The following is a 53,071-nucleotide window of genomic DNA, read 5'->3' on the forward strand; positions in this document are numbered from 1 at the left end:
CGCTCCCGGGGCTCCGCGCCGTGGTCCCCGCCGGCGGCCCGGGCGGGGTGGGGCGGAGCGGGCGCTGTCCCTTCAGCACCGCGCTGCCCCGCTCCCGCCGCGGCTCCGCGCCCACGCTTCTCCGGCTGCCCCGGCCGCTCCGGCTGCCCCGGCCCTGCCGCCGCCGGTGTGCGCTGAGGACGCCTCTGCCGCCGCCTCTGCCGCCCGCTGGGCGGTGGCGCGGCCAAGCCGCCCGCCGGGGCCACCCTCCCACCGCGCCGTCATGTGCGCGGCGAGACGGGCCCTCCTCCGCGACACGGGGGGGAGGGAGGGCGGGGAGGGCAGCTCCCCGCTGCCGTGGGGCTACAGCCCGCGCCCAGCCGCCAGCTCCCCCCGCGGTGCAAGGGTGGGCCGGGAGAAGGGGGATGCTGGGGCGGGGAACCCGGGCCGGCATGGAAAATCGTGGGTGAGAGACTGTTAAAGCGTGACTTTTGCAAAGAAAAGTGGGAGCAGAAAGGAAACACCGAGGAGGGGTGTGAAGGAACCAGATCGGCAGGTAAGAAAGGGGCAGGGAGCTGAAAGGGAGCTGTCCCGTGGGAGGGGAGCTGGGCAGGCCGACCCGCAGAGGAACAAGCGCCGGGTCGTAATGATGGGCTGGGCAAGTGGCAAAAAGAAAAAGGAGAGTTAGCAATCCAGGTATCCCCAGAGAGAATGATGCAAACTGCCTAGAAAAAAAGGCATAATACTGGAAATGACAGGGACGTACACTCCTCATTTCCCAGTGGAACAAACTGCATGTATTGGGCCTTGGTGAAAGTGCCTTTACCCACAGTAATAGAACAATTCTGCCAGTAGAGATGCCCGTGTCAGAGAAGTCTCTTTGCCCCCCTGGGATCTTCAGTTGAGTATCGTGTTATGATAAACCTGCTGAGCAACAGATTCCTCAGATTTCTTTTAGAGTCTCGGAACCACATGGGATAACAAACACGAACAGCCCTCAGATGGCTGGTAAGGGCATTGGAGTAAAATAAGAGGAAATCTTCGGACTTCTGGTAAACAGAATTGCAGTACCTTCTTCTGTAGATTGGGCTGGGGTGAGGCAACCACGGGCGGAGAGCCTGAGAACCCAGAAGAGTAGCCTGGGAGAGCTGGGAAGTAGGTTGTTGCTGGCAGAAGGTCAACAGCAAGTGGATACTGATATGAATTAGCACTTTGATAGTGAAAAGGACAGGGAGAGATGGGTGACATTTTTTTTTCACACAGCCTGTTTTCCTCTGTTAGTGTCAGGCACAAATGAGGCTAAAACCCTAACTGCCCGTGGCTGGTTAGGGGCATATCTGAAACCACGTTTTTTTGTAACTCTATTGGGCAACTTGTTGTGAGTATTCTCATTGCATGAGTCTGTTTTTGTTATTGCAATTTGTTCACCAGTGTGAGACTAGTAGATTTCCCTTGGAGGCTTAGGTAGATCTTGCACCTCTGTGGTGTGGATGAGTGAGACCAAGGGTACCTTGGCCCCTCACCTGACCAAGGGCAGGGTGAAGTCAAAAGAGGGGTTGCATGCACTGCTCAGGAGCTCATGTCTCCCAGCCCCAAAATGAGTTTGTCTGGGATATGCATAGGTGGCTGGCCCTGAGGGACAGTTCCAGATGACCCCAGAACCTTCCAGCGGAGACTTGGCCTGGCAGTCCAGAAGCTGTAAAAGGCACAGCCAGAAGCTGCCAGAGGGATTTATCTTGCTGTGTATGCTGACCTGAAGCTGCAAGATGCTGCCTGCTCCAAGAATCCGGACTCTCCAGGGACCTTTTTGGCTGGCCAGTCAGTCCGCAGGACTTAGTGCTTCTGTATCTGCATGTGTCTCCATGTGTGTTCCCTCCTGAATCCTGCACATTTCTCCATTGTACTTTCATCAGCTCTTTGTCTCAAAATAAATTGAAAATAGTTTGTACTTGACAAGTTGCTCCTTTGAGAAACAATTAAAACAATGTTAACTCAGACAAATGAACCTTCATAAGACTAAAATCAGACAATTTCTTGCAGTTCTGCCTGGGACGGGATTACAGGTGATTCCTGGGGATCTAAGTGTTCTGAAAAAAGTGGCACTTAGATACAAGAAGTGTTTGTTTGTGAAACAGAGCTTTGAGGTATGTGACATCAGTAGCTCTGATGCTTGCTGAATGTAAATAGGGCAAAATTTTAAGTGGACTTTGATCAGTATATAATAAATAGATCTTTCATAGATTACCACCCTGGCTAACACCCATAGGTCTTCAAAGCCTCCGGTATGTGCTGTTGAGCTTAGTTGCACAGCAGATTGCTGTCCTTTGCACATCTGGGCTGGAAGAAACTCACTCTAATGAGTTTCACAGCTCATTTCATTCCTAACAGATGAGCAAAGTCAATTTGCCTTCAGCATTTACAGTTGAACTAAATATGTTTGCATATATTTTCAGGCTTCCACAATCTAGTCTGTCTACCTAAGCTTGTCATTGTAGAAAGGCAGTGGTATATAAATTCACATATCTCAAGCACAGCCTTATACCTTCACTTGTGATCTTTTGCGTGTCATATGTTAAATGGGGAGCCTGCGTTTGTATTGTCTGTTGTGAACAAGATGGGTGAATTTTATGCCCAAGTCATTCAGGTTTTGTTCATTTACCAGTGAGTACAGAGGCTGTGACAGAATGCAGTCCATCACAAAGTTATCAGACCAGCAGTCAGAAGAAGCGATCAAAAATGGGTATGTTTTGAGGAGCCGTGATGGTTAGAGCAGAGTAATTAAAGCAGCAACATTAACCTTACTTTCCTTCAGAGAATTCCTACTACTTGTGCATTGGCAACTTCAATCTGCTCTTCCCAGACAGGATGAAGCAAACCTAAATTCTGGGAAATAACAGAAGAGCCAAACAACCCCAAAATTCCAAATCTACTCTAGTCCTAGCTGGATAACCGCACTAAGCTGTAAATCCAAGATGTTTCAATCTAAGAATTCCTCATTTCTTGTGACATTTTTGACTTGGATGGATTTTTCCCAACTGGGAAAAGTGGGTAGATTACTAGTGACTGCATAAATCACAGCACTCCTGAACAATGTGCACACATGCTAACATAGAAATTTAGAGAAGCATAGATGAAAGTAATTAATTCTCAAGCCCAGACAGCCTGAGACTGAGAAACTGTGCTTTCTGCTGCTACCCAAGAACCTAAAAGAATTGAGGGACCAGTCTGGAAGCAAGATGCCATCCATTCCTGTTTTAATTACCTAGGCTATTGGTCTGGGGGCTGATACAGCTACTCATTTTATCACAGAGCAAGTTTTAATAGATGCAAAGTATTGATTTTTTTGTTGTTGTTGTTGCGAATTATCTTATTTTTGGTAGAGTAGTACTGAAGGTGGAATACTCCCTACTAACGAGCAATGACTTTTCTTCCTCTAAGATGTCATCAAGCCAGGTGGGTTTCATATGATGGTGGGAAGGACAATCTCCTAGAAGATGTCCTTGTTTGATAAGGGTGTGTACCAGGGTGAATTTATGCTGATACTTTTGGTCTGTGTTTGGCCCAGACAACTGTAAAAGTTTTGTTCTTTCCCTGCCAAGTTTTGAGAAAACAAGTACTGCTAAACAGGTACCTTGTCCTTGGAGAGAGAGCTTCTTGTATAAACTGTTTCAGCTGGTGTTCTGTGATTGACTAATTGTCCTCCAAGGTCGCTTGAAGGAGAAAGTGAAGACTATAATGATGAAGTAGTGCCCCCAGACTCATTTGGAAAAGACCCCCCAAGTGCACTACGTAAGCGCAGGGAAAGCCCCGCGTGCGCAGAAGAGATGCACTTACATGACTAAGGGGTGGGATGGAGAGCCTCTGGCTGGGCGGTGATGACCACTCCTGCCCAGGCTGAGGTCACTCAGTTAATTGTATAAAAGCAGATGGTGTTTCTTGGAGGGGAGCTAGCTTTACCTCAAGGACAACCTTGCCTTTTGGCGGGGACGCCTGCCAGTTTGTGAACTTACTGACTCTCCAAGGATGCAGCTTCTGCTATGGGTAATTATAGGCATGCTAGGTCGGTAAGATAACTTTATGGGCAACAACTGGGTAACTGGGGAGGTTGTGCTGGGGGCTTATTTCTCTCCTCCTTCCTCCCTTTTGGGTTTGTTCGTTTTGTTGGCCGCCTCTTGGTAATAAATATTGGTTTTTGTTAAGCTTTTAACGGTGTCATGGTCTCAAGATTCGGTATGTTTCGAACCCTCCCTAATACAGGGTGTTGTTGGGATAAATATGTGCATGAAAAACCATCAGTATAAACATTGGGGAAAAAAGCAACTTGAACAGCTGAGTCATCAGAATCCATGAATGGATTTATATATAAAGATATAAAGATATAAATGAATAAATATCTACATAGAGAACCACTTTGTTTGTGAGGCATTAAAATGGCTCTGTGGAGGTGATGCAAGTGAAATTACTTCACAGCAGAATGAACTCACAGAGGCAGTTAGTGAAGAAAAGAAACACCCAGCTGGGACAAGAAAAAATTCTCCTGACTCCTCAGACCTGATCTTCCAGAAATACCTAAAGCAGAGTTTCAAAGACAAGCCTGGGAAATAAGTCCTAACTTTTCAGAATACTAAAAATCAAGGACTGAGTATTTAATCAATAAATGTTTTATAACCATTAAATATTGTTATACTTTTCCTCTCATCAACTCCTAAGCCATCCCTGTTCCACACCAGTAAACAACATCTACCTGTCTGTAGGCCCATCATTGTGTCACCCCTGTTTGCCAACTATCTCCTCTCTCAAAATGTTAGTATTATTTTGCTATATTATACTCAGAGCAATGACTCCCACCTTGATCTTTGCTGTGCCTAGATCAGACATAATACAAGAAAAAATGTATTTCCCTCTGAAACATCTGTGTATTCCAGGGGCAATGGATGGTATCTAGCTCTGCAAAATCTTACCATCTGAGACATCTAAGATGACATCTTTGACAATCACAGCTACAAAAGTACATCTGACTCAGTAAAGTGTCAGGAAAATACAGGAACATGCAACCTGCTCCACTAAAATACTGAACTGAATTTGTGCACCTTGACATTTCAGGGATAATGCCTAAACTGCAGAAGAATCTGTCTTTAGGCAGGATTAGATTGCATTTATGTGAGATTAAGAACCTAACCCAAAATAGCAATTTATTCTATTATCTAAAACAAGTGAAATATTTGTTCTCATGCCTTCTTTCTTGTCATTTTTCAGTCTTACACCTCGCTTTTCCATTTGTCACTTGGGGTGATTCCTTCTAGGATTCTATGCCTTCTTTGCTCTAATGAAGTCCTTCTCCTACATCTCTTTTCTGTTTGGGAAATGCTGGTGTGTGAAATGGTACAGATTTCCACTAATAAAGGATGCTCTTTGAGCTTAGTGCCATGGACCTTTTGGGCATGTTGATCAGAGAGATGCTTTTTTCTGCAATAATTTCATCATCTGTGAAAGGAACTCAATCCTACAATTAATTTCCCGCTATCAATGTCATCTGTTTTTCATAGATTCCCACTTTTGACAAGACGCAATCTCTGATAATTTCTTAAGAGGTGTATTACTTTTAATTGCCATCATAAACATAATTGCTGAGCTAATTCAGGACAGGCAGACTAGTCTACCTGCACTATTTGCAAACATCAAACAAAAAAGTTCCCTGTATGGTAAGTTCCACGGAGTTTAATCTATCTGGAAGAGTTGCCCAGACAAATGAGCTGTGATAACATCTGCTGAGTTCCAATGGGCTAGGTTAATCCAGTATGAGCTGGTAGCACAGGTAATGTTTCTTTTCTTGTACATTACTTGGATAAGGGGCTGGAGGAATATGGAAGCTGTGGTGGCAACTACTAATTGGCCTCAGGGATAGAGGATGTCAAAGATGTTTGGCCTTGGGCTGTGTGATTAGAAGAGCCATTGCCAGTTTATGTCAGTGATTTAATCTGAAAGGTGTTAAATTGTTAAGACAATAGTCCTTTTGGAGTGCCCACCATACATCATCATCCCATACCATGTAGAAGCTGAAGCCCAAGAACTGCAACACACAGAAGCTAAACTGTCATCTACAGACTCAGCATGTCAACCAGTCAGAAGGAGTGACCTGTTCCTCTGGGATTACTGGTATAGGACATGTCTAAACTAGACTGGTGGGGCTGAAGCTCTGATCTGTGTGTGATATGTTTGCAGAACAGGAATCATTATCCACTTACCCATCCTCTCAGGCAAACTGTGTATTACTGAGTACATTATCACACCACCCTATCTTCTCGTGACCATGGGATGCACGGTGTAGATCAGAGACAACTTTGATTCAAAAAGCAGTGACAGCTGTCCCGCACCACTACTTCTGGTGCAAAGGCTGGTCCTAGGCTTTGCAACTGGAAGTAGGTCCCGTGGTCTTTTTCCCAGAATGCCATTCCCTACACTTCCATTTGAAGCCCTGCCTTGTTTACACTGGAGGTAGACTGAGGGCCATTAGGACAGGAAGTCTTCCCTCTGTCCGTGGGAATTCAGAGCCATTTAATATTGAGTAAAATTTCTCATAAATTTAAGAGACTATGCCTCTGCTCAAAAAACATGCATCACATGAGGATGTTTAGAACAAGAAGACGTTTGTAGAAGGGAATTAGCAGACATTAATAGATGAAATTTTCACAGTAAATGAAATCATCAGAAGGAGTTAGATACTTAAAAGACTATTGTCACAGAGCTATTCAGGGACCTTTTACCCAGAGAATTTCAAGAAGCGAACCTAAACGAGAACAGTTTACAGACTTTTAGGTTATGTGATTGAAGGCTCATTCCCATGAACACAAAGGAGCAGAGACAAAATAGTAGACAGGAAAACCCCAGTAACTGCACCCAGTGCTGACTCAGCCCCTGGCAAGGTTGTTTCAAGGGCTAGGATACCCCCAGCCAAGTCAATGGAAGACACTTCCCATCAATCCCATTACAGACTCAGAGAGAATTACCACCTGCAGGAGCATGGGACTCACCATGGGAATTTGGAAAGAAGATTGGAGTTGTACAAGACTTACTATTTAGGGGAAGAATCAAAGTTGGGGGAGGGAAAGATCAAATTGGACTGGAGAGGAACAAGTGTGGAAAAATACTGGAGAGAGGAGATAAAAGGAGCTGGACATACATAAACAGGTTACCGGTCAGTAGGCTTGTGTTGAAGGACAGCAAGGGCTGGGGCCTTTGCCAGCCAGGGCTCCATCTCTGGTAGGGGATGGTTTTGGTGTGCTCAAGGACACAAATAGCCAAGCTGTGCCAATGATCATGAAGAAACAGAAAAGCATCCAGAAGTAACTGAAGCAAGAACTGGAAAGCAATAACAAATCAGAAAACAAGTGGTATAATTATCAATGAGGTATTCTCTAACTAATCCTGTAACTAAGGACATGGAAGGGTACTGGGGGCTAAAAAAAGACCTTAGAGAGGGAGGACCTATGACCCTGCTCCAGGATGCAGACCATCTCTGCATCCTCCGAATTCGGGGAGCAGAAAAGAGCGAGGGATACTCAAGACCCACACATGACCCTGTGCTATGATGACACAGCATGTCAGGAACAACCACACTGACCTACTCATGCTGCCTTCAGGATTGCACCATCTCTACTGCAGAGTGAGGAGCTTATGAAAAGAACACACAGTGCCAGCCTACCTAACACTCTCCTTCACTGGACTATCTCTGCCATGGCACAGGGAAATCATGTAATTTGTAAAATTTCATATATCTGTCTCTTAAACATAATTGTCAGACTGGGGAGGAGGTGGTAGAGCTGAGCTCTGTGGGAAGGTCCCAGACACGCTGGACATAGCCAGTCTCCACCTGACTCACCACAGGCCACAGCTGAACACACCAGCCAAGTGGTGGTGTCTCTGAGCCACCAGATGGGTTTGTAGCACCTCTTAAACAGATGTGTGTGAAAAAAGGACAGAAAACACTAGAACAATAGAAAAAAAATTACCAGATTGGAGGAGAAGGATAGAGAAAACCATGCCTGAGCTGGGCCCATGAGGCATGACTCTAAAAGCACTGCTGCTGATGGAGGAACCACCACGCACTGACCCCAACCTCTGCGCTGCCCACTGCCTCACCAAAGGGACTGACCAATTTGCAGTATGAGGGGACAGGAGAATAGGAGAAGGGAGAGCGAAGAAGAGTTTCTTTTTATGAGGGTTTTTTTGTACTGCATTGAAGAACTGGGTCCCTGAATATCCACCCAGGAGGGTTTCACTTCCACTACCACTTCTGAGTAATTTCGTGTTATTGTCAGGAACATGACTGTCCCCAAAACTAAACTGTTCTTGTGTAAAGAAATACAGACAAGCCTTATATCAGTGAAGTCCTGATCTTCATCCCAGGTAAAACACACTTTGAACTCAAACAGAACTCGGCAGATCTTCTGACCTTAGGAATAAAAATGAAAACTATTACCAACATATTAAACTCTCACCCTAACACCTCTTCGAGATGTCTCAAATACCACTTGACTGTCTTTGCTCTCAGTTCTTCAGTTTTTATGCCCCAGAATGTGTCTGGGTTCAAAAGGAAAGCTCTCTGATTTTACAGGAATCAGTCAAAGATGTTCAGGGTTTCTCAGTGTTCTAATCCTGGAATGCTGCCACTCGCATGTTGTTCTCTTTATATCTGCTGAAGGACATGGTGCTGAAAGAAAGGAAGCTCCTTAAAGCTACTTTATATGCTGCAGCAGAAAAAGCTGACAAGCAGCGCTATCCACTAGAGGGCAGCGAAAGGCTGGGGAAAACCAAAGTGAGATTGAGAATGCTTCTGCTTAAATACAGCCCCTAACTAGAAAGATCACATCCGTGAAGGAATCTCCGCGGGAGCAGGTACTACATTGAAGGGGATTACATTCTGGGGAGGAATCGACGCTGGGGCAGTTGAAAAGCATAAGAAACATGGAGTGCCAAGAAAAGAAACCACTACACACTGATGTCAATCTCCTCTGGTGCCTGGTGCCTTGCTGAAGGGACTGAGTGTAGCATTGGCAAAAGCAAGCATGGGGGAGACTTGAAGGGGCAGGGAGACTTGAAGAAAGGGGGCAGGAAAGGTGTCTGGAATGAAGTTGTTTTCCTTAGGCATTTAATTTTTATCTTGTTTCTCAGTACCCCTGATTCAGTATTTAAAAAATATGTAGTTGGCAAAAAAAAAAATTAAAAAGCATCAAAATTTCCCAATATGAAACTGCTTTCCCACAACAAGTGGACAGACTAGAAAAGACAAGATTATGCTGATCTTTCTTATGATTATGCTTTATTTAGGAGCTCGACTGGCTGCAAAGGTGTAATTTAGTGGAGAATGTGGATCCTTGAGCTAAGAGCTGGTCTGGAATGGTTCCTAGCATATTCAGACCTTAGAAGAAAGAACAGAGAACAAATGTTAAAGGCAGCAAGAGTGAGAAGCTCTTGTGTTTTGTTTGCAGATAAGGAGGTATAAGAGACCTTTCTGGTGTGGGGTTCATCTAGGCCATTTTCTTTTCTGAGATTGTAGGTGAAAGGCTGTTCACACTGGCAAATGTAGCAGGGAACCCTGAATTCACCTTCAGAGACATCACACTCTACATTGAGATCTTACTTGATGCTATAAGTAAAAGGCAACTCCTGTTGTAGTGATCTTTGTGAAGCTCATGTGAGATGTGTGATTTGAGCAAGTGCAGGTGAAATAAATTTGGATTGAGGGAGGGTGCTGCTTTTTTTGGAGAAGATCATGTACTGTGAAAATGTGTATGTTGGTATGTGCACACCAGCAAATATCAAGTTGGGGTAATTGGTGAGAAGGATAAGAGGCTTGGAAGCCATATATTGGAGCTGCCATAGGTCTAGGCTGGATACTAGGCAGACCAGAGTCATCGGACAGTTTCCTCCTGGAGGGACCAAGGAGACCAAGCCATTCACTGGAGAGACTGTGAGGTCAAGTGTCAACTGAGACCCATCTGCTTGTATATGTCTCTGAGTATGAGTCAAGGGAGATAAGAGGATCCGGGAACAATTACTGGGGAGATCCATAATGCATATGTGTAGATGTTGGTCTGTGTGGGGTTATGCAAAGAAAACTGGAAGGCCAAGGGTCCAGGGTCAGTTCCTGGACAGACTGAGTACCTGAACTGTACATATTCCATGGCCTATTGTACATTAACATATGTACATATTTCACAATAAAAAAACCCTTTAACTGACAAAAAGGTGGGAAGATCAGGATGTTCATGCTTCTGTTTGTGTGATCAGCTGTGTATATATAGAAACACACAGTGTACAGTATCTCTGGGACTTGTTTGGAACAGAGGCAATAGTCCACGTCAGTATTGACTGCATCTGGCAAATGGAGCTGTGGCAGCCTGGCCTCTGTTGGGCTACCAGCTTCAGCAATCCTCAAGCCAATGAGTTTCTCTCACAATATAGAAAGAGGCTCCAGCATTTGCAGATGAGTGACTCTGCACAAAGTACACCATTCTAAAGCTAGAAGTGGATGAACCTGAGCCTCTATTCAGATGACTATTTATCAGTATTGCATGTGCAACAGCCATTTAATCCACCAACAAAAGGTCACTATGAATGCAGTGCAGCAGAAAAGTGCTGAAGCTTCAACTCACAAAATTTACTTACAGTGTGGAAGTGCAGGGACAGAATTCATGATTTTGCTAACCCAAGAAATTAAAGAAAGATCCCTGGAGTATGTCCAACATCCTCCCAGTTCTTAAAATATACCTATGCCATAAAACAAAGGTGTAACATCTGTTATCTACAATGTTTCCGTGTATGCCCTCTGGGTGTACTATTGATTTGGCAGAACTCACATCTTAACATTTAGAGTATGACAATGAATGTTAAAGATTTTCCTGAATAAGCAATTAATGGAACTACTTTTTCTTCCTCAAAACACATGCTATGGTCTGGCATGCTGAATACATGCAGTATATGTACAGAGGGAATTGCTCTTTACTCTTTAAAAATCAAACATTACCAAAGAAATAGTTAATATTTACCCAGAATATCAGAGAGAGCTTTTAACAGAAGAGCATTACATTTCTGTCCCCACCCACCCCACCCCCGTCCAGGATTTTTATAGGAACTTTAGAATAGAATAGGACTATTTTAGTTGGAAGGAACCTCCAATGATCATCCAGTCCAACTGCCCAACCGATTCAGAACTGACCAAGCTAAAGCATGTTATTAAGGGCACTGTCCAAATGCCTCTTAAACACTGACAGATTTGGAGCATCCACCACCTCTGTAGGAAGCCTGTTCCAGTGTTTGACCACCCTCTCGATAAAGAAATGCTTCCTAATGCCCGGTATGAACCTCTTCTGGCACAGCTTTGAATCACTTTGAACAGCTTTGAATTTCCACACATCCTGCCACTGGTTAATATGGAGAAGAGCTCAGCACCCCCCTCTAGATTTTCTCTCCTCAAGAAGCTGTAGAGAGAGATGAGGTTGCCACTCAGACTCCTTTTCTCCAAACTAGATGAGCCCATTCAAGGACTTTCACATCCTTCTTAAATTCTGGGGCCCAGAACTGCACAAAGTACTCAAGCTGAGGCTGCACCAATGCTGAATAGAGTGAGATAATCACTTCTCAGTCCAATGCTAGATTCCTCTGCAAGGCCTCTTGGCCCTCAAGAGAGTCAACATCACCTCTCAGTCTGCTACCATCAGCAAACCTGCTAATGGTGCATTCAGCTCCTGCATCCAGATCATTGATAAATATATTGAACAATACTGGCTCTAGAATTGATCCCTGAGGAACACTGCTGGTGACTGGTCACAAGCTGGAAGTAGCCCCACTCACTACAGCCCTTCAGCCAGTTCTTTACTCAGCACACCATGAATCCACTTATCCCACAGCTGGACAGCTTGTCCAGAAGGATGCTGGGGGGGACAGTATCAAAAGCTGTACTAAAATCCAGAAAAACTACAGCCACTGACTACCCTTCATCCACTAGGCAGGTGACCTTATCATAGAAGGATATCAAACTAGTTAAACAGGAATTTTCCTTAGTGAACCCATATTGACTGTGCCTGATGATTGCATTTTTCTTTAAATGACTTTCAATAATACCCAGTATAATCTTCTCCACAATTTTTCCAGGAACTGAGGTTAGACTACCAGATCTGTAGTTCTCTGGATCTCCCTTCATGTACTCTTTTGTAGATGCAAGTAATATCCACTCAGAAGGGACCTCCCCTGACTCTCAAGACCTTTGGTAGATGAACAAGTGGGCTCCTGCCATAACATCCACTAGCTCCTTCAGAACTCTGGGATGAATCTCTTCATGGACATGTGAGCATTCACCTGATAGAGCTGGTCCCTCACAATTCCAGTGTCCACAAATAGAAAGTCACTGTTCCCACACCTGTGATCCTCTGACTCACGGGACTGTTCAAGCCTTCATGATGGTCCTAAAGTGCGGCAAGATCAAAGCTGGAGTTCAGATGTATACATACAGTCATGGCAGTCACTCTGAATTTATTCTGGTCAAACTCAAAAATCTGGTTTGTGATTTCTAGATAGCAGAATGCCTCATTCTTTCTTTTAGTAAAATTCTGACTTACTTGTAGGGAAATGGAAAAAGGTGTGAAAGGTGTGACAGTTCCAGATGGGTCAAAACACAAGTAAGTACATATTTGACTACAAATTTAGGAGGTTCTTTTTCTTAACTATGCATTGTCTACGATATTGTACTTTTTACAACTCCAGGAAGCACGATGATCTTTTCATAATGCAGAAATAATCAGCTATTTGAAAAAGTTTTAGCTCACTGTTAATGCAATGTAGATAATGGAAGTTCATCCTTAACATGCTGAGACAACTGAAAAACCATTGATCCGTACTACTTACAGAATCAGAAGGTGTCTTGAAAGTGGTCACTGTAGCCTGAGGTGCCATGATGTGCCTGGTGAAGTTATGGCTGATATCACAGGCTTGGAAGGCTGGGCAATGGTGACAAGGGGTTTTGTAGTATAAGTGGGCTGAGTGGCAGTGGTGGACTAAGGGGTTGCTGGGGAGGGGAGTGCCTGAAAAATTTGTATGTCAAAAAGATATCACACAGAAAAGAAATGTAAAAAGAAGAAATGGGGCACAGAACAAAAATTACAGCTTTCATAAAATAGTGACTTTGTCATAAAATCATGCAAGTGATTCCTGTAAATCAGCACAGATATTCTTTTTCTTCTTTCACAGATGTAATACAAGTTTTCTGGGATATTACATTTATCATACCCAAACAGAACCACAAAGCAACAATCATAGTACTCTGTTACATGGGTATCCAGTGTGGGATACCAACTCTTTGCCTGTGTATTTCCTGTGGGAAGACCCAACTTGTAGCTTTTAGGACTGAAAACCAGCTAAGGAAAAGTCATAAGAAAAAGACCAAATAAAATTCTGTTGATTGTTATAATTTGCAAATTTTTCACTACCTTACATTGTTATAAAGGCTATAAAAATCTGAAAGGTAGAGAACACTTTACCATGAAACAGCTAAGCTTTCAGATAAAAACATATTTTTGTGGACCCTCTCCCAATAGAAATCTAAGAATAATTCCCTATCATTAACTTTTTTTTTCAATATAACAGAGAAAGAGAATTCTGTGATCAATTTTAGTCCTAGAGGAATCATAACAGAAATAGGAAAAGGAATAGGAATGACTAAAACTACCTGGTTACATTTCTTAGTAAAAAATATTTAGGAAAGCACTTCAATGCATGAAGTTAAGTGGGTACTTAACATTTCTCTAACCTGGGAACTCAGCTCTGCAAATGTCAGGAAGACTAGTATTTTCTTAACAATTATACTGAAACAAACAAACAAACAAGCAAACATGATTAAACATTGCTTACTTTGTGATAATTGGTAAGAAAAACTAAATTTTTGTTTAAAGGTATATTAAACTGTAGATTCAAAATGTCTTCCAGTAACTTCCCACATGGTGAAAGTTCAACTAAAGTAATGCTACAGTCAAGGTGCAGCTTGCGTCATTTACTTATTAGTGCCTTGCCAAGATTAAAACAGAGAGTGGAATGCCGTTCTACAGGTCTGGTTGACACCTAACCTCTTTAACTTTTATTCTACTTTACCAAAACATTTTCCTCTCTCTCCTCACTCAAAGACAGTGTTTAGGAACTGTTCAGAATAAAAATACAAAGGCCTAAACTCCAACGTGGATGAAAGAACAGACATATTTAAAAAACCCCCAACTTTAAATACTTAATACTGAAATACTCTGTCCTTGAGGAAAGGCAATTATTTTTTTCTGAGAAGGAATTGATATGAGATGTGAGCATATTATTTAACTAAAATTTCTTCAAGCAGGAAATTTCAATGAAATGGCTTTCCCACATGTAGGAATTTTAGTAAAAAAGAATTTAAAGCTGTTTACCTCTGCATTATTTATATAACCCTATGATATCTCTTTTCTACAGTATCTTTTTATATGTAGAATATTTTTTTTATTCAAATGTCTGGTATTATTTGTGTTTTGTTTGATTGTCAAAAATGGAAAGGAAGAAAAAATAATTTGATCTTAGTTCCACATAAAAGTTGATATTCGATTTCTGTTTTTTCTTGTGTAACACCTAATATGCTTTTACAGAATGCTTTTTCTCTAAGTATGATTTAAAATGTCAGAAGACATGTTTTTATTAAAAAAAAAATTAAAAAAATCTACACTTCTTTCAAGATATGAACAAAAAATAACAGAATAAAAGAATCAATAGATCAGTAAAAGAATGTAAGATTTCAGAAAGGACCTGTCAAAAACCATGCTTCTGAGACAATAAATGTTAAAACTGCTGAAATCACCCCGCATGATCACCTTAATAACCATTGCTGTGTTCAGGTTTGTGTTCTCCAGTACAAGAAAGAAAAGGGCACAGGAGGGTGTCCAACAGAGTTCACAAAAATGGTCAGGGCTCTGCAGAATATGACATCCAAGGAGAAGCAGAGGGAACCTGGTAAAGAGAAGGCTAAGGGGTTTTTTTTGCAGTTTTCACCTTCCTGATAGTATGCAGCAGAAGGATAAAGGCCGACAATCACAATTTACAACAAAAGAATTTCTGACTAGATAAAAGGATTTATATATTTTTTTGTTTGTTGTACCATGAGGATACTTAGACACTGGAACAAGGACCCAGAGAACTGTGAAATATTCAGCCTTGGGGATATTCAAGCTTAACAGGACATGACCCTGAACAACCTGCTCACACTGACCCTGCTTTAAGCAAGGCTTTGGGGTAGATGGCCTCCAGAAATCCCTTCCAACTAAAGCTATTTTGCAATTCTATGAATAGTTTTTCATAAACCTGAAGTTCCCTATCTTAATAATATTGCATTGATGCAGCCCAAGTCTGCAACACTGCAAATTCAGTTGGATGAACTGCTTGTGTGTCAGGCCAAACTGTTCAAATTATACTAGCTGATTTAATTGAAAAATTTCTTCTGCCTGGAATCCACATTTTGTTTGTGGTGGATCATCACAATGCTGCCCTAGATGTTCTTACCAACAACTTTTTCACCAAGGTGTGAAGGAAAAGTGACAGTACAATAAGGCATAAAAACAAACACGGAAAGACTGTCCCAACTTTTCTGTTAGGTTGGGAGTGAAGACAGGGGTCTCATTTGCCTGTAAAATACTTTCCTATCCTTAAACCTGTTTTTGTCAGGACCTGATTAATCTCTTCTCAACCTTAGTCTGTATATGACGCCCAGCACTCCATCCCAATGCAGGGCAGGGATCCCATGCTGAAGGCTTGAACTAAATGGTGAACACAACACACACTGGATTATCAGGTCCCAGGCCTATAGTGCAGGCCAGAATGACCAGGTTGTCTGCTTTGCCCAGTCTGACAGAAATGCAGCCAAATTCATATTGCCAGGAGTTTCTCCCTGCAAAACAAAACACAGAGTCTTTACAATCTTTGGGAATATTTATTAGATTATAATTCCTAAATTAGCTTTCAGACAGGGTTGTACTCCAGTCTGTATAGACAAAACTCTAGGCAATTTGCTGGGTCTTTTCAAATGTTGTTTTCATAGTCATCAGTGTCATCAACTAAAAAAAACCCCAAACTCTCCTGTTTAGCCCAAAGAGCAGAAGATGTCAGTTAAAGAGGAGTCATTGTAGGCTGCAGCTGCACAGTCAGAGGTGTTAAATGCTATTCCATAAAACCACTGGGAGAATACAATTCTCTTAAGAGAAAGAAGTCTGTCAGATGGTTGAAGAAGAGTTTCCTTCATTTCAGGGACAGAGAGTTCTGAAGAAAAAAATCATGCTTTCAATATGTCCTAAGTAGATTTAAATTTTGATGGTCCTTGGGCTTTATTATGTCTGCCTTTCTGAGACTGAGTTCATGGTTTGAAGCTGTAATCTCCAGTTGTTCCACTAGCTATTTCAATATCATTTATGCTGCTGTCAGTGCTGGAAGATTAAAAATTTGAGGGAGCTATGTTTGGACTTGGTGTGAAGCCAGTGTCCTTTGAGATTTTGCTGGTTATTACTGAAATTAACATCCACATAGGTTTACTTAGGCCTTGGAAACACTACATTTGCAACAACCCCCCCCATTTTTTTTCCTGAATACAGTTTCAAGCAGAGGGTCACATCTCAGGTGAACAGGAAGTGAAGACGGTGTATGAGACTAGAATTACAGATGCATAGACTGGTGTGACCTTGTACTGATTGCCCCCAAAATGACTCTGTCTTACAATTTCTGTTGGCTCTGGTGACTTTCAATGACAATCAAGTACCTAAATTCTATTCTTGATATTTTCAAATAAATAGAACTCATCACATATTGAAATTCTCACTCCTCCTCATTTAGTTGCTTTTGCTTAGTTAATACCTTTTTTGACATTACAATGTGAAAACATATCTTTCTTCATATTTCATTCTTGGTAGAGACAGCAGAACCACCCCTGCACCACAGGATATGGTGGGTTTTGCACTCGGTAGCTTACTGTGATGTTTCTCAGATTAAATTTTTTTAATGGCTAATTTTAGAGAATATTAGAATATTTTAATTTTAAAATGGTGATTTCTTTCATCTGTAAATCCTTTTTTTTTTTTTTTTTCCCTACAGAAACAGGATGGGAAGAAATCTTTTGGCTATCAGAGCTAACGCCTTGCTGCCAGGTAGTTCATTTCTTGTTCCTGCTATTTCTATGGAAAATCTGTTCCAAGCTGTGATGGTCCTAATAGACATAGCTGTATTTTAAATGTTAGTAAGGAACTCTTCTCATTTTCAGCTTAAACCTAATAATATTTCATATACGCATGTTTGTCCTGGTACTAACATTGTGTTTTACTTTAGAAAGTTTCTTTCTAGGGTTTGCTCTCAGTTGCATTTTTGACAGCATTCCTATCTCATCTCAGTGTCCTTTGCTAGACTAATGAGTCAAGCTCCCGTGGTCTTCTACAGATCCTTTTGCATCTTTCTACATATTTGTCTTGAATACAAGTAACCAGCACAAATCCTATCTTTCATTAAAAGTCTCCCCAGGACTTTGTATAGTCTAACACATCTCTGTCTTGATTCCAGCTGATACACTGTGTGATTCCATTTGCCCTTTGTGCAGCTGTTAGGACTTTTCAGCTCATGGTCATCCCAGGAACAGCAAGTATTTCTTTCCCTTACTTCCTAATCATTTCCAAATAGTGAACTACGAATCTTTATTATTGGTTTCCCAATAAATGACATTGTGTTCTGTAGTGATACGTTTAACCTCAGTCCCAAGGCTGCATAGGTTTTTCAGACATTTTTAACCAACTTCTAACTAGGAAAAATAAGAAAATAATGAAGCAACAGAGAAAAACTACCTTACGTATTGTTTTATTGTTCCAGTTGTTTATCCTAATTTCACTCATTAGTTTGACATTTGTTTTCTTCCTTTATTTTTCTGAGAGAGAAAAGTGGTTATGTTAAGGAAGTGTTATAAGACAATGAAAAATACGAAATGTGAAAACATGCAGTTATTGAATTAAAAAATAAATAATATTTTACTTCTTAATAAAACAAAAGCTTTTATTAAAGAAATGCTATTTGGAAAACCCTTTAGATATTCTTCCAGAAAAACCTTAATCAAGGAAAAATCACTCTATTATTCTACGAATGTAATACATTAAGCAAAATAAATTTATTTAGAGATGGTAATTCTCACATGTAGCATGGATAAAGAAATAGTAAAGAATCCCAAAACGCTGTGGAGAAAAACATAATCTGACCATGAAGGACCTCTAGTGGCACACTATACTTCCAATTAAAAAACCCTAACATTATGCTTGCTCAGCATTTTATAAGGAATCGCTTTTGCAGTTTCAGATTTTAAGTTCAATTCATGAGATTTTTTTCTTTCCTTTTGTTGATAAGGCAAATCCAGAAATATAATTTTGTTACAGTGATATACAGCAAAGTGTCTAAGTGTACAATGACATTGCCCTTTAAGCTCCCTGAAACTTAAAGCAGATGCTGTCAACTTAAAAATTATGTTCTGTGTTTTTACTTATTATCATTATCTACTTTTATCACCTAGTCAAACTTACGATTTTCTCAGCACAAGGAACCGCCTGATAGGGCACACTGAAATGAAACTCTTTAACAAAAACAAGTTGAAAGCAGATGAAGATACAAGATCTATGTCTGTGTCTCATTTGTCATGGTTGTGCTAATTCTTTTATTTGTTCTCAGCTCAAAATTAATTTTTTTTTTTTTGAAAAGCAGCAAAAGAAAAAAAAAAGCTATGCTGGTACTTTTGAGTTATCCTTCATCCATTCTATAAGATATCTAACTATAAGAAATATTTGGATTGCTAGTTCCTTTCAGGCACACTTCAAAATAGTTTGATATTTTAGATACAACTTTTGAATGATTGATTTTTAAAGAATTCTACAAATGTATTGCGAATAGTTCTTTGTCTACATTTTTGCTAAGTCAAAAAAGAGGTATAGGTCTACTAGTCTAGAGTTATTCCCAGGGATTTCACTCATCCTGGAACAGACACCGTAAATCACGTTACAGTGGAACCAGTTACTTTTGTAGGGCACCAGGAACAAAGTTTCTCTCTCTGAAAGAGGATGCAGTACAGAGCCTTAGATGCACACAGTCCCCATGTTTCCACCAGTGAGATGGCACTAGGGAGTGATAATACCAAGTCTGGTCTGTGGGGCCAGTCAGCCTGGTCGGCGCACGCTGCACGCAGATCTCTCTTTGCTGAAGCATAGGCAAACTCAGGAACCAACAAAAATCCAGAAACACACAGCCACGATCACACCTGAGATGAACCCTGAATCATAGCAAAGCATGAGCCTGAAGCAGGAGTAGCTGAACATGAAGTCATGTTTAGACTTCTCACTTCTACATTCATGGCCATGTTGTCCATAAAAATTTTCTGAGACAGCAGAGTATACCATACTCTCCAATGAACTTAGTCCCCAAAGTCTAACAAAGGGCACTTTTAACAATTCTGGTTGCTTTTTTCTGTTTGTTTGGGGTTTTTTTGTTAAAAAATTAAATTAAAAAGCGATCCCTGCCTGTTTAAACTCTTCTTACTTTGTTTCATATTTTCAGAGTTCACAGATACCCCTCTGACACTGGAATCCATCTGCAGCTGAGCAGCTCTGTCCTAAAGCCCCAGCCTGGAAGTGGCTTTCTGGTGTGAGGCTGCTGCAGCCTACCTGTAGCAAAGAATTCCAAGAGCTGAGCTCTTCCTGGGGGCATTTCTGGGGTTTAATTCCACCACCTGGGACATATACAGCATCATTAACAGTTGAGAGTCGTTAAAACCCCCATCAGAGTATGCAAAATATCACCAGGTTCTCCGGGTGAGTTGCCCTGAGATGTGGGTGAAGACAAACAGGCTGGGGTAAATCCGTAAGCATGGGAATTATCAGTAAAGAAGTGTGAGTTGGAACGTTAGAACAGCTGAAGGCTGCGCACAAAGCTGTGAGAAGTTAAACTTCAAGGGTTTAGAGTAACTTTGACTCCTGTAGCTGGCAGATGAGCCTGAAGTGCTTGCGAATCAAGCCAGCTGCGGCCACTTGACCTGACGGCAAAGCAACCCTGCAGGGACCCGCATCGGTGCACCACGCTGGGGCTGCTGCCGGAACCCCCGCGGGAGAGCGGGAACATGAAATTGGCGTTGGCGCTGCTGGAGCCGCTCTTAGCTGCTCCCACTTGCGCCCGGCGGATGGAGGAAACCGCGCGGTCGGGGCTCACCGAGGGAAAGGAAGACAAGCACCGTTTCCCCCCCCCAGGCAGGCAGCAGCAGAGCTCCGACCCTCCGCCCCAGAACGAGCTATGCCCCTCCCGGGGGCGGCCCCTCGGCGGGCACAAAGCCGGCCTCGGCCCCTGCCAGGAGCGCTGTGTGCCGCCGTCTCTGTGCCGCTGCTCATCCCTCCCTCCGTCCCTCCCTTCCTTCCGCTGCCTCCGCAGCGCCCGCCCTCCCCGCCTCCCTCGTTGCCTGCTCCCGGCGGGCGCGGAGCCGGGGCAGCGCCGGGCCATGGAGGAGGCGGCCGCGGCTGCCGGGGCACCACCGGCCGGGGCGGAGGCGGCCGCTGCTGCTGGGGCCGAGCCCCCGCCCGGGGCCGCCGCTCCCGCCCCGCGCCGGCTGCTGGCGCTGCTCGGGGCCAAGCTCTGCACCTGGTGAGTCCCCGGCTTCCACGTGGAGCCGCGCATCGCCGGTCTCCTGAGGGAGGGAGAGAGGGAAGGAAGGAAGGAAGGGAGAAAGATCCCCTCTCCCCTCGGCGCGTTGTCAGACAGCGCGGTCGGGATGCGGAGACCGATCGGTGCCGCCGGGAGCAGCCGCGTGATGCCCGGGCCGGAACACCCACCTCGGTGCGGCCCCGGGATTACGGCCGGGCCGGGCAGAGCCTGGACCCTTCGGGTGCCCCGGCAGAGGTGGCTCGGGGGTGTTTTGGCAGCCGTCGCGCGTGCGGGGCGCTCTGATGCCCGGGCTGTTGCGGGAGCACTGCTGAGTGCAGCCTGCGGCTGCTGCTGGGCGAGAGCGCCAAGGGTCTCTTCAGCTGAGAGGGGTGTAGAATTAGGGAGTGATGTGTTTGACGTTATCAGAGTGTACTCTCATATCTATACACGTGCACTTGACTTCTTTTTTTTTTTTTTTCCTGTTAACTCTGGCTTAATATTTTTCTGTTTCCCTGTTTTTTCTGTATGTTTACGTGTTCTGTAATCTTCGATCAACATCGTTGTGAAGAACAGGTCACGGGTGTCAGGGAAGGTAACAAAACAAAGTACCTGAGCTGAGGTGTGGAGTCCAGAAAGACTAATAGCCCCTTTTCCTCCTTCCTTGAATTGCTTTAGGGCGGAGAACTATTCAGGTATCTCTTGAAATACGAGCACTGGTTAAGCATGGAAAAGTTGTGGAAGAAAATCTGCCAAACTGTGCAGGCATAGCACGTGTTCTAAAGCTGGTACTTGCAAAGCACTACCTTTTACAAGAGCGGGAGTACCATCTAAGACTTCTAGAGCTGCATCTACTTGCAGCTTCAGTTTCTATCTAGGGGGGGAAAAAGTAATCCCCAGGCTCTAGGCTTGATCTCTAATAATTATTGCATCAGATCTCCTATTTGCCAGCCAAGGATATGCTGGCTTTCCTACCAGCCTCATGCCTCCATCATAAGATGGAGTCTGGCAACTGGACTGTGTGAAGGTGTGTACTGGCCAAGTAGAGCCTTGTTCCAGGGAGCAAAGCTTGCCTTTCTCTTTTGGCTATAAAAGTTTTTCTCTTTTCATTCTTTTTGCCTGCCAGGAATGACCCATAAGGCAAGACAGAAACTTGAACTGTTCAGTAATCTCACCTATGGTAGTAGTTTTACCTGAGGGCTACACTAATTGAGTTTATGGATGGTACTTAAAGAAAATAAAATGCTTTCACTGAGTTTTGTAAAGTGTTGTAGGTTGTGGTTTTGTGTGTTTGTTTGGAGTTTTTTTGTTTGTTTTTCTTTTGAGTAAAAGCAGTAGAAAGTATATTTCTTCTACTTGAATTAAAGAAGTCTGTCTTTGCTGATAAATTAAATTGACCTCAGTTTCAAAGCAGAACACTGCAAAACAATAACTTGTGATGACATTAGTTCTTAAAAATATATTTGGTAGTCCTGAGCTATGTGCTAATCATGTTGCAATATGGGTTCTGTCTGAACCTGCACTTTTCCTTCAACTAACTTTCTATTCTTCACACAAAAATGTGAGATTATTGACATTAAAAGGTCACTTCCCCCCTATTTAGGAAGGGTTCAGTAGTTAAAACTAAGTGTATATAGTCTCTCTATGTGTAGAGTGTTGCCAGGCTTTGCCTATTAGTGTTTAATTGGTGGCATAAATAAAATTAACTTTTGAAAAGGTGTACTTATTTTAATGAAAAAAATCACATTAAAATTATAGGATTTAGTAAACTAGTAGCCAATAAAATTATTAACTGTGGGCTTATTAGATTTTCTTTAATTTCCACAAATATAGACTCTGGTTGAATTTTAGTATCTTAGTGTATTTTTATTCTGCATTTCACATGGAGCCAAGGAAAGCCAGCCTGACTTTCTCATGATGTTGAGAGCTGCACATTGTTCAGTGTTCACTTTAGACCAAATTGTGGCAAATTTTCATGCTTCAAAACCTCCCAAAATGACTCCTAGTTTTGCTCAAAGCCATAGATATGGCTAGCTAAGATATGGTGGCTGAAGGGAGGGGAGGAGTAATTACTTGGTAGCCAGCTATCAACCATTAAAAAACAACAAACCCCCCTCTCCAACTATAAAAATAAAAGGCCTTTTCAGACCACTTACCTTGCATCATCTGAGAGTCCAAAGTGATTTAGTCCATTCAAATGCATTAAAAAAAAAAGAGAGAGGATCAAGTTCTGGCATGGAAAAGTTAATAATTAATATATTTCAAGATGCGATCAATTATTAATAAGAAAATCTCCATCATCGATACTCATGTCAATACTGAAATGAATGGAAACTCATGTCTTTGAAGCATTTTTATCAAGAGAAATTGTCTTGCAAAATTTAGGATTTAAAGTTTGTTCTCAAGTTTTACAGAGGGTCAAACACTTTTTATTAAGATATACTGTGAGTCCAGCGCATCATGCCAGGAGCATAGCACCATCTCTTAAATTTGAAGAAATTAGTTTTGACACTTTGGCAAATGGTGTGAGAGGAAACCCCTGCTGCTTCCTGCTGAGGCTTCCAGGTCATGTTAGGGGGCAGTCAGAGCAAGAGACTGTTATACATAGCTGAGAAAGCTGCCAGGTATGTGGCATTTGGGGATTCACAGAAGACATTTTTTGAGGGTAGCCTTCCACTGTTGGTGAGCAATGTCCTTATGTGTCTCTTTTGATGTTAACATTTTGAATCTCTTCAGGGAAGAAGAAAAAAACTGAATTAAAACAGACAAAAATAGAGAAGGTCATGAAGCCTGCTTGCTTTGTCAGATGCCTTTGGTACTATAGAAGTAAATGCTGTAGGACTGCTGAGACATTAACTTGACAGCAATGATTGCTTGGGTAGTAACCACAAAGCAAAACACTTCTAGAAGATCTGGACCCGCGTCTCTTTCCATATACAGAAACTCAAGGAAATAATTCCTGAGGTACTTTAAACTGGAGAAACTTCACTATTAGAAAAGATGAGGATCAGCTTAGTGGAGTTATTCCACTGCAAGAGGGCAACCAGGTCTTTCCTGTTTTGAGTAAAGCAGATCAATCATTAGCGAATTTGAATGGCAGCAGATTTAACCCTCTTGCTGGAACATGGTCAGTATAATTAGACAGAATGTGTCACAATTATTTGATTAATTCACCAAATAGCACAATCAGACAATTGACCAGTATAAAAGAAATAAAATATAATAGAAGTGATGGAGCTTCAAAGTTTTTTTTTCTTGCCTGGCAACTGAACTGGTTAGCATAGCAGGGTGAGCTCATATTTACTATGCTAAGTCACCCACCTGGGGAAAACAACCAGTGTTACTCTTAGGTGGTGTGTCTGACACATGAGTGTCCTGCCAGAAGTCATCGTGTGGAGAGATGTGAGCAGGGTATGTGCAGAGTCCCAATGGAATCCTTTTTTCCCTTGCTCGGTTACTTAGAGTAGGAACAAGTGAATCAATTGTGCGGACAGTTAAACTCTGGTCAGTCTTCAGAGTAAACAAATTAAATGTACAGACAGCACAGGGCTGAGCTCCTGTCACTATATATTGTGTGTATGCAGAGATTGGGGTGTGGTACAAATCTGCATAGCTCCACGGGCAGGATAAACAGCAAGCTGAAAGATAACGCAGTGATACTTGCTCCTGTTTGTCTAGGAGCATCTGGAATAGTTCATTTTATATTAGATGAAAAATTACTACTGAAAGAGCATGGTTTGTTTGGCTTTTTCCCTAGCTGTGGGTTGGACTTAAGAGGAGTTGTAAATGCAAACATGATCTTACCCAAAATGCATTCTTAACTCCATCCTCGGTTACAGCAGAACATGATGGAATATACCTGAAAAAAATCCACAATAAGAATTATAATAATTCTTATTATAAGAAAGGTGGGGTTTTTTTTTAAGGTGAGAACAATCAATCAGTTGGACAACTTCCCCAGGGATGTAGTGGAGTCCCCATCACTGAAGGTTTGCAAGATAGTACTGGACAGGGTGCTAAATAGTCTGATCAAGGCTCCAAAGCTACAATGGAATTCAGTGGAGGGCAAAGGATTTGACTGAAACCCTGTCTTAATAAGAATAGAACCTCCTATTAGGTAGAGCCTGACCAGGTGAGCTGCTTGAAGATCCTTGCAAATTATTTCAGTCTCTGTCACTGGTGGTTTGACTGGCCTCACTTCTTACATGGCTGTCCTGAGGTTAGACTGGATCTTCTGTGTATCCAAAACCCTGCTTACCAGTAGATCAGAACAACACTGGTAGGGAGTAGGAAAAGAACAGGGTACCAATCTAAAAAATTGACATTTTCCCTGTGCAACTAGCAAATATTTTTTTAGAAACTCTGATGTTTAATTCTAAACTTACTGTTTTGTCTTTTATATTCACAGGCATATTTTGAAAACCATAATTCTGGGCCAGATGCTCTCTTTGTTTATCTGTGGGACTGCTGTTACAAGCCAGTATCTAGCAGAAAAACACCAAGTGAATACTCCAATGTTTCAAAGTTTCATCAACTATTGTTTGCTGCTTCTAGTTTATACAACAATGCTGGCATTTAGGACTGGTATGTGAAATATGGGATGGGAGATTCTGGTTCATCTTTTTATTTCTTTTTTTTTTTTTCCCCCTACATTTTCTTTTCAGAATTTGAGTCTACAGAACTTAATACTCATCCTAGTTTTTAAAGTTCATGCTTTTTAATAACACATGGAAATGAATTTCACAGGTTAAAAGTGCATCTGATTTGATATCGTTTCATATCTGTTTAAAGTTTTGTGCTTTTTGGTTTGAAGTCAAATGTTATATTAGCGAAAATAGGCTTTGTTGTAATGAAGCTTTGTTACCAGAGGCAATTTAGTATTCCTCCTATTCTTATTAATTTACTCTTTAAACAACACCAATCTTGTTGGGTTTTTTCCTCATGTGGAAGAATTTCTGTGCTTTTCACCCATTTGCATTGTCTCCTCTCAGGCTGCATTTTGATGTCATTGTATCTTTCTTAAGCAGGGGCAAATTCAAACATCTCGGTATTATTTATGCTTCTAAAAAGCAAAATTCCTTTGCAACATTTGGTTGGAAAGAAACACATTGATTACTGCTTTCTTCTAAACAGGTGGTGATAGTCTTTGGCAGATTTTGAAACAGAGGTGGTGGAAGTATATTCTTTTGGGAGTGGCTGACGTTGAAGCTAATTACATGATTGTAAAAGCCTACCAATATACAACTCTCACAAGTGTGCAGGTAAGGACTGATCTCTCTATTTGAACTGTTGCTTTTATTGCAGTTTTGGACTAGTTTCTAAAATGAGATTCATAGGACAGACATGGAAGCTATTTAAGCCTGAAAAGAACTTTCCAGTATCTATTTTTGCTTTGCAGTACAGGGAAGAGCATCCTGTATCATGAATAACCTTTCCAGGAAGGAGAGAAAATTGGCTGGTATTGCCCTGTGCCAGCTCTTAGGCTGAACTGTAATTATTTTGATAAAAGCACTTCTAAGAGTTTGCTGACAGCCACTCATTTTTTTTCTCCTGACACAAAATAAAGATTTATGACCAGATAACAGTCACTCAGCGTGGGTTCTTGCTGATGAGAGCAAGGTAGATCTCTTGCCTACTCCTGGAAGCTGTGGGAGGCGTTGTGAGATGTAACCCCACATATGAGGACATACTGATAATTAGCTGGTGTTACTTACTTTGCAGTGAGGGACCAGCCCTGTGGCTTTTGTATGTGGCACTTCAGGGCCCTCTCTGGAAGAGGCAGAAGGGAGGTCAGCATGTCAGACTCCTAAAGTAATAGTAGACATCCTCTGCAACGGTAGTACTTGATGCTGCATTGCTGCACTAGGATAAATCTTGTTTTCTGAAATAGCTCTACAAGCCGAAGGGTTAAGGCTGAGGTTTCTCTGTCACCCTATACAAAAACTACTGGAAGAGTCAGAGCTTTCCTCCTGCCTCCAACTGCATGTTCCTGAGCTCAAGTGGCCAGATATCTTGAGCAGACTGGTCAGGGCACTGAGCAAAGTGGGACTAAACCCCGCCTTTGGCTGGACCGATTAGTGAGCTATGTCAGACCCAACTTAGGCTTCAGGGCTGCTGTGGGAACAAGGGAGGCGATGGTGCACAAGCAAGGAGGGAGTGTGTCCAGGTCCCTGCTGTTACCTGTGGTGGGGATCTGTGGCTGGGGTCATGGCCTGAATAAAAAAACAGTGTGAAGCGCAGATTTGGCTGTTAGTTGGAAACGAGTGTTTGGGTGTCAGTGTTTTACAGAGCCAAAGTAATGGGTTAATATTTAAAAGAATTACCTGTAAAACAATAAACTCCTGTGGTGTGGGCTCCCTGTAGAGAAGTGCAATAACTTCTTTTTGCACTCCTAAAGACCAGTGGTGCCTGTTGGGTTGTTATTGTCACGTTTCCACTTCATACTTAGGTGGTATGACTCATTAAGCCTTTAATTTCCTGACAAATAATACCAAAGAAATCAAAGCTTTAAGAGCAACGTGTTTCAGTCTCAAGATCAAGTTAAGCTGATAATTGAAACACTGTTTGATCATATACTTTACAGCTGAAAAAGCCAGGACTTTGATCCAAGTTCTCAGAAGTAATAAAGCTATTCCCATGATTTCTTTCATAGAAATTAAGAAAGAATAGATATAATAGGTTTTCCTGTCCAATTGCCAAACTCAAGCACTTTCTGAGCCTTTTTTTCCTTTTGATTGCCTTCAGACTGATGCTGCTTTGTGCCAGTTCAGTAATTTCAATTTTGTTATAATTGCCTGTTGCCATGAGGTTTCTTGCACATTCTCTAAAGTCACCAGTTTCTCACCACTCTCAGAAATGAGATACAGGAGGAGGGGGGGAAAAAAAGGAAAGCCTGTGATTTGCTTTAGTGCAAGGCATTCTGTCATTAGCAAGCACTTCTGCAGCTACATCAGAACCTGTGGTTCAGAGCACCCAGTCTGATGGCCTGTCTGCAGTACTGGCTATGAGTGGATGCCCAGGGAGCATAACTCAGCACAGGGGTATATGGCACCTTCTGAAATACAGGGACTATAGGGAAATACAGGTAAATACACTGTTAAAATGCTGGCTGGCTGGAGCTTCAGCTCGGCACTATGAAACATAACTTCTAAGATAAGTTTTCTCAGCTCAGCAAGGAACTTCCACGTATTTTCTCACACATGCACACAAAAGCAGAACTGATTTCCCTTTAGTTATGACATACCAGCATTTCACAGAAGGGGGTTGGGAGATTTTTTAGGAGATAACAATGGGATGGCAACTCTCATTTCTCTGTAAATAAAGAAAAAGACTTTGGTCCACAACTGAACTCCTTGTGTTTGGCTGTGGCTGAGGCAGTGTCAGGAGAGTTCTTGCTGCTGGTGTCCTGTCTTGTGACAGGACTTGACTGTGCTGCTGTTTGACCACATATTAGGGCGTGAAGCTGAGTCAGAGTAGCTTTAGGTTGAAAATTAGGAAAAGGTTCTTCACCCAGGCTCCCCAGGGAAGTGGTCACAGCACCAAGCCTGACAGAGTTCAAGAAGTGTTTGGATGTTACTCTCAGGCACATATTGTGGTTCTTGGGGCTGATCTGTGCAGGGCCAGGAGTTGGACTTGATGATCCTTGTGGGTCCCTTCCAACTCAGCGTATTCTATGATTATATGATTTTATAGCAAAACACAAGCTGCGTAGCTGTGGTTTCATGTTTTTAACGTGTTATTTGGCACATTTAGCATTTGCTCCATGGATAATTTGAGTGGAAGTGTTTTTCAGGCAACTATTGACAGAATATCAGCTGATGGAAGAGGAGAAAATGCAGGATCATCTCCTGGGGCTCAGCTGGAGGCTGCCCTGAGGGAGCAGGATGATCATTTGAGCTTTCTTGCTTACAAAGCTGTCTGGGGCTGGCAATTATAAGCAAACCAATGATCTCCAACAGTCTATGATAATTTATTAACCCTGTATTAAAATGTCTTTTAATAATTTACTCACCCTGTCTTTAAAACCTCCTATAAACAGTGTGGCCAAAGCCTGGCTTGAGTAAAAACATTTGTAAATCAAATCACTAGGTTATCTTTTTTTTTCCAGTTGTGAAAATACAGGCTGGAATTGAATAATGAGCATTTGACCAGGTTCTACTGGCAATAGTAGTCAGTACCACAGTACTGCTGTAAATATAATAAAACCTGAATAAATAAACTTTATTCTTTTAATTAGTTCCACTGACACAATTCATTGTGATGTTACATCTGCTTTGCACCTCTTTGATCTTGGTCCTGTACAGAAGAGCTCTGTTAATGTCCTAGATGAAGGGAAGGCAAGATCCAGTAGTTATAAATCTGATTTCATCTGTCTGTAATTGAGGGTAATTGTCTCCTGAAATAGATTACCAGGGTGTGTTCTTCATCATTTGGTGCCTGTGTGTCCTGGCTGCAAGTCCTCTAATCAGGATGCTGTAGCTGTAGAGTATGTTCTTGGTCTGAACGCAACAATTCCCCATCTGGCATAACTGAAAGACTTCTAGCTCATTATGTACTACTCCCTTACATCCTCATTAAGAACTTCTTTTTTAAAGGGTTTTTCTTCCACTCCTTCTGTTTGGGTTGAAAGGCTGCTTGGAGGTTGTAAGGCTGTGTGCTAACATTTCAATTAATGGGGACATGAATGCTTACTTATTAGTAGAAGAGGTGTCTACTACTAGGGCGGTAAAAATTTTACTTTCTTATGTTTATAATATTTCTTGTTGTTTGATACTAGTTAAAACAGTCAAATTTGAAGGAAACGTTAGAAGATTTTTCTTGAGTCTAGACTAAAGGTAAGATAGAGAACAAGACTTGTGACAAGATAGTCACAGCATGATACTTTTCCATAGTATAAAGTTGTATTGAAATACTTAGTATCACATATTGGGACTTGGGTAGTTGTAATGTCTCATAATACAGCCTAGGTAGGTACTTCTGCACTTCATAAATAGACTTTACAAACAAACTGGAGGCAATCCAAGGAGCGAAGACAAATAGATGGAAATATTAGAGGCACTGTGAGAATTTAATCTGTAATAGCTTCCCTTAATGCTATGCTTGTAAGACTTTACTATGTGTAGTTATGAACAAGTAAAACCAGACATATCATCAAAATGTTAACAAATTTGGTTAAAGCCCTTAGGGATAATGGCTGAACTACTGGAAGCCAGCACGGAAGTCAGCACAGAAGTTGACTACAGTGGTATGCTTAGGCAAGCAGAGGTTGGCAATGAACATTAAGGACTAAGGGCTCTTATCTTGATTGCAGTGATTATGCCACAGTCCTGTTCACGTGGACCTTATACTTTATTGGGGCTTCAAGAGGCCAGGTTTTAAGGGCTTACATTTGAGAGTCTTTTGTGAGCAATCTTTGGAAAGTTGACTATATGCTCTGCTGAAGGCTGTTCCCTTATGTAGCTTCATGGCACTCTACTGAGGCAGGTTAGAAAAAAGACGTTTTCTTTCCTCCAGACAAATTCAGAAGCAAAATCTATTTAATTGAATAAAATATTAAAGCAATTATGATTAGCTCAGTGATCATGGTTTTATTTGGTTTTTCTAGAACATATATCTGCAGAGGGACCTGGACAGGCTGGAGAGTTGGCCAAGTACCAGGTCCTCCACTTTGACCACAACAACCCCCTGCAGTGCTACAGGCTGGGCACAGTGACTGGAGAGCAGCCAGGCAGAAAGGGACCTGGGAGTTTGGATTGACAGGAAGCTGAACAGGAACCAGCAGTGTGCCCAGGTGGCCAAGAAGGCCAATGGCATCCTGGCCTGGATCAGGAACAGTGTGGCCAGCAGGACCAGGGAAGTGATTCTTCCCCTGTACTCAGCGCTGGTGAGGCCACATCTGGAGTGCTGTGTCCAGTTCTGGACCCCTCAGTTCAGGAAGGATATTGAGGTGCTGGAGCAGGTCCAGAGAAGAGCAGCAAGGCTGGTGAAGGGACTTGAGCACAAGTCCTGTGAGGAGAGGCTGAGGGAGCTGGAGTTGTTTAGCCTGGAGAAGAGGAGGCTCAGGGGAGACCTCATCACTCTCTACAACTCTCTGAAAGGAGGTTGTATCTAGGTGGGAGTTGGTCTCTTCTCCCAGGCAACCAACAGTAAGACAAGAGGGCATGGTCTTAAACTCTGCCAGGGGAGGTTTAGGTTAGATGTTAGGAAGAAATTCTTTACAGAGAGGGTAATCAGGCATGGGAATGGGCTGCCCAGGGAAGTGGTGGATTCTCTGTCCCTGGAGGTTTTTAAGATGAGACTGGATGTGGCACTTAGTGCCATGGTCTAGTAACCACGGCGGTAGTGGATCAAGGGTTGGACTTGATGATCTTGGAGATCCCTTCCAACCCAACTGATTCTATGATTATGCCCATCTTATGCTGCAGTGCACAGCTAACTCGTGATGCTTTCTGTACTGAAGGAAGAAAGGTGGAAGATCCTTGGAAGTGTTCAAGGCTGGGTTGGACAGGGCTTTGAGCAGCCTGGTTGAGTGGGAGGTGTCTCTGCTCATGACAGGGAGGTTGGAACTAGATGAACTTTAAGGTCCCTTCCAACCCAAACTGTTCTGTGATTCTATGGGTGGGTCTAACAGCAAGGGAACGATACATAGGAACATGTTCAGAGGGGATAATAAAGAAAGGAAAGAGAAGTCAGTGTCACTGCTTGTCATGAAGCACAGACGTCCTTGAACCAAAGATGTTCAATCTGCTTGGGGTAGTGTCTGCAAACACATCTGAGTGCTCCAAAACTCCAGGTGCCTTGTGCATCTCTGCTGCTGGGGCATTGGTGAATTAGAGTGGGTTCCCTGCTTCTGACTAATTGAGAGTCAGCTCTGACAGAGCGATGAAAATGCACTGGTGACTTGTATGTGTTTTTGTGGGAAGCTGGGAGATTGGGAAGGTGACGTAAGGAGAGCTGGTTTTGCTACGTATCTTATTTCTACCGATTTTGCACATGGTTTCCAGCACATGTACCAGGTTTGTTTTTCAGTATGATCCAGTTGAGCTGTAGGGTCAGATTCTTGTCCTAGTCCCTTCACTGTAAAATTAGATTACTTGTATCCATCAATAGTTCCAGATATTTACTTTGTGTACATGGAGCTGTGGGGAGCAATGCTCTCTCGGAGCGACATCCTAGAATTCATTTGTGAAGCTGTGAAGTTTTATTGGATCCATCATTAGAGGGGTTTCTAAGTCAGCACTTTCCTAGGACCCCTGCTCCAGCTCATTCATCACTTGCAAAATGCTTCTAATGGTAAAATGTAGGTCTCACCCCTGCCTTAAACACATCCACTGAGGTTGCTTTGCAGGTTTCATTAACAACTGATGGAAAGTAAGATCCTATACATTTGCTTTCAGGAGGTTGCAGTCCAGATTTGGGATGCATTTCTAACTCAGACAATTTTTCTGTACACACAGCTGCTGGACTGTTTCGGGATTCCTGTGCTGATGGCTTTGTCATGGTTCATTCTCCGAGCAAGATACAGGCTGATACATTTTCTTGGTGTTGCTGTCTGTTTGCTTGGTGTAGGAACAATGGTGGGTGCAGACATTTTGGCAGGGAGGCAGGACAGTGAAGGTAAGGAGTCCTTTATTGCGGAGGGGAAAGGCTGGAGAGGTGGTTCCTGCGGTGGGCTAACTTGTAAAGAAAAAGAAGCAGATGCAGGGGGCGCGGATATAGTTCTGTTTTAAAAGAGGAGAACATTCTGCTATTTGTATTTCTTGTCCAAGAAGAGGAGACGGTGATTTTATGGGGAACTGTGGAATTTCTTTGCTTACGTGTTTGGATTATATCTCCCACCTTAAAAGAGAAACACTTTTGTTAAGCTCAAATTTTGCTGCTGTTCATTACACGTGATAGAAGTCTCATTCTTGAAAGCTTGTTAACTTTGACTATCATGTGAGATGGTTTAATAGAAGTTGCCTCTCCCTGCAAACCTTGTCTTGCTTACGCAAGATCAACCTACTAGTACCCAGTCTTCTCTGATTTGCAGTTTTCTTTGAGTACAAATACCAAATAAAAAGTTGCTCAAAGCAGCTGACTTCTCTGAGTTATCTTTGTCAGACCCAACAGAAGTGGTTCATGTATCCCCAAGGCCCATAGGCTGCAGTCTGGAAAGCAAGGGCTTACTATGGGAGAGCAAGAGGAGATGGGGCAAGATGCTGGGATTCCTGGGGCCTCTGGGAGGAAGGCTGGGCTCTGGGGACCAGCATTCAGCTGGGTGCAGATAAGGGCAAGTCTTGTCTTCTCTGTGACAGATGCCCAAATCAACCCATATTGTAGTCATCTTGTTTTGAATAAGAATCTTGGATTTTCAGACAGAGGGTATGGGACAAGGTAAATTTCAGGGCATTGTCTTCATCAGGCAGCATAGAGATAAGCCTGTGTGGCATAATTTTGGGGCCTTAGTAGGTAAGACACAGAACAAACTGAAGTTTAGCTTTACTGCCATGTGGTACAAGCATCTTGGTCCTGAGGGAGAAAAATCCCTGAGAGTTTAAGATAGTTATGCTTTATTTGCTGACTTGGGGATCCTTACTACTGCTTACCCTCATATTTTAGACATATTTTCTTAGTGATTGCTGACTGGCTTAGGGAAGGAAATTTTAAATTCAAGGATTTAAAAAACAGGAATCCTCTTGCTATTTGGCTGTTTTAGTGGCATTTACTTGATAAGTGATTGTAGCACAGGGAGTCCCATTTGCTCAGTATGAATACGTTGCAGCAGGACACATGGTATCACCCATCTACAGTGCCCACTTAAAACCTGTCAGAAACCTGAAGCTGACTCTGGGTCCCACCAAAATCGATACATTGATTGTAGCAAGACTTGAATTAGGCCTTACTGCAAAAGCGGGGACAATATTCATGTAAGGCAGACAGCATTTCTAACCAGGAATTTTCTCAACTCCCTGCAGTGCCCAAGGTCAGCAGAAGTAGAATACGACCAGATGATAGAGCAGTGTCTTGGTCAGGATGAGATGTAAATGCTGGGTTTAGCTCATTCCTTATTCCAGACTCTGCAGGGTGAGGTGATCAGGCAGCAGAGTCCATGCTCAGACACTCCTCTTCCTGCACAGGAGGTGTTTCCTTTCCCCTTACCCTGGAATGCACTAGAAAGGTAGAGATGTTAGAGATAAATTTGCTTGTCTTTTTAAGGAAAGTTAAAAAGTGTTTGCAGCCTTACCCTTAATTGTGGATTAATATTTCTGTACAGGTAGTGACGTGGTGATTGGAGATGTCTTAGTGCTTCTTGGTGCTTCTTTGTATGCCATTTCTAATGTGAGTGAGGAATACATTGTGAAAAATCTGAGCAGAGTGGAGTTTCTAGGAATGGTGGGCTTGTTTGGGACTATTGTCAGCGGTCTACAGCTGTAAGGATCTAATATTTATTTTGAAATTAATTAAGAATATTCTACAGATGATTACTTGTCTACCATGAAATACTGTTATTAATTCTTTGTTACATCTGCATTTGGTCTATATGGGAGTCCTTCCACTTGAATTATGTTGCTGATCAGCATCCATTTTATATCCTCTTTATTTGCACTACTCTTATTACAGCAATTCTAAAACTGAACTGCAATTAAACACATACGATACTTGGCTGTATTTTTGATTTTGTTATGTTCATGAGGACACTCAGTATGCTGAGGACTGTTGTCAGGAATGTATTTCTTAATGTGTTTTCTCTGTGGAAAATTTTAGAAGATAATTGTTAGGAGATCTTCCATATTAAAATCAAGTTTAAAATGAAGCCTTGTATAGTCTTACAAATAACCACATCAGAGTAACAGACCACATGCACTTAAGTCTATCTAATGAATTTTATGTTTCATTTCTCATCATTATAGTTAATAATTTCTCCAAATGGTGTATCAAATAAAACTAAATCTTCAAGGGATTAAAAAGCTTGTGAAAAAGGCATAAGAATTAAATAACAGTGCTCTTTCAGGCACTTTAATTTTCAAGTATTTTTTTCATGCCTGTTAGATGTTTGAGTTAGTGTAATTCAATAAAATTTCAAACAAAAAATTAAGGGATTATAAATCAAAATTCTTCTTATATCTTTTGGTAATTAAATTCTCTACTTGAAAATTATTTTTTTTCCCTTTTTTACTGCATTATATCTTTTCTCTAATTCTAGAGCCATTGTGGAACATAGGGAGATAACGAGAATTCAGTGGAACTGGAAAGTTGGTATGTGTATGGAAAAATGATGTGAATGTCAAAGAACACTGGAAAATTAGATTTAGACTTTGAATGCTGGGATTTGCCTTTTCTTTCTCAGAATATTAAGCAGCATTAATATTATATTTCACAAATGTATTTTCTGCAAACTTTGCAGCTTAGCAAGGAAATAAGATTTGCAGGATTGAACATGAAAGCAGGTTTTGCATTTTACATATAACATGAAATATTTTTTTTAAATAAATTGAAATAATTAAAAATTAAACCTGTTTCATTACTGATGTGTTTGGTGTTGGAACATTGCAAGAACATTTTTCTGTTTTCCTTTCTAAATAAAATATTGGAAAAATTGATTTTGTGACTACATTTTGACCTTAACAGAACTAAATGTTATCAAGAAATATGGCTCTAAATTTCTTCAGTCAGCTCTTAATGTTATCTAGAAAGGAATGAGAACTTTCTTGTACAGATACGGTAATTCTTGCAATACATGGTAATCTTGGAAAAGAAGTATTTTTTCCATGTTTTTCTTACGTGTACATTCCAATATCTTTCTGGAGACCTTATCCTAAAAGATAAAAATGCATATTTTTAAAGCATCTGAAAACAATCAATGTTCTTTAAAATCATTGTTCTGTGCCTGAGGAGTAACTTGTCATCTTGTTTTACAGCATTGTTGTTCACAGTCTTTGCCCTGTGCATGTTTGGGCTGTATAGCTTCATGCCAGTTGTCATTAAAGTTACCAGCGCAACCTCAGTCAACCTGGGTATTCTGACTGCAGATCTCTACAGTCTGTTCTTTGGGCTTTTCCTTTTCTATTATAAGGTAAGTACATTCATTCCTTCACTTTCACGTTCTTTCAGTTATGTTTCTACTTCAAAATCATAAATAAAGCATAATGTTCTTAAAAACCCCTGAACAGTCATTTGCATCTGTACAGTTCTACAGATTGTATTGTTCGTTGTTGGCAGATGTGAATCAGGAGTTTTGCTTAGTTAATGACATAGCATTGCACCAATTAGGCAGAGGGTGATTTTCAAACTGTTTCACACTTGAAGGAATAAGTTAATGTTAAGAGAGAATAATTAATCTCGTGAGGTGTTCAAATGGTAGCGTTCTTGCTGAAAGCCCAGTATGGAACTGTATGTTAGTTCTGGTTCATCACTCCCAAGTGTCCAAAGAGAGGGTTTGAATCTCCCTGTCCTGGCAGGCATTTAGTGTCTAAAAGAGGACCAGTTTAATTTCCAGAAATTAATATTTTCGTTTAGAAATTTAGTCAACTCATTGCAACATCTTGGGTTAATAATCAAGCTCTCTCAGTGCTACTGCTAAGGGGAGACTAAAGGAACTGAAAAAAATACGGATAAATATATTATGCTGCATGCTCTCCAAAAGGCCTTTACTTTTATTGTGCTCTAAAACATTTTTGGCAGTGTCTACTCTAGCTAAATGGCAGTGCTAAAAGGATTTCATTCCACCCTGCACTTTTCATCCAGAATCATTTGTGAGAACCTACCTTGTTAAAGCAATTGGAGTAATTGAGTCAGTCACTCAGTGACTGGAAGGGCTTAGAGAGAAGCTTGTGAGCTTTGATGAAGAACTTAATTTATATTATTCCATGTGGTTGCTTTCTCTTCAGCCAAAAGCTTTTAGGTCAAATTTCTTTCTGAAAATGAAGGCAGCGCAGAGGTCCGGTAATGGTAGGGTCTGACAACAGCTAGATTTTCCTTTTCAAGAGTCTCTTACCTCAGCTTTCCTTCCTCTTTTGGGTTCCAAAATTGCTCCAAGCTACAATTAAAATGAATGCAGAAAGCAAACCATACACACATTCTAACAAATTCTTTCTAAGTCACTTCCAAATGTATTTTGGCAACCAGATAGCTTAACTTGAGAAGTGGTTATAAATTTATATTCATAATAGTGAAGAGCTTTGGAAGCGATATATTAAACTTTTATTCTTTTGGATTTTTGGCTTATTTTGGGGAGATTTTTCTGGGATCATACCATCTCATAATTGCCAATAACAGATTATTCTGGTAGCTAAAACAAAAAATGAATTAGAAGAGACTTTGGGATTGTATTCAGAGAATTTCAGATATTTTTTGAAATAGGAACTTGAATCTGTGGTTAGAAACAAAGAAGTAGCAAAAAGGGGAGCAATAATAGTGCTGCATTCCTAGTAATTAGAGGATTTGAGGTAACTTGGGCAACGTGAACTGAGAAAGGTCACTTTTGACATGCCTTTTAACATAATACTCAGCAGCAGAAAAACGTATTACCAAGTTAAACCATATACCTTCTTTACCTAATGGGGCAAACAAACCAGGCAGGACACTTGCTGGATTAAAAAACACCCTGGACACAGGAATCTACAAATAAAAATACAAGGAATCACTCTGTATTCCCTGTTACCAGATGATATTTCACAGCAAACTGCTGAGGGCTGGGCTGCTGAGTGGAGCAAGCCACAGAGAGCTCTGAACTGCTGTGGTCTGAGCCTGCTCTGAAACAGAAGCAGCACAGATAGTGGCTACAGCAGAGACCAGGGCCAGGAATTGATGAGGTTCTGATTTGATCACAATGCTTTGCTAATGCACTTGACTTTTTAGCCTCAGTTTAAAGTGAAATGTGAATTTTGCATGCCTGTTTTGAACTTTTTTGTCTTTCACTCCATAATGAATTTTTGCTGTGCTTCCTAAAGAGCTGATTATATAAATACCTCAAGAAATATTAGAAAAGGTCTCCAAATGCTTTTGTTGTATAAACTCCTATGGAATGGAGTATACTGCACAAGCGGACACTAGATGGAGTTACAGTTCTCCACTAACATTTGAAGTAGTCTTTAGGCTTGACTGTGAGAATGGGGATATAAGCTGCACAAAGTATGACTGAAATCAATGTCAGAAACAATGAAGTTGTTGTGATATTTGAAATCAAAATTAAAAAAAGAAAAAGAAAAATCCCAAGAAAAGAACACAGAGCTCTCCTCAAAAACAGAAGGAAAAAAAAGAGTATAGACCTGTTGGAGCAGCGTGGGTAAGGTTCACCTGTGTAAATAGCTGCAAAAACATAAGCAGGCCTTGAATAATCAGCTACACTGCAACAGCTTTGGCACCCTGACTTGGTGACTCTATCCATTTGTGGAGGGATTAAATCAGTAGGATCAGAGACACCTTCAGCCTTGTGTGTGCTAAACTGCGAGAGGGGCCTGCAACTCCTGTGGTGTCGCCTGCCACCCACAGGTCCTTGCATACAGGCATATGTTCACTCAGGGCCTTAAGGTGGAGAATTTGTGCAGGTGAATTGATACAGACCCAAGCTCTGCCCATTTTATGGGAATGGGTCAGTCAGGGGTAGGATCACAGGTGATGCTGCTGCCTCCACTGGGGTATGTTCAGAGCTTGGTGCTTCCTCCTGTGCAGAGTGAACACATGAGTCCAAGCGTCTCCAGGCAAACATCCAACAAGGTGAGGAAAAAAGGCATTTAGCACAAGGCCACTGTGTTTCAGTCTACTTTTCCTTTTGTGTGTTGTCATGCAAGGGTTTCCATGCCAAGTGACTACCAGGTAGGAACTGCAATGCCTTAATTGTAGATGCCTCAGTCTTTTTTGGACCTCAGTCCATTGTCTGGGTACTACAATTCATTTCATCCAGCTCTGCTGCTTGATAGACTAGAACGTATTTTTCAAGCATGTCTAAGGAAGCTAAGGAGGTTAGGGAATATTGACAGTGGGATGTAGGATACTCTATGTCCTTCCTCCTACTGTTTAATAAGTGTGGTTTGACAAAGGCAATATGGACAGTTTTAACAAATCTGATGAAGAAGTATTCCTGGCTGTGGATAACTTTACACCTTGTATTATAGAACCTGGTGTTATGAAGTAGGCATTTATTTTTGTCAAGGTGGATGAATTTTGGCAATTATTGAAATTTTAAAGGGCAAGTGAACAACGGTGAATCAAATGCCTGGTGTACCTCAGCAGTACATACTCTTATCAGTCTCAACCGGTTAAGACATCCGTCTTAACCAAGTACAAATGCCAATCTTGAGGACTTGCTGGGTGTAGGGAGCAAACTGGTTCTGGTCCAGTAATAAAGCCTGGAGATGGTTAAGAGATTCATGCAGAGAACCAGCTGTTCTGGTGACTTTCAGTAAGATGGAGAGATTAATCTCTTGCCAGGACCTGAAATATTTGGCTGTGCTGGATCAAAATTCTCTTAGGGATAGAGTGTTTCAGCATTTGTGTGCATACACAACTGTCCTTCAGTATGACCATATTTACAGCCATTTATTCTCTCTGTTAAGATTCTTGTATGTAGACCTGAGGAAACTCCCTATCCAACAATGTTGAGGATGAGACGCAGAGAAAACCAACCAGCAGGCTTAAGTCTTTAAGTAAATGGAGCTGTTGAATTTTGATTTTCAGACCTGAATGCAGGTCATGGTGATAATCCTCATTAAAATAATTTTTAAAAGGAAGGGTGGCTTTTCACATTCTTTAAATAAGGCAGCATTGACTTGTTTTTACAATCAGGCAAGACTTAATGCATCTCTTTCTTTCCTTTGCCAGTTTTCAGGTCTTTATATCCTGTCCTTCGTTATCATCATGGTGGGCTTCATCTTGTATTGCTCCACTCCAACTCTGACAGCAGAACCCACTGCCTTACCACAGCCTAACAGCACTGGCTTGGACAATGCTGGACTAAAGCTCGACGAGAGTGAAAGTGAAACTCCAGCCATAACTGTGCAGTTCACAAGAGGAGAAACTGTGGTGGTCAGGACTGATTAAAGAATGGCAGCATTTCAATCAGAGCTTCTTTTTAAATCGCCAAATTTCCCTCAAATATTAATCCAGAGGGTTGTCCTACTGCCAAGGCATGTGTCATGCTGCGGTAGTTTTAATGCACTGGAGAGACTTTTAAGGCCAGATCCTCTATCAGTGAAATTATTGATTTGCCCTTGCACAAAATCTGGCCCTTAGAAGAAGACAGATTAGTATTTATGTGGAGTCTCTGGAAAGTTAGAGACTCTTATTTTTAAATGCTTAATTAACTTAACGATAAATGCTTGGGGAAAAAACTAAGCCAAAGCAAGCTCTCAGGTCACTAAATGGAGCAAATATGTTTTATATTGCATTAGGGACCTAAATCTGCATGATGCTTTCAGGGGGCTTCATGGTTTCCTCTTCTTGGTGCTGAATACCCTCAAATAGCATCTTGCAAAAGCCATTCAGCTTCTCACAGGACCTAGTTCTGCAAGCCATATTACATACATACACCTTCCACATGCTGGTGAGCTTAATTCCTCTACGGGAGGATTTGCTTCCGATGTTCTGCCCAAATGTTCATCGCTTCATATTGCTACACTCCCTCTTGCAGCTGAGGTGGCTATGTGTATTTTATTTTGAATTTTGCTAGTAAGAGAAGTTTGAATATGTGTTTTTGTAGTGCCTTCTATTTCTCTCTCAGTGGCCTTTTGTTTACTGCGTTCCCACTAGGTGGGGGAAGCAAAAGCAGGCCCTTGCTCTGTTCAGTAAGAACTGAATGTGGGTTTCTTTTTGGGATGAGACAGCAAAAAATTTTGAACTGAAGTTCACTTCTCAGTGAATTTCTCCATGAAACGAGACACATTTCTACTGGAAGAGTTGAATAGAATTGACATTTCTTGAAAAAATCAAATCATCTTAGCCAACTCTCATTGCAACAATAATGACATAATATCCAAAAGGTTAAGTGCTTTCAGTAGATATACTGGCAGTTTTTCTCCTCCTCTTCATATTTACAATAAATGATTAAAAAATACAAGACTGCAGTTTTAACATCAGTAAAACCATACTGGGTTTTATTTTACTTTATATTTTGTATAAGCCTTCGGAGTTCTGGTGTATGAAGTAAAAAAAGAATAAAGTATTCAGCAGCTGAAGAGTTGGTCTTGGTTTGCTTATTTCTTAAGCTAGAATTTCTTTATTGCTCAAAATTATATTAATTAATTTTACCAACCAAATAATTCTTTTAATGGCTGAGCTTTGCTCTAGAAGGAAATACGACATTTTCTAAAGATATTGGTGATCAAACAACAGACTGGGTTTGTTTAGTTCTGGTGTAGTTTATTCAAGCAAAATAATTCAGGAAAAATGTTAACCTGATTTTAGTCAGAAATAGTAAAACAAAGGTTCAGCAGATACTGCAGGAACAAGGATTACTTTTTCACTGAGTAGTTCATGCATGGAAGGGTGCAGAGGTGCTGATGTTTTATGAAGAGCATTTGGGTCCCCTGCCATGTAAAATGCTCCTTTTGAGGGGGGATGGTATTTACTTTGTACTCTATGTGGTACTATCTGTGTAACCTGATGTAGGTTTTATCTGAAAATACAAAAAAGTTTGTATTGACTCAGACTTTAACCGGTCTTCAAAAAACCCCCAGGATCATCTCGTGGCATGGTGTGAGTGCTCAAGTGGTAGCTCACCTTCTTAATATATAGACCACTGACATCAAAATTTTGTAAAACATGGGGGAGGTTCCAGGCATAGCCTATTAACTATGGATTTGTTCTTCCAAGGCTTTTAAAATCTGACTATAATAAGAGATTGAAATCTGATTCAAGCAAATTGGGACAGACAGGACTTACACTGAACCACAAGAAGAGAGGAGCAGTGTGGGGCAGCATCCCAGCTCAGATTCCTCAGCGTGTACACTGGGGCAGCTTAGTGATTTGACAGAGTTACAGTCTGAACTGAAAACTTTAACTCTGTTTCACAGAGTGAAATCACTGTGATTTAACTTTTTATGGTGTGATTTAACCCCATACAAAATATTTTCATGGCACATTGTAGGTAGCTAAGGTTAAGATGGGTACTAATGTCACCAAGAAGGGCTGGAATATCTTTCAAGCTTTCAGCGAGGACAAGGTAGATATTTTTTCTCAGTCCTTCTGTCAACAACTCTGTGCCCTTGCCATCCCCACGGTGTCTTTCATTTCTCTCTTTGTGACCCTGCTGTATGCAGGGAGCTTCTCTGGCAGCCTGGGATGGTGGCCAGCTACCTGCTGATGGTCATGCACACCTAGTGTCCTACTCTTCCTTGCCTTAAATTTCCTACTCCCACCCTACCTGGGTGAAGAGGAGACAAAGTTGACTTGCAGAAGAGCTCTGCATCACAAACTGGCATGTGGTGCAGTCCAAGCTCTGGGCACAAGAGGTACTCGAAGCCTGACCTTGCAAAGTCCTCAGCATGGGGTGCTGGCCCCCTGAACCAGCTCTGCAAGGAATGGGGCCAGATACATCACTCCTATGTGCTGTCTGTCCCATGAATTGGAAGGAAGTAGGTGCAGACTGTTAAAGGAAGATGTATTGCTTCAGAGCAAAAGTGACACACGTTGCTCTTGGGGAAAAAAATGTTCAGTTAATGAATCACATATGCCAGATCCTCTGGTACCTCAGAGACAAGGTTGCATGGATGAGTCTTTAACACAAATCTTTATGGGATATTGGAATAAGCTGGAGAAAAAAAATCCAGCTGTCACTTGCATTAAACCCAAGAATCCAAATAAAAATGTGTGACATCCAGCCTCCCTCCAAGGTTTGGTTACAAGAGATCAAAAATTATCTGGCATCAAAATGTCATGGTGTGTTGGAAAAAGAAAGAAATTAGTGTGGCAGTAATTGAGCGATGACATTATCTGTGCTAGTTTGAAGGAGAATATGGGCTTGTGACCATCAGCTATTTTAAGATTTTTGACCTTTCATAAGCTGCACATAGTTCTGTATGGGACAAGCATATTAGTTCTTGTCAGCACCATTCATTCACAGTATGTATTGTGGGATATTTCATTATACTTGTTATACTTGTTATACAAGTCTGTCTTGAAACTATCTATTTCAATCAATTTAGGAAGTTTGGCAGAGAGAAGCTGCACAAGCTACATGATCAATCATGAACAATTTTGATTTGAGCAAGCAGACAGAGATTCCTAAAAATGCAAAGTGAAGGATCCTGTGACTGGTTTGGTCTTTCACCAAAATGCAGCCTCTTGGCAATTTTAGTGTTACACCTGATGAGAATCTGATGAGCTGTGATGTTACATCATTTAAAGATTGACTTGAGGCTACACCTAGACCTACACACATCAGACAAACAGCATCCAAGGTATTGGAGTCTTACCCTCTTGAGCTCTCTTATTGCAGTCCTTGAAGGGAGCAATTCGGCTCTCCCTTGGAGTTTTCTTGTTTTGGGTGCCTAGGTTTAGGTGGAAGCAAGCCAAGTCTAGAGACCCCAACGAGATGCAGTGTCCCATTCTTACAGGCATTGGGGTATGTAGTGAGGGGCTGTACAAGCTGGAAGGTTTAAAATTTATGTGAGAGATGGAAGAGGCACGGGGAGATTTCCTTAGCAGCTATGGGAAACCCATGGCTGATTCAGCAGTATTCGTGTGCAATGGTATCCAAAGTGTGCATCCTTCACTCCTCTCCAGATACAATTTAATTTTTCCCTTGTTTAAGAGCATTCAAGACTGGAAGTTATAGATTTTACAGAAAAGAGCCATAAGGAAAAATCTGACTACTTGTACAACATAGGTCAACACATTGCATCTGATCGCTCAGAAGCAAAAAATACAGCACTGCATCAGCTACTAGGAAAAATTAACTCTATCCCAGCCAAAACCAGGAGGAAGGTGTAGGTTTGAGTTAAGTTGCAGCATCTCCTTAAAATCTTGATATTAAATTCTCAAAGCAATATCAAATTAATCTCTTCTACAAGTAGGGGCAATGATTTTTTTCATGAGCTGGCTCTTGGATATATAAAATATGAAGAGAGAAAGTTAGAACCCATGACATCACCCTATTCAAAATAAACTTTATTTCACCAGCTCCTCTCCAGACCGTCTCCTTGGCTGTCAATACCATGAGCAGAGCTTGGGCAACAAGGCAGAAAGATCACTGAAAGTACATTGCAACTTCCAAAGAAGGCATTAAAGAAGATGGCTTAAAAAATTATAGTGACATATTATTATTGTACAAAATGAAATTTTCATGTTTATTTGAAATGTTAAGATGTTTTTATAGAAATACCAACATTTATTAGGTACTGATATCTGGAAACAGTGAAATATCTCCAAAAGTAGAGGTCGCTGGAAGTTTATGTAAACAGCAGCTAGTGACAGCAGTTGCAGTTCCTTAGGAATATTCTTGATGTTACAGCAGTCCAGGGTAATGTTGCTGCTCTTCAGCACCATCTGTTGACACCATATCTAATCATTTTAATTAGGAAGAGCACTCTGACAGGCGAAAGTGCACCTTCCTCAACACAACCATTTAACTCAGTAAATGCATGATCAAGGGAGGGATTGGAATTGGAGTAAATGTGGCAGAAAAAGGCTGCACAAAACTATGGCTGCCTGCCAGTAGTCCAGAAAAGATTGGTTTTGCTTTAACCCATAATTATTATTTAATGAATCAGATAACTCATCCATACGTAGATCATTATAACAAGGTAAAGAATGTTTTAGGTTTTAGCCTTAAACTGTTGGGCCAATAGAACACCTTTTCCTTGAAAATTTGACCAAAACCATGACAAAATTCAAACTAACTAAAAAAGCTTTTTCAGGGTAAAAAAGATGCCACCAATCTCAACCAAGCCAACACTTCATGTTCTGATGATAATATATATATGTATGCATAATATCTGTGCCCTTGAAAAATCAATGAGTATTTAAAAACCTGCACAGGTACACATTACAACTCACATTCTTCTTTGCTGTACTCTTTAGAGCAGAGTTCCTTCAAATTGGTTTCAGGGAGGCTGTGATGCTCCTTGAAGCTCAAAAACCTTTGTAATTTGTCTCCCTCTGCCATCAGTATAAGTGCCTGTTGGACTTCCCTTGAGAAATTTTACATTGCATGTGTTAAAAAAAAAAGAAACCCTACTAGGTAATCCTATCTCTTGTAACATCTGTAAATTAATTTGTTTCTTGAGAGCAAGAGTGATTTGTAACTCACAACAAAGCTAAAGTAGCATGACTAAATTAAGAAGAGCATTCAGGCAGCTGGAACGCAATTACGGCATAAATGCACATGCTGTGTTAATGCGATATTAAGGTTATGAATTTAGTGAAACAGGAATCAGCATGCACAAAGATATGCTTCCTTTCTTCCTACAGGGTTTGTCTGGCCATGCCGATAGGAGAAACGTCTGCATTAGCTAAACAACCTAAAGGCTACCTGTGGGTTTCATGCATGCAGACATGATGGAGATGACATCTTAGATCTGTGTTGCACCAGCTCATGGACAGCAACACACACTGTGCTCTGTCAGAGAGATTCTGCTCTTACTCCCGTTGTTTTCCCTAGTCTGAGGGAGGCAGGAAGCACATAGTTGCTCTGTTTTCACAGAAACATGGGGAAGCAGGGCAGGGTGCTGGGCACCTCTCACCCACCCTTAAGTCTTGCAGGAGCTGCTGTGGGGCTTTCCCTGGGGCAGCAGGAGGGACCAGTTGCATCCCAGCCAAAGGCTGGGATGCATTGCAGCTGCAGTAACGTTCTCAGGATCTCAGTTTCCAGTAGGGCATCATTTGCCAAAGGTGGGTTGTCCCTTGGTCTCTGCAAAGAGCATCCACTGCAGCAACAGAGCTGTCACGGGCCCTCCAGCAGCATCAGTCTGTGTTCGCGAGGACAGAGTGAAGGTATGGAGCACCAAATCATCTTAACCGCAGTGAATCCTGGGTCCAGCCTCACTCTCTGGAATCCACTTTGAGAAACACAGGTGATGAGTTTTCCTGGGAGGGATTTGCAACAGGGTATGAGGAACACGTGGCAGGATTTGGACTTGCCTCAGCCCTCCATCCTGGTGAGGACCTTAACCGGACTGCAAAGTTCAGTGTTGCTACATAAATCTGTGAGGCATTGATTCTGGATGCAAAACGCTGTATGAGACACATTCCTGCAGAGCCAGGTAACTGCCACGACTTTATGTTCACCCCAGTAAATAAAAGCAGTTGTTTTCTGGCCCCTTAGCCAAGACTGCAAGGTTCAATCACAGCTGAGGTCTTGCTTCTGCAAAGAGTAAAGCATTCCCAGCATCACAGCAGCTAATATGTGGAGGGCTCTGTGAATCCCCAGAAAAACACCAAATTTAACTTACTCTTTAAATTTGGTTTTGCTTTCTATTAATATATTTCTTTGCTTTTTTTGCCATGAAAATATTTCTCTGCTTTTGTCTACTCAAATAATGCAACCATTAGCTTCTCTGACACGTTGGTCTAGCAGAAAGGAGAAGATAGTGGGAACAAAAGAAACCCTCGCTCAAGGTGTGCTGCCTCAGGCAGACTTGTAGTAAGAGTAAGTTTTTCTGCAAAACTGTGAAATGTCATGTAACTTGGCTGGTGCTCACACTTTGATCTCCTGGAGTCACGTGGAGGGGAGCCTGCCAAGGCAGGGTGCTGGGCAGCTGGCAGTATGTCCCTGGATGTTCACCAAAGCCTGAAAAAAGCAGCTCTCCGAGCAGGAATGGTGGCATTTGGAGGAGGCACTGTGCTGTGTGACCCCTTCAGCCATTTCAGCACAGCACATGGCACCCGTGGCGATTCTGCTGCGCCTACAACTGGTGGCTGCCTCCCCTTGCATGGTACTCCAGCTCCCATTCTCCTTAGGCTTGGTGAAAACCTCTGAAATGTTGCTTATTGTTTTGGGGGTTCTTTAGTTGCAGAGTCTGAAAAAGCATGAAGGGGGAGTCATAGTCAACCAGCAGGATGGTTTTATCTTACCAAACTGAAGATACATCTCACAGGGCCCTGGCAGGCAGCATGAAGTTCTGTCTGAATACCTCGGGAGAGTGCTGGGGGGCTGCAGAGGTCAGTGGGACCCCAGACTGGTGCAGCTCTTGGTGGGAGCCGTATGCCAGTTTGGTCTCAGAGGATGCTGACTTTCTCACTCCCAAGAGACCCTCTGAAAGGGAAATGACCTTTCAGTAACATGGATGATCAGGACAGCAAAGACCCGGGAGTCAGTAAGGAAGCTAAAATATTCAAGACCCATTGATGGCCTTGCATGCAGGTGGTGAGACACAGCTCATGTCCCTACATCTGCACTTCTTTCCTTAAGGCTGAGGCCTCAAGGATCTGCCTTCCAGTATAAGCTACTGGTCTGTGCTGGTCTGTGCTTGTGTTCCTCAGGTTTGTCTGGGGAAGTCCAGCCAGCACAGACCACACTTTTCCAGCCTTTATATTCTCTGTTTCACTCAGTGAAGGCTGTAGAAGTTAGCTGCACCATTGGCTAGCTCAGGCAAAATTAGTGGGGGAGGACCAAGAAATTCCTCCATGTCCTCATATCTGGGTGCACACCACGGTCCTGTTGTGACACTGTTTCAGGAGGCTGAGCACGGTTAAATGTGCCAGGCCCACCTCACTCACCCTCCAGGTTCCTTTTATAATGTCTTTGCTACCCTCTGCTCTGTGATTTCTGCACCAAATTGTTTAGGTGTCAGGAATCTGCACATATTTCATGCAAGAACAACCAGTTACAAGGGTTAGTGCAGACTTTATTGATGCTGGTGTGATGGCAATCTCTTAAATGTCAAACCTGTGCACGTGCCTGGGCCCTGCTTTCTTTCAGCAGTCTGTTTTTGTTGATGGGCAGCACATGAATTTGCAGAGCACACACTCTTCATCCCTTAATGCTGCTCTGCAAAGTCAGTATTTTCCCCGGAGACAGACTGCAGTGTTTGGGATGAGGGAGATGTGAGTCACCCAGAGGAGTCAGTGAGGTGGTTCAGAGGATCCAATAAACTACTATGACATGAAATGTTGCTAATAAAACATGAGATGTATCACACACACATATTGGTTTTCTGTAGGTCTTTTAAAAACTTGTAATTTTGAGGTGTCTGCTGTCTTTCATCTACAGTTCCCCCACAGTCGTTTTTGAATGGCTGCTGGGGAAAAAAGGTACTGCATAGAGGGAAGGTAATGATTTATCCAAGCACGAAAGACATTTCAAAAGACAAATGTTCCAACCCAGGCTGTTAACCTTAAGACTCCAACATGAAGATTATGGTCTACAGAGAGCTAGCAACTTTTTTGTAAAGAAAAGAACCTTTCATCTTAGTACTGAATGAGAACTGCTCACCATTCTTTCTGCAAGATAATACAACTGCCTTTTACCAGCATTATCGGGCTGCTGGCAGAACTTTGAGTCAAGTTTGTAACAAACTGAATGAAGACTGGTTTAAAGAAGAACTGCATTTGGTTTTTTAATTTGTTTGTAGTGTTATGAAGTTTTCCACAGGGACTACCTCAATTTGCCCCAGATCATTTAATCACCATTCAGTTAGCAGAAGCAATGGATCAGAGAAATTTCATTAAAATGATCCAATATTCAATTTTGGTTATAATTTGGAGATGCTTCATGTTGAGTTACTCATTGCTGAATCAGCCTTTAGCCTCATGGAAGGACTGTTCTGAGGACTGTGCCCCACATCCTCCAGGAAATGCTGATAGATTTGTGTCCATGAGATACTGACCATGTATGAAAAACAAGACAGGTGCTGACCTGTGACCAAATCCTTCACACTCTTCCTTTAAAACAGGGAAGAGAGAACAGATGATAGCTGCCAATCTAATTTTTCCCGGTAAGGAATTGTCCTATGGATGCTTCTCTTGGATGAATTTTGGTTACATTCCTCCTTTAATTAACTAAACATGGCTAAAATGGACTTGTATGCATTGGTCTTTCCTTTCTGTGATCAGCTATAGCAAGGTTAGTCTTGCTGCACAATGGACATGTCCCTTCAGTGGCTGCTGGCAGCATGGACTGGCAGGTAGGATAGGGCCCTGAACAGCCCTGTGGGCTCCAGGAAGGAGGGTCATGAGAATGGTGCCCATCCCAGGTCTCACTGCCTTCCCCTTCTGCTGCTGCAGACTGCACAGACAAGTGTTTGCCAGGACACCAAGGTGTGATAGGGCAATTCTGAGTCACCCAAGCAAGAGCCCTGGCAGCCAGGCTCGGGGATGTGCCCTGCAGAGGCATACCTCGGGTATGCTGACATACCAGCCTGGACACAGTGCTGTTGAACACCTGACCATCCTGTTGCTGAGATGTAACCCTGCCTACTTTGGGGATGCAAAGCTGATTAAAGACCCTCTTCATTATGAAAGACGTACACACTCCTGTGCTCTGATGCTCTGATGCTTGCAATGAGAGCCCTGCTACCAGCAAAGTCATGCAACTGTGTTTGCAGCCACGTTCATGCGGCTCCAGATCTGCCCAGCCCATGACAGCCTTTGATCCAGCACAGCATCAAGAGGCAGCAGAGCTGTGTCCTTCTGGGAATTCTTCCCATCCAGTAAAGCTTCTGTGTCCTTGATCTCTATCTCAGTAGTAAGCTGATCCTCTGGCAGGGTATTCAATCAGGAATTAATTAATAGGAGCAAAATGTTGTGAATACATACAGTGTTAAGTTTTTATTCTAATAACCTAGTTAATAATATCACTTCTCCAAGCAAAGAAAAGTAGTGTGAATTCCAGCCCTTTGATCAGGCAGTGACGTTTTGATGCTAAGTTGCCAAGATAAGAATCTAGACCAATAGTGTTGTACAAAAGGAATTTGGAAGTACTTTGAAAGTGCATTTTCTGGAAGATGGACCAGGCACTAGAAAAAAGTCTCTGCCCCAACATGCCACCTCCAAAGGCTGGTGCTATATGAGGTGGGGAGGAAGCTGTGCACGTCCTTGTTTATGGAAGTAAAAGACTGATTATTCTGCTTAGGCTCTGTTTGAGTGGAGGCTTTTGAGAATATCAGTGATGCAAGTAGGAATGTGATTCAGGGCAAGCTGCAAGAGAACACCCCCTCTGATGCTACCGCTCCTTGTTCTGCTATTCCTGCCCAGCTGAAGTAGAACATAACTCAGAAAGCCACATTTTTGCTCCAAAGTCAAGCAAAATTTTGTTTTTGTCTGCTTATACTTTTCATTCATGTGCCTCAAAAACGCATGTTGACTTTATCTATTTTGTACAGATCTTTACCATCTGCCACTGACATTCAATATTCTCTTTTTGTTTTGAAATGGCCTAATTGACTAGAGATCAAGTTGCAATGACATGTCTGCAGGCAGACCTTGCTCTGGCTTTCTGATGAGGCCCCAGGAGTCAACAGAATCACTCCCTTCTTATTTTGAAACAGAGCACATTCCTAGGAGTAAATAATGAGTTTGACCATTTACACTGGTATGTATGTGAACCCATTTAACATAAACACCAGAGCAGGTGACCTCCAGAAAACTAATGCCCTGCAGCTGTGTGCAGTGGTGGAATCCTGGCTCACCAGCTACTAACACAAACAATAGCTCCCTGCCTTCAGTACCACAGGTTAGCAGTGCTCATCTGCAGGTTTACTGCAATAACAGGAGGCAATCTAGTTTGGCGTTCTGAAAGCGGTATTTTTACTGTGATAGCACAAAGCCAAGGATTTGGGAGGTGCTTTTCCACATTTGGAACTCTACTTGCAAGCTAGCAGAAGATTTTTTTGATTTTGTACTTAATTTTCCCTGTTTTCTTTGCTAAAAACCCTTTTGTTTTGACACAAAATAGCTAGTGCAAGCCACTGGGACACTTGCCATTAATGGGCTGTCATCATCAACAGAGTGTATTGAAATATTAGCTATGGATCAGCTTTGAGTTGTTTGGTGCCGAGAGCATGTGGCTCACAACAAAAACTGCTCTTGACCAAATGGTATCATTCTTAGTAGAGTGAGCTTAGACAGGGCTTCTACTCATAAAGCTGTCACCAGAGCTGTGTGACATTTGTGCCCTCTGCTTGGTGGAGCACAGAGACTGGAATGCTCCAGGTTCCTCTGAGCACTTCCTCATCAGCTAAATGGAAACCTTGAATCTTTCTGAACAGAATAATAACTGGAAAAGCTTAGTCATATTTCTCCAAGTTCAAAAATACAGTTCTGATTATTTGCAACATCATGATAGACTCCAAAAATTGGGATAGTACTCATTAGTTAGGTACCATCTGCCTTGATATCCATAAGCTCTTCTTAAATGGAGAGGAACAATAAGAAAAGTGAGGTACTTCAGTCTTGTTTTCTTGATTTCTCATCACTGAAGGGCTTTGAATAACTACTTTTGGTGTTAGTTTGGAAATAATGTCAAGTATTGCTGTAGACCATCTCTATCTAGCCTAGCATATTTCTGGTGGTGGCCTTATGGATTCAAACTTCTGGTTTTTGTAAGTGGCTGACATTAGTTGGTCAAACACTAAATAGATTTGTTTGCAGTGACTTTACTGTGCTTTGTTTTGATCTTTAGAATTTATTCCTTAGGAGTGCTGCCTTGCAGACAGCACTCTTCTGTTTAAAGTCCCTGTCTGGAGAAACATTTTCAACTGCTACTTTCAAGGCTTTTTTCATCAGTGATAAAGATCTATACTTGCCTACAGTCAACATCTTTGAAACACCATAAGCAAAACAGAAGCCATCAACAAACTGCATTAATAGTTTAGAAAGATATTTAATTATTTATGATGAAGCTTCAGCACCTTCTTCATATAAAACTTCAGTGTAAAGGAGTTTTCTAAAGTAAAGTGTAAAGTGTATCTAAAGCCTTTAGATACACTTCTCCCTGCTCACTACTGTACCACTGGGAACAGGTTATAGGGCTTCTATTTATCAGAGAACATCAGCAACATTTAGTTAACTTGGAAGAAGTGTGTTAAAGGCACTTTGCATACAAGGGGTTATGGTTGCTGTTTGGGTTTGCAGGAGTCAGCACAGGCTTATCGGGTTACTGCCTGCAATACTGGCACAGTAGGGGTGCAGGAGCACAGGTTATTTAGAAAGCATGGAAATAAGCTATTTTATTACATCTTCTCAAATAACACAATGGAACTGCCATAGTCTGAGAAGCTGTACCGATAGCCAGGATCCCAGGAGATGAGCCAGGGAGACTCAGTCTAACACAGGACTGTTAATTGGCTGGGGAAAGTCATTTGATCTTCCAAACTCAAGTTCCCCAGTTATTAGAGCAAGACGTGAGGACAAAGCTTCTGAAGTTAGAGATAGAAGCAGCTTATGAGTGGTCTGTTCCTCAAACAATCTTAAAGGACTGAGAGTTAGAAATATCCTAGAAATGCAGTTAATGTCTAAAAGTTAATTTATCTAGCCAGACAAGAATGATATTTCCTCCCTGATGTCCATTAAAGGTCCCTTTAATGTGCAACATTGATTTTATGTTGTAGCACCAATGAATACACCATTATAATTTGCCCTGCCAGAACAGGCATCTGTGTCACTCTCCTCTGCATATTAGGCTTTCTTGAGGAAGCTGGAGGTGGCATGAGTGTCACGGACACAGACCTGAGTTTGTGCTTCTCTCCTTGGCTTGTCTCAGGTTTAAATTGGAGTGAGAGCCAGCATGCATGGTATAAGGTGAGGGCAAATGAGGAATTTAGGCTGAAATGGTAATAACAGATTTTCAGGAGATAAAAGCAGGTTTCTCAGAAACACTCCTCTGACTACCAGTATCTCTTCTGGTACCTCTTCACAGCATTGCATCCAAATATATAATGCCAGAGACTCTCAATGAACTTTCTCAAAATCTGATTTACCAAGGCAGAAGATGTTAAATGCTCACCGATGTATGAAAAGATCAAAGCTAAACCTGTAAGTTGAAGACTGCCTTCCTGATGTGCAAGGTGGTGCCTGCTCCCACAGCCCTGGGTTGTGCTCCACCTTCTGTAGAGGTGTCCAGATGTGTCACCTCTTGGTGGAGCTTGGGTCACTGTATGAAATGGTTGGTGGTCTAAGTCCTGTTCTCAGGGAAAACATCATAAACAGCAGGATAATTAGGCTAAGAACTCAGATTCACAGGCAGGTTTTTTGCACATTTATTGGTACAGCCAGTGGATAGGAAAAAAAAAGATTAGGAATAAAGAGTGTTGTAGTTTTATACAGTAGCAGAACTAGAGGGAGTGAATTTCACAGCTTCTGCTGGGAGTTCATCTTTTCTTTGACTACTGCTAGCCTATACCTGCTGGGCATCACTTTTATCTCTGACTCAAAGGACACTTCTGAAGAAATTTCCTCTCCTAGAAGTTTTTAAACTTGAAAATATCTCATCATCTAGGGCATTTCAAAGGGGAAAAAGAGATTCTGAATCTACTCGCAAGGA

At 41.8% G+C, this 53,071-nt stretch overlaps 1 protein-coding gene across 1 annotated transcript; it reads left to right on the plus strand.

Moving 5' to 3' along the window:
• The first annotated feature begins 20,125 nt into the window (after window positions 1-20,125).
• SLC35F2 (solute carrier family 35 member F2) lies at window positions 20,126-40,821 on the plus strand. The gene is made up of 8 exons (XM_027655238.1): window positions 20,126-20,679; window positions 25,085-25,260; window positions 25,810-25,937; window positions 32,133-32,292; window positions 33,932-34,088; window positions 34,862-34,914; window positions 35,577-35,731; window positions 39,478-40,821. Exons 1-8 carry the CDS (start codon window positions 20,165-20,167, stop codon window positions 39,694-39,696), a joined length of 1,563 nt encoding a protein of 520 aa, XP_027511039.1. The 5' UTR covers window positions 20,126-20,164; the 3' UTR covers window positions 39,697-40,821.
• The last annotated feature ends 12,250 nt before the right edge of the window (window positions 40,822-53,071 follow it).

This window comes from Corapipo altera, unplaced genomic scaffold, assembly GCF_003945725.1.
Source record: "Corapipo altera isolate COAL_440 unplaced genomic scaffold, ASM394572v1 0, whole genome shotgun sequence".
Lineage (NCBI taxonomy): Eukaryota > Metazoa > Chordata > Aves > Passeriformes > Pipridae > Corapipo > Corapipo altera.

What these genes read in the sequence shown, in the direction of transcription:
- SLC35F2 (XM_027655238.1), top strand. Translation starts at nt 20,165, where the DNA reads ATGAAATTGGCGTTGGCGCTGCTGGAGCCGCTCTTAGCTGCTCCCACT. An exon ending in AGGGAGGCAGGACAGTGAAG is followed by an intron (nt 32,293 to 33,931) that starts GTAAGGAGTCCT and finishes ATTTCTGTACAG; the next exon opens with GTAGTGACGTGGTGATTGGA. An exon ending in ATTGTCAGCGGTCTACAGCT is followed by an intron (nt 34,089 to 34,861) that starts GTAAGGATCTAA and finishes CTCTAATTCTAG; the next exon opens with AGCCATTGTGGAACATAGGG.